General features: G+C 45.5%; 1 gene segment (V, D, J or C); it reads right to left on the bottom strand.

Moving 5' to 3' along the window:
* Positions 1–22,516: 22,516 nt before the first annotated feature.
* Positions 22,517–43,163, bottom strand: LOC140479510 (immunoglobulin kappa constant-like). The segment is given in 5 exon segments: positions 22,517–23,387; positions 33,363–33,423; positions 33,739–33,766; positions 33,851–34,047; positions 43,149–43,163. Coding segments are annotated over 5 exon segments (630 nt in total).
* Positions 43,164–72,089: the final 28,926 nt, after the last annotated feature.

The raw sequence follows: 72,089 nt of genomic DNA, 5'->3' as shown, positions 1-72,089 counted from the left end.
TCCCTTTGGATTCGCCTTAGCCCAATTAAGCCAAGCTATCCCATGTTCCCTTTTAGCCATCCTGATTTCCCTCTTAAGGAGGAGGAGTTAGCAATTCTGGAAAGTGTGAAAATATGTAAGTTCCCTAGGCCGGATGGGATTTATCCCAGGATTCTGTGGGAAGCGAGGGAGGAGATTGCCGAGGCTTTGGCATTGATCTTTATGTCATCATTGTCGACAGGAACAGTGCCAGAATACTGGAGGATAGCAAATGTAGTCCCCTTGTTCATGAAGGGGAGTACAGACAACCCTAGTAATTATAGACCAGTGAGCCTTACTTCGGTTGTGGGTAAAGTGTTGGATAATATTAGAAGAGATAGGATTTATAATCATCTAGAAATGAATAAGTTGACTACAGATCGTTAACACGGTAGATTGGGCCTCACAAACCTTATTGATTTCTTTGAGAAGGTGACCAAACAGGTGCATGAGGATAAAGCGGTTGATGTGGTGCATAGGCACTTCAGTAAGGCATTTGATAAGGTTCTCCACAAAATACTGAGGCATGGGATGAAGGGTAATTTAGCAGTTTGGATCAGAAGTTGGCTAGCTGAAAGAAGACAGAGCGTGGTTTTTGATAGATAATGTTCATCCTGGAGTTCAGTTACTAGCGGTGTACTGCAAGCATCTCTTTTGGGGTCACTGCTGTTTGCCATTTTTATAAATGACCTGAATGAGGACATCGAAAGATGGGTTAGTAAATTTGCAGATGACACTGAGGTTTGTGGAGTTGTGGATAGTGCTGAAGGATATTACAGCCTACACAGGGACATGGATAAGCTACAGAGCTGGGCTGAGAGGTGGCAAATGCAGGGTTTAATGCAGAACGTGTGAAATGATTCATTTTGGAAGGAGCAACAGGAATAAAGAGCACTGTGGTAATGGTAAGATTCTTAGTAGTGGAAATGAGCAGAGAGATCTCGGTATTCATGTACACAGATCCTTGAAAGTTACCACCCAGTTTGATAGGGTGGTTAAGAAGGCTTATGGTGGGTTAGCTTTTATTGATAGAGAAATTAGGTTTCGGAGTCATGAGGTCATGCTGCAGCTGTACAAAACTCTGATGTGGCCACAATTGGAGTATTGCATACAGTTGTGGTCACCGCATTAAAAAAAAGGGTGTGGGAACTTAGGGGTTCAGAGGAAATATACGAGGATGTTGCCTGGCATGGAGGGAAGGCCTTATGAGGAAAGGATGAGGGACTTCTGGCTGTTTTTGTTAGAGAGAAGAAGGTTGAGAGTTGTCTTAATTGAGACGTACTAAGATAATCACAAGGTGAGATAGGGTGGACAGTGAGAGCCTTTTGCCTCAGATGCTGAGGGGACATAGGTTTAAATTGAGGGATGATAGATATAGGAGAGATGTCAGAAGTCGTTTCTTTACTCAGAGACGAATAGGGGCATGGAATGCACAGCCTGCAACAGTAGCAGACTCGCCAACATTAAGGGTACTTAAATGGTCACAGGATAAACGTATAGGTGAAAATGGAATAGTGTAGGATAGATGGGCTTCAGGTTGGTTCCATAGGACGGTGCAACATCGAGGGTTAAAGGGCCTGTACTGCGCTGTCGTGGTCTATGTTTTATGTTTTAGATCTGACAATGCTCACCACCGCCCTCCTCAGGACAATTAGAGAAGGACAATAAACAGCAGGAAAATCAAAGCTTGCCCCATCCCAGAGCCATTCCTGAAGAAGGGCTCATGCCCAAAACGTCGATTCTCCTGCTCCTTAGATGCTGCCTGACCTGCTGCGCTTTTCCAGCAACGCATTTTCAGCTCTGATCTAAAGCATCTGCAGTCCTCACTTTCTCCATCCCAGGATAAATCAAAATAAATGGCGTACAATTCAAATGATTAAACTGGTGAAGCTTAAATCCATCTCTTTGAAAGACTGGAGCCTCGGCCATGACATGGGTGAACCTGCATTTTCCAAATTGCAAGATGGAGTGCCCTACGGATCAGGCACAAAATGAATTACACAAAGACCGAACAAACGGCTACCAAAGTGTGTCACCAAACTGCAATAAACAGCAATTTGTCAGGAGGAACTCAAGAGAAAGCCATTAGTAGGTGTAAGAGGGTAAGACAGACAAGAGTCAGATGTCATTGAATGCACCATAAATGCACGAAAGCTGTTGGGATAGAGCAGGGAAATGAGAGTAATTTCATTTTTGCATTGAGAACTTTCCTGGTTGTAAGGACTCAGAACGTTAAAGGATGAAGTATAGCTTTTATTGTAAACAATGTACTGCGGTGGGCACGAAAGGATGTTGAGCAACATAAATGCTTAAAATTAGGAAAAAACATCGGAAACAATAAAATGGGAAAGGCCAATGGGATTTTGGAATGAATATTGAGAGTGAGGAGATGGAGGGAGAGTGGCCAGGACAGCTGTACTGAAGAATGGTTAGGTCACACCTGGGATATGGTGTACACTTATGGGATTCTATGAGGTGCAATGCAGAATGGGACAGGGTTAGGGGATGTAGGTTACAAGGAAACACCAGAACAGGATCTCGAGGAGGGAGGGAGAGTATTCTGATATTCAAAACATCTTAATGAAATCGACAGAGTAAATGTAGATTTAACGTCAATGCCGGCAAACAAAAAAGCAGGTACAGGAAGGAGATCAGGAAAAATATTTTGATGTAGAGATTGGAATTTAGTGAGTGCTGGTAACTTGGGTCCTCCATTCAAAATGGGACAGAATTACTTCTTGGAATTTGATCAGGTCTGAAGCAAAAGAGCAAATTAGGATCAAATAGTCATTTGAGAATATTGAACTGGCCTGAAAAATGCCCGGTTTTTGGAAGCTTTTCATTTTGCCCTCATCAGCACAATTGTAAAAGAACCAATCAAAGGGGAAAAACATGACATTGATATTGTATATGAGGAAAGTGCTGACAGGCTGAGGCGTTATCACTATGAACACATCAGTTAAAATATTGTTTCCCTTCGCTGTGGCATTTCTTGTAAATTGTCCTGATACATGCAAGACAAAAGCTTCAACAAAATGTTTTGTTTTTTGCAGCATTCATATTAGGATCAGTTTGGAGTGAAATAATGAACATGGAAATGTATTAAGTTAACAATGAAAATTGGTCTGAATTCAGCAGAGACCAGGATAGCTTCACCTTGAACTTAATACAGGAATTATCAGGTGAAATTTAACCAGTGGAATGATTTAACCACCTTCCACCAGTTTGATTGTTTGAATTGCTCATCAGTTATGTTGATTACTCCTGGGATGGGGAGGACATTGATATGTCTGCTATTTATTGCCCTTTCCTAACTATCCTGGAGAGGGCGGTGTTAAGCCATGAGTTTCTCGAAGAGGATCTGACAGAGGGACAAGATCATGTGGTGGGCCTGAGTACAGGCTGTCGCTCAGGAGAATGAGCTGTGACACAAGGAAAAACCTGGGAGTGGTGGAAAGGCACAGGCAGACCGGCTAGGCTGCAGAGGGACAGAACCAGTTTGACGAATGGGCTGAGGTCCTTCCGAGCTGAGTTGCAGACTCAGGCTTTCAGGGTGCACAGCTTACACTGTTACTGACCATAGCTCCATGTTTGATGAGGCCTGACCCAGGAGAACACCCACAGAAAGCTGCCTCCTCTGTGTCTGATGTGTCTGTGTGTCTCTCAGACGTGACTGAGCAGACAGCAAGGGTTTCAGCAGCAACAAAGATGTTGATGTAGTGCCCCTCCCACTTTCACCCATCGACCTACAAACTCTTCTGGGGAAAGGGCTCAGCACCTGCTATCGCCTGCATCAATGTCCCATGTCCCACCTCGAGAAAACAGACCCCACTGCCACCGTCCCCACCACCTATTCACCATCTCTCTCCTGAAGGCACCATCTCGAGCTGGAAAACATCTCCAGCCTCCCCAGCTGGTCTCGTTCCTCCAAGTGTGGGCTGGGATGGGGAAGCAAGGCAGGCTATTGGACCGGGAGGTCTCAGCCTGGTCTCAGTGGGAAGCACTCTCCCCTCAGACTCACAATGTAGCAGACTGGGTGGATGAGCCATTGGGAAATGCAGGGTTGCAGGGATAATGTAGTGGTTTGGATCTGGGTGGGATGCTCTTCGGAGGATTGGTGTGAACTCATTGGGATGAATGGCCTGCTTCGACATTGTACAGATTCCATCATTACATGATTCTATCTCTGAAGCAAATTATCCAGGCCGAGAGTGCAGTGCAACACTGTCAGAGGGTCAGTACTGAGGGACTGCCACACTGTCAGAGGGACAGTGCTGAGGGAGTGCCACACTATTGGAGGGTCAGTACTGAGGGAATGTTGCACTAATGGTGGATCAGTACTGAGGGGTGCCATACTGTCAGAGCATAAGTACTGAGGGCGTGCTGCACTGTCAGAGGGTTCATACTGAGAGAATGCCGCACTGTCAGAACGTCAATATTGTGGGAGTGCTGAACTGTCAGATAGTTCATGCTGAGGGAGTGCTGCACTGCTCGTGTATCAATACTGAGGGAGTGCAACACTGTCAGAGGTTCAGTGCTCAGTGAACATCTTTCAGATGGGATGATCTGATGTCTGCCCTCTCAGGAGGCAGTAGAAGATGCCATGAAACTGTTCGAAGAGCAGACCAAATCCCCATGGTCCTGGTCAATATTTTAAAAATATACCTTTTAAAAAATACCTGGATGAGCACCTGAAATATCTGAACATTCAATGCTTTGGGCCCAGTTCTGGAAAGTGGATGGACAGTAGATTTAGTTTTGCCTTGGTGGGACAGACATGATTGGATGAGGGAACTCTTATACACTGTATGATTCTCTGATTCTGTGAAACCTCTGGCTGATGGCCACGTACTGTCCACACTCGGCTGATGAGTCAGTCTCTCCTCCATGTTGAACAGCACTTGGAGGAAGCTCTGAGGGTGGTGAGGGCACGGAATGTACTCTGGGTGGGGGACTTCAATGTCCACAATCAAAAAGGAATTTCAAAAACATCGGGTTTGTTGGGTATTGGATACAAATATTCAAAATGATACTTTTGCCAGTCCAACGCTCACTTCTCCTGTACCCTAACCCATGTGACCCTCCCCACTCCCCTCAGCACGAGCATCAGGAGATCAGAATGTGTGTAGAGTGTGTGAGACAGTCCACAGAGGAGACACAACTTTAAATAGAACAGGGCTGACCTGGCAGGACAAAGGTCATTGTCAGCACTGAATTTCAACTCTCTTCCTTCTTGAGGCTGGCCTCTGGGAGACTCTGAGGTTCAGGGGTTAAGGCAGGTTACTGTGACAGAGTAGAGAGAGCTTCACTCTGTTCCCAACCAGTGCTGTCCCTGTCCTGGGAGTGTTTGACAAGGACAGTGTGGAGACAACTTTATTCTGTTTCTTATCCTGTCCCTGTCCTGGGTGTCTTTGGTGGGAACAGTACGGAAAGAGCTTTACTCTGGATCTAACCCTATTCTGTCCCTGTCCAGGAGACTGTTTGTTGGGGACAGTGTTGACTTGCGATAACAAGCATAACCTTTCAAAGATATTGAAAACTGTCAGCTGTACAAAAACAATGTGAACCTCAGAAGTCTCTGCCTCAGTAAACCAGATCTCCTTCCTGCTCAGCCACGAGTTCCACCTTAAGGTTTTGTCACTGTTTAAAGGGACAGGATTCTCAGGTTATTGAGAAAATCCACACAAGTGTTTTCCTCAAGTTCCATTGAGGCTGTGAACTTGAGTAGCTTCCTCTGGCTGGGCTGTTAATTGCAGTTTGTTTTCTGTCAATGGTCAATCTGGAAAAGGGAATAAAGATGAAGAAGATTCAGTCTCTGTCTCGTGTGTGCTTTGGAAATGGCCCTAGCTGAAGCCTCAGGGAAAGGGTATATGAAGTGAAACCCTCCACCCTCAAGGCCGGAAGACGAGGGGAAGAATAAAGAGGGCAATGGGGTCCCGAGAGCAGGAAAGCAATAGTACCAGAGGGGAACTTTCAGCATGAATGCAGGGCCCTGACAAAATCATCCCCAATAAATAGGGAAAAGAAGAAAGGTATGTTGGAGTTCAGAAAGATCGAAGAACGATGCCGAGAGTAAGCTGAACTCAGAGTGTAGATGGGAAAGGTCCAAACCAAAGTGGGGAGGGTACCTTTCACTCCATAACCCCCCATCCACCATGGTGGTGCTCTGAAGGGATAGTACCCATCCTGAATACCTGTGCCTGATGAATGGAGAAGAGCCTGTGTCCATATGTGTGTGGGTGGGGGTCGCCGAGCTGGGAATTTGTGTTGCAGATGTTTCGTCCCCTGTCTAGGTGACATCCTCAGTGCTTGGGAGCCTCCTGTAAAGCGCCTCTGTGATGTTTCCTCCGGCGATTTTTAGTGATTAGTGTCTGCTGCTTCCGGTTGTCAGTTCCAGCTGTCCGCTGCAGTGGTCGGTATATTGGGTCCAGGTCGATGCGCTTATTGCTTGAATCTGTGGATGAGTGCCATGCCTCTAGGAATTCCCTGGCTGTTCTCTGTTTGGCTTGTCCTATAATAGTAATGTTGTCCCGGTCGAACTCATGTTGTTTGTCATCTTCGTGTGTGGCTACTAGGGATAGCTGTTCGTGTTGTTTCATGGCTAGTTGGTATTCATGGATGCGGATCGTTAGCTGTCTTCCTTTTTGTCCTATGTAGTGTTTTGTGCAGTCCTTGCATGGGATTTTGTACACTCTATTCGTTTTGCTCATGCTGGGTATTGGGTCCTTCGTCCTGGTGAGTTGTTGTCTGAGAGTGGCTGTTGGTTTGTGTGCTGTTATGAGTCCTAGTGGTCGCAGTAGTCTGGCTGCCGTTCAGAAATGTTCTTGATGTATGCTCGTGTGGCTAGTCCTTTGGCCGCATCCATGAACACCAACTAGCCACGAAACGACATGACCAGCTATCCTTCGTAGCCATACACGCAGATGACAAGCAACATGACTTCGACTGAGACAACACTACTCTCATAGGACAAGCCCAAACAGAGAACAGCCAGGGAATTCCTAGAGGCATGGCACTCATCCGCAGATTCGATCAATAAGCACATTGACCTGGACCCAATATTCCAGCCACTGCAGCGGACAGCTGGAACTGACAATCAGAAGCGGCAGATACAAATCACTATAACTGCCAGAGGATACATCACAGAAGCACTTCACAGGAGGCTCCCAAGCACTGAGGATGTCACCTAGACAGGGAATGAAACGTCTGCAACACAAATTCCCAGCTCGGCGAACAGAACTGCAACAATGAGCACCCGAGCTACAAATCTTCTCACAAACTTTGAATATATATATATATATATATATATACATATATATCATTATATCTCACACAGAGATGCATCCATCAAAACCAGAGGGATCAGCCCAACGCCAGTGGTGAATGAACTGAAGGGGTCATGGAGGGACTCTGTGATGGGAGAGCTATCAAAATCCTGGAGTGTAAGGGTGGGCTCCCTGGGCACTCTCTGGTAGTCTATCCAAACATAATGGAGTGAACTCACTCAGGGAGTGTTCAGAGCAGATTGGCTCATTGCTGATGGACTGGGTCTTTACACAGTTGGTAATTTCAAATGTGCCCTGGCCCATATCGGGTCAGGGAGGGCTGAGGACAAGGACAAGTTCACGTTCACGTTTAAAGACCAATAGTATTGATGGAGCTGTATGCCCCAAGGGCTCCCCAGTAGTCCCTCCATCTTCCAGCAGAGCATGGCAGAAGGGCTGTGAGAGCTCAGGTCAGTTCCCCCAAATAGTTTAGACTTGCTGCTATTTGTGGGAACTCAGGAGGAGGATGTGTCCCTTTGGGATGACAGAACTCCCAGGAGTTGCTCAGAGGGATCCAGATGTTGATCCCGTCCCTGGAATAGCAGGTGAAAAACTGCTGCATTGCTCAGGTTCCTTGATGCCACACACCATCAAAGAGGCCTTGATGTCAAGGGCTGTCACTCTGCCTCACCTCACTCACATGGTCAGGGGGAGCTCAGTCCACTGACTCACATTTATCTGAATGAATTCCACTTATTACTGATCAGCCCATCTGACTCTCCCAGCCCGTCTATATCCTCGTGTCGTCTTGTACAGCTTCAGGACACCCGTATTCGGGAGGGTCAATAAATGGAAAGAACGAAAACTTTAATTCAGATACTGAAGACAATTACTGGATTAATAGAGGAATGGGTATCTTTCATTTGTAAGTGGGATCTAAATTTCTTTATTAAATTAAAGTGACTCAGGTTAAATACATCTGCGGTGAATGTATAAATCTATAATAAACCCCACACAGGGTGTTTGGATTGGAGGCTGATTTGAAATAATTGGTGACACATCAGGGAGGTGCGGAGATACCTGGAGACCTTGTTCCAGAAGGAACTTATAAGCCTCAGGACGAGGCACTCTAATTCCATGTGTAGGAAGGGGCAGGAGGGTATGACTATGAGGAAGGTAGGTAAGAATTTGGAGAATACTGTAGGACAGGAAAACCCATCACTCTTGCTGTAGTTGTGGGTATGCTCACCGAGCGAGGAAGTTGATTTTTAGACATTTTGTCCCCGTCTAGGTGACATCTTCAGTGCTTTGGAGCTTCCTGTGAAATGTTGTTGTGCTGTGTCTTCTGGAATTTATTTGATTCCATTCCTGCTGTTTCCATTTGCTGATTTTGGGAATGTTCATTTCAATAGTCGGTATGCTGGGTCTGGAGCCCGTGGCTCTAGAAATTCTCTGGATGCCCTCTGTTGGGCTTGTCGTATGATCATAGTGTTGGTCCAATCGAATTTGTGGTCCTTATCATCTGTGTGTATAGCGACTCGGGACAGCTGCTCATGGGATTTAGTGGCTCGTTGGTGCTCATGGATGTGGATGGCTAGTTGTCTGGCTGTGTGTCCTGTGTGTTTTGTGCAGGCTTTGCATGGAATCTTGTGAACTACATTTGTCTTTCACATGATTGGTTTTGGGTCTTTTGTTCTCATACGTTGTTGTCTGAGCGTGGCTGTCAGTTTCTGGACAGTTTATGGAAACGGGCCCTCCGGCCCAACAAGTCCACACCGACCCTCCAAAGAGTAACCCAGCCAGACCCAGTCCCCAACCCAATACTGACCCCGACTAATGCACCGAGCACTGGGACCAATTTAGCATGGCCAATTCACCTGACCTGCACATCTTTGGATTGTGGGAGGAAACCGGAGCACCCAGAGGAAATCAACGCAGACACGGGGAGAATGTGCAAACTCCACACAGACAGTTGCCCAATGTGGGAATTCAAATGGATCCTTGCCACTGTGAGGCAACAGTGTTAACCACTGAGCCACCGTTCCATGGTTGGACAAGTCTGGCTGTCAGTTCTGTGATGTTATTTTCATATAAGGTAGCGTGGCTAGTGAGTCCTCATCGTGTTGTTTGTCTGTTAGGTATCTGCGGATGAAGTTGCGGGAAAGTCCGTTTTTGGTAAAGAAATTGTAGAAGTGTTCTTCTCTTTGCAGGTCGGGCGTGCTGCTGTGTGTTGTAGCCCCATTGAACAGAGGCCTAATGCAGCCTAATACAGCTTCTCCTATGTGTGTTTGGTTGGTTGCTGTTGTCGTTCAGGATCTGGCTTTTCTGTCCACTTTTGTTGTGCATTCACCATTCTGTGATGGATGGATTTTGATGTAAAGCAAAATCACATCAGCCATGGTCCTATTGATTGGTCCAGAAGTCTTGAAGGATTGAATGACCTCATTCAGCCTCTAATTTGTAAGTTCAAAACAATTGAATGGTCTTTTATTTGTACCTACTCATGCACACTCTCTGTGTGAAAGATTTCTGCAACTCTTCACCCTTCCTCCTTTGTGTCTTCACCCTGAGCTCTCAATGTTGCTGGGAATGTTGAGAAGCAGATTTACTCATCTACTCATTCACTCCCTTCTCAGCCTCTCTTTATCACTTGAAACTCCACTCAACACCAATCTGCTGGGTCAGGAGCAAGGCTCTCAGCTCAATGTGCAAAGGAACTTTTTCCAGCAACAAGTTGGTGAGGGTCAACTGCAGAACGATGTTTCATTGCACATGCCTTCTTCAATAATCAAGGTGTTCAGCTATTCTGGACATCCACATTCACTCCTGGAGGTATCAGGCAGTGAGGAAGAGTCAGTGCAGCCATTGTGCAGAACTCATTATCGAGTTGCCCCAAACCCATTGCAATATCATTGTCTGCCCTGACACCAAGCAGATCCTCCCATCACAAGAGGCTCCATGGCCCTGAGGACTGTGAGAGTGAGCCCTGTCCATTCACCTCGATCATCAAGCTCCAGCCTTCCGGATGTGGTGGCAGCCAGGAGAACCCTGCCTATGGGAGATTCCACACACACTCCCTCCCTCCCAGCAGGGAAAGATGATTCCTTGTCCCTGCTTTCTCTCCAAACTGATCCAAAATTGAGTGTTGCTGAAAAAAAGAGACGTTTTGTCGAAGCTTTTGTCTTGCACACACCAGGGCAATTTGCAAGAAATAGTACAAGAAAGGGCTGGAGCCTGTAGATCCCAGAGAGTCAGACAGCATTTATGGAGAGAAAGTAAGGCAAAATTAAATGTCTTCATAAGAAGGAATTTTTCTCACTCAAGTTCCAATTTCTCAAATTACTATTTGATCCTCATTTCCTCTTTTGCTTCAGACCTGTTGAGATTCTGAAAAGTAATTCTGTCCTTTTGTGAATGGAGCACTCAGTTTATCATCATTCATCATTAAGTTCCAATAACTGCATCAAAATATATTTCCTGATCTCTTTTCTGTACCTGGTATATGACTGGAGAATGTGTCATTTTGCCTTTCAGATTGTCTGCTCTGATGGTAAATCTACATTTACTGTGTTTCTTTGTATAAGAGTTTTTGAACATCAGAATTCCCTCCCTCCACTGTCGAGATCCTGTTCTGACCTTCATAGAATCAAGGAATTCCTTCAGTGTGGAAGGAGGCCATTCAGCCCAGCAAGCTCATACCGACCCTGTGAAGGTCATCCCACCCAGACCCACACCTCCCCTCCCCTTTCCCTGTAACCCTGTGTTTTCCATGGCATTTTCCATTTGCTAGCCTGCACATCTCTTGGACATAATGAGTAATTTAGCAGGGCCAATCCCCCGACCTACGCATCTTCTCTCAATTTTCCAAATGAAACATCAGTTTTGATTTTTACGCTTTGGGCTAGATTTAACACAGTTGGAAACATGACTCTAGGCAAACTTAATCATTCATGTAGCCCATTTCAGTGCCCCCAATGGCAGCAAATCTCTCCCAATGAATATCAGGATAGAAGGAGAGAACTGGAATTCCCAGCCACCATCAGATGATATCAACTAGACTGAGGAACCAATTGACCCCGAAATTCCTGAATCTATCCTGATTTAATGGCAGTTCAGGGATCAAATCAGCTTGGCCTTCCCACAATGTGTCCAATCAAGGGACCTTGCTTCAGATGGTGCCCTCATGTTAAACTGCCACCTCTCCCATGACCCACACCTGCCTTTAGTTGCATTTGGTCTGGGATTCCATAATAAGCCAAGGTCTCCAGTGAGAGCCCTGCCTCCAACAAGCATTGCTCTGCTCGTTTCTAACTGGGGCCCTCCCCATGAACCAGAAGGAGCTCCCCAGCAGTTCTGTCACTGATGGGTGAAATCTTTGTTGACCCACCTCCGAGTGGACTGAACCCAAACCTTTCTGACTCCATGGAAGGAGTTCTACCAACTTAGCCAAGGCTGATACATTGAAAAGTCATAAAATCTGTCAACAATTAGCGCTGCCTTTGTGCAAGGTCAGAGTTTTGAGGTTTTAACATGTACTTTTGGAATGCAATGAAGCGTTACCATGGAGAATGTTGCTGCTGGACAAGGACAGCCACTCTGCCCAAAAGGTCACCACAATAACTAGTCCATCACCATCCATTTGAATGCTTTTCAGCATTACTTTCCCTTTATTATTCCTCTTTTTCAGGTCATTAAATACCTTTTAAAATAGTGCACATATGGGAACATTGTCATCCACAAGATTTCCCCCAAACCATTCATCATCCTGACTTAGAAATATCTCACTGTTCCTTCACTGTCACTGGGTTAAAATTGGGGAATTGTCTCCCTCAGGGCATTCTTGGTCTACCGACAGCACATGGATGCAGCGGGTTCAGGAAGGCAGCTCGTCACCACGTTCAAAGAAAATGAGGGACAGGCAGGAAATGCTATCCAGCCAGCAGAACCCATGTCCCAGCAGAGAATAAAACATGGATAGGTTTTGTTTTAACAGCCTGTGGCAGAAAATTGCAAATTCTTACCATCTTCTGTGTAAAGAAATCTACATCCCGAAATAAAACTTGTGACCTAGATCCTCTGTCCCTGTCCCATTATGTATTGTCCCGCAAAGCAGCCCCTAACTGTGCACCATATTCTGGACATGACCTAACCATTCTTCAGGACAGCTGCCATGGTCATTCTCCCCTCCATCTACTCACTCTCAATATTCAATCCAAAATCACATTGACCTTTGTTTCTGGTATTGTTCCCCAGTTAAAGGAGATATGTCACTCGACATTCTTTCTTGTGCACTGCAGTGTTGTTTATAATATAAATGGCCCTTCAACCTTTATCATTCTCAGAGGAGTTACAACCGAGAAAGCTCCTTCCAGCTCTCAGTGGAGAAATTCAGATATTTCCGTTTCCCTGCTCTATCCCAATAGCTTCCCTTTCCATGTGACTGTGTTCCTGGTGTATTCAACAATATCTGACACTTGCCTGTCTAATGCTCTTACACCCACTGATACTTTTTGAGTTCTCCCAGATAAATTGCTGCTATTTGCAGTTTGGTGACCCGCTTTGATAGCCGTTTGTTCGGTCTTTTGAGTGTACTTCATTTTGTGCCTGATCCCAGTGTTAATCTGAAGGACACTCCACCTTTCAGTCTGACAAACCAGGTTCACCCATGTCATGGCTCTACTTTTAGCCGCGCTCCTGTTTTTAAAAGAGATGAATTCAAGTATCACCAGTTTGATCATTTGAAGTGTAGCTCGTTTATTTTGATTTCTCCTGGGATGGGCGGGCACAAAAGTGGCTGCGATTTGTTGCCCTTCCCTAATTGTCTAGGAGAGGGCGGTGGTGAGCCATGGTATATCTGGGAAGGAAGGTGCTGGGATCTGAAAAAAAAACTATGAAATTCAATGTCATGTTCTTGAATGTATTTTGGACAAAGGAAACCAGTCATCACAGTGACTCCAGTCCAACAGTGAAGCGATTCATTCTTCATGGCCCCATGATCTGGCTCAGAACTCAGTCCGAGAAACTGGAGATGGGCAATAAATTTGAGGTTTAATTTACAATAGTTTATAAAATAGTTCATTTTAAAAACTATTTAAAATAGTTAAATCTATGTTAACCTGAGTGTACAAGGCATAATTTCAAAATTTGCTGATGGGATGAAACTTGGATGTATTATGGCTCATGAAGAATATAGTGTCTAACTTCAAAAAAAGATATAGGTAAGTTAATGGAATGAGCAGATGGTTGCAGATAGAATTTAATGGAAAGAGCTGTCACTGGTTTATTGTGGAAGGAAACCGTGGAGAGACAAAACAAGCTAAAGGGTACAAGTATGGGTGGGTGTAGGGGCAGTAGGACCTGGATGTTTATGTGCATCAGTCACTGAAGGTGGCAGGATAGGCAGCTGTTCTCATGGGAGAGCAGCTGATTAAAGGAGATGCCATATCAACATGAACATAGAATACAGCGTGGATGTGAAAAGAATGCTTCCTTTTCAGGGAGAATAGAAAACTAAAATAAGTTCCCTCATTTAAGACCAAGATAAGCAGAGGTTTTTTTTTCCTTGCTGAAGGTCATAGATCTTTGGAACTCTTCTTCAAACATTGAAATGAAAACTCTGAATGCTTGTAGTGAAGAAGTAAATAGCCATTGCTTATCAAAAATCTATCAGAGTGAGGCAAGAATGTGGAATAATCAGGTCAGCCATGGGGAGCAGGCTCAAGAGGATGAATCTCCTTCATTTTTGTCCCTAATTCGTATGATCGTGTAGCCAGTTCCACCGTTGAAAGATCAGCGCCTTAAAGCTTGTGATTTTCAAGAAAGCAGGTGAAGTGGCTGCTGGTTTGTGTGGGCGCTAATGGAAGGAGACTTTACCCATAATCCTCAGCAGCCGTGCAAGCACTCTCTCGCCACGAGAGGGCAGCTGCTTCACTGTCCCTGATCTGTAAAAAAATAAACTGGGGCCCTGCTTGGAGCTAACAGGCTCAATTTGTAAAGACACACAGAGTGTACAGCTTTACAAGCAGGGTACTTGTCGCACCACAATGAAAATGTCCCCTGTGATAAGGAAAGTACTTTCATGTGACTCTTGTTTGTCTTCACAGCATGATGTTTTGTTCATTCTGTTAAACACGTCGACAACGTCAGTATTGAGTGGCACAAAGTATATTTCCTCCTCTAGCCCCTTTCCAAAACACCCTCTCCATTTTGCTTTACTCCTTATTGACTCTTCTACAATTATCCCTGTTCCCTCACTCCGTCCCGGTCCCAAAGGAATTGATGGCCGGAGTTCATGACCCCGCACTGTGTGAAGGTTGGTGTGAAGTGAGGCCAGTGTGAAGGAGCTTGGGCTCCTGCCTCAGGCCCAGGTGTAGGGACCTGTTCAACAATCTGCACATTCTCCTTTTTCTCTTTCTGACTGTACTGGAGTTTTCAAGCTGCAGTAACTTGCTGGCAACAAGGTGTCTTGTCTAAAATGTTCCCAGCACTGGACAGATCTCTGCTGTTGATCTGTTTTCTCTCAGGATCCTGCTCTGTATTCTGTGCCTGTTATCATTTTGTTAGAGTTTATATGTCAGTTGCTGCTTCCTTGCTATGGAACTGGAAAAAAATCATCAATGCCTCTTGAGATTTAAAATATTCCATCTTTATGAAAGTGGTTGGCAGACTTTTTGACATCATTTCAGATTCTAATGATGTGAATGCATCAGTGTTGTTTCTGGGTGGAAGCATTTAACATCATGATCCGAGTTTTTAATGGATCCTCACTCGTGTTAATAATTTTGCAATGTTTCTCTCTCCTTCGTGTTTTTAAGAGGCTTTCAAATGTGTTATGATGAGAGCACTGTGTGATGGAGCGGGTAATTGTTTGGATTCCCATCTCATTATCATCCAGCTTTCAAAGAAAATGCTGTTGTCTTTGAAATGAGATTGTACTCAGTTTTTATACATATTGTGTTTGGATTTTATTTTTGGAATGCCAATTTGTCATAAAAAATATCCTGTTTGGTTTTGTAGCTCAGTAGTTGTGTTTGTTCCATGAGATACTGAGAGTTTATCCAACAATCCATTTGCCTGTCACCCAGTTGTTGGTTGAAGCCTCTGGTTGTTCGGTGAGTCCAAGCCATTGTCTTGCTCTCTGCAGTTATACCATCAACTTGGTGTTTCAGTGTGAGCCAGGACACCACTGCGTGGTGACTTCCTGTTCCACCATTGGTGTAAAGGCAAGTGGGAACTGTCGAGGTTAATCACATCATGAACTCCCCCCAGACGTAGTCGACAATGCCCTCCACCGCATCTCTTCCACTTCCCGCTCCTCCGCCCTTGAGCTCCGCCCCTCCAACCACCACCAGGACAGAACCCCACCAACCTCCATGTCCAACGTATCATCCGGCGTCATTTCCCACACCTCCAAACAGACCGCACCACTAGGGACATGCTTTCCTCCCCTCCCCTATCAGCGTTCCGAAAAGACCACTCCCTCCGTGACTCCGTCGTCAGGTCCACACCCCCCACCAACCCAACCTTCACTCCCGGCACCTTCCCCTGCAACCGCAAGAAATGCAAAACTTGCACCCATACCTCCCTCCTTACCTCCCTCCAAGGCCCCAAGGGACACTTCCATATCCGCCACAAATTCACCTGTACCGCCACACACATCATCAACTGCATCCGCTGCACCGGATGTGGCCTCCTCCATATTGGGGAGACAGGCCGCCTACTTGCGGAACGTTTCAGAGAACACCTCTGGGAATCCGGACCAACCAACCCAAACATCCCGTAGCCCAACACTTCAACTCCCCCTCCCACTCCTTGGACTCCTCCATCGCCAGATCATGGCAACACGACGGTTGGAGGAAGAGCGCCTCATCTTCCGCCTGGGAACCCTCCAACCACAAGGGATGAACTCCGATTTCTCCAGTTTCCTCATTTCCCCTCCCCCCACCTTGTCTCAGTCAAATCCCTCAAACTCAGCACCGCCTTCCTAACCTGCAATCTTCTTCCTGACTTCTCCGGCCCCACCCCACTCCAGCCTATCACCCTCACCTTGACCTCCCTCCACCTATCACATACCCAACACCCCTCCCACAAGTCCCTCCTCCCTACCTTTTATCTTAGCCTGATGGACACACTTTCCTCATTCCTGAAAAAGGGCGGATGCCCGAAACGTCGATTCTCTTGTTCCTTGGATGCTGCCTGACCTGCTGCGCTTTTCCAGCAACACATTATCAGCTCTGATCGCCAGCATCTGCAGTCCTCACTTTCTCCCCATCATGAACATCAGAACATTCCGCTCGGCTGGAAATACATCCACTAACTAATTTCGTTGGCTGGCATTGCGGTAAAAGCAAATCTCTCCCTTTGCCAGCAGAAAGAGAAAGTGCCCATCAGATTCCCTCATGCGTGATGGTTTAGCCTAATAGCAGCAGCACTGGTAGACCATGCTGTATCAGCCTGGACAGAAACCTGGGCAACCTCCAAATGAAAGCATGACCTTCAGTGGATCTGCAACCACATGAAATATGGAATTGGAATCTTTGTTACTGAGAAAATATAAACAAAACCCATTTCCCAAGGACATATGTCACAACAAGAAAGTGGGGAACAGACAGTTACTGTTCGCCTGTCTCTGGGGAGTGTCATGTTTCCCGTCCCCCCTCTCTCTGCGGGGTACCATTTTTACCAACCTTTCTGTCTGAGAATATTACTGTTCCTGTCCCGCTGTCTTGGGGAGAGGGTGGAGTTGTCACAATCACCCAGTTTGTTAGTTCCATTTACTCTTGTGAAATGAGTAATCCCTGCTTCACTCTGTATGTGAGCCATGTGTGAAAGCCCAGCACAGCTAACCCTTCATCTCAATCAGATCACAGGGTCTAAGTTTGGTCAGTACTGTCTGGACCAGACAAAAACACTGACTGACTGGAGACAATTCAGATCAAGTCCCCATGAGACACCTATTGAACTTCACCCTCAAAGCCCACTGAGGAGGTGGTCATTAATCCCAGTGTTGTCATAGATTAAATTCTCCCAGAGATGAATAATTCATTCTAGATTTTACACAAGTGTGTGATGTTGTCAGGTGACAGCTGGGAAGACATGGAGATAAAATATAAAAGGAGAGAGAATTATATATGTTATACGTTCCTTGAACTTTGGATGTTTGGAAATGATTTACAGCCAATGGAATACTTCCAAAGTCCAAACATTGTTGTAATGTGGGAACTGTGACAGCCTGGGTAGGCAGATCTTTTGGCAGCACCACCCAGAGACTGGAGGCTGCTACTGCAGGCATGCTCCAACCAGCTCCACTGTGAGGGAAGGACACTCGAGCACACAAGGACATGGGAAATAGGAGCAGGAAGAAGCTTCCAATAGCTGTCCATCCTTTCTTAAATACAGGGACCAAAATTGTACACAATACGCCAAATGCAGGCTCACTAACACCCTGTACAGTTTTAAAAAGACTTCTCTACTTTTAAATTCCAACCCCCAACAATAAAGGTGAAAATTCCTTTCGCCTTCTTGATTACTTGCTGGATCTGCACTAACTTTCTGTGTTTCATGCACAATACTACCCAGATCACTCTGTACTGCACTTTGTTGGAATCTATCACAATTTAACTAATAGTCGGCCTTTTGATTATTCTGACCCAAGTGCATGGTCTCACACTTTCTGATATTAAATTCCATTCACTGTGTATTAGTGTTTCATTTCCAGTTTGGTCTACTCTTTGATTGACTGTCTCAATGCATCTGTCTGAAGCATGCCCCATTCCCATTTATTCATGGCCCTGACACTTGATATCTAACCCTTTCCTGCTGGTTCCATTCAATGACAGGCAGGAGGCTGGAAAAATACAGCAAGTTAGGCAGCATTAGGTGGTGAAGAAGTTGTCGTTCTGGTGTAAGTCTTCTTCAGGAATGGGGTTGGTTTGGGGGAGCTGCAGTTAAAAGGGGTGACTGGGACAGGATGACGAAGTGGGGATCAGTGATGACAGGTAGACGGTACTACCTGGTTGGTTCATGGGAGGAATGAATCTGTTTGGTGGCAGGGAAGAGTGAAGGGAGCGCAAGGAGTTGGGAAGGGAGTCTGGGGATGGGAAGGGTGGTTATTTGAAATTGGCAAACTCAATGTTGAGTCCTCCGGGCGGTAGGCTGTCCAGACAGAAGATGAGATGTTGTTCTTTCAATTTGTGGTTTGGTTCATTGTGGCAATGCAGGAGGCCAGTGATCGTCATATCAGAAAGGGAGTGGGAAGTGGAATTAAAATGGGTGGTGACTGGGAGAACCTTTCGGTCCCTCCAGGCCTGGCTGAGATGCTTGGCAAAACATTCCCTCAGTTTACGTTTGGTAAGACCACATCGGGAGCACCTGATCCAGTGAACTAGGTTGGAGGAGAATCAGGTGTACCTCTGTCTCACCTGGAAGGACTGTCTGGGGTTCTGGATGGAGGTGAGGGGTTGGTGTAGCGGCAGGCTTTGCATCTTTTTTGGCTTGCAAGGGAAGGTTCCTGGGGGTTCGGGAGGGTTGGTGGGTGAGTGGCACAAACCAATAATTGTCAAAGGGAATGGTCCTTGTGAAAGGCAGCCAGCGGTGGGGAGAGGAAGATGGTCTTGGTGGTGTGGTCTAGCTGGAGTTGGTGGAAGTATTTAAGGATGATGTGGTGGATATGGAGATTGGTGGGGTAGTAGGTGAGGACAAGGGGGCTCTGCCTTTATTACGTTTGGAGGGGTTTAGAGCAGTGGAATGGGAAATGGAGGTGGTGCAGTGCATGACAGAAGGAGTAATAGCACATTGTTCATAATAGGGGGATATCTGTGATCAGTGGAATGTCTCCTTATCCGAGCAGTTGGGGCAGAGGCAGAGGAATTGGGAGAATGGGATGGAATTCTTGCAGGATACTGAGTTGGAGGAGCTGTAGTCCAGTTAGTTATGAGAGTCTGTGGGTTTGTAGTAAATGTCTGAAGATTGTCACTGGAGATGGGAATGGAGAGGTCATTAATGGGGAGGGAGGTGTCCAAGGTGGAACAAGTGAATTTGAGGCCAAGGTGCAAGTTGTGGATGAAGTCAATGAACTGCTCCAGTTCAGCCTGAATACAGGTCACTGCACCAATACAGTCATTCATGTAATGGTAGAAGAGTTGGGGCACAGTGCCTGTGTAGGCACTGAAGAGGGACTGTTCAACATAACCAATAAAGGAGCAGGGATAGCTGGGGCCCTTCCAGGTACTCATAGCCACCCCCTGGATTTAGAGGTAATGGGAGAAGTTAAAGGAAAAGTAGTTGAGGGTGAGGACCAGTTCAGCAAGGCGGAGGAGGGTATTGGTGGAGGAGACAGGATGGGTCTATTGGAGAGGAGGAAGCAGAGGGCCTGGAGGCCATCTTTATTGGGTATGGACATATGTCAGGACTGCATACCCATAGTGGAGATAAAGCACTCAGGGCTGGGGATCTGGATGTTACTGAAGAGATGGAGGGTGTGGTTGGTGTAACGGATGTAGGTGAGAAGTGTCTGAACCAAGGAGGAGAGGATGGAGATGAGGTAGGACAAGATGAGTTTAGTGGGGCAGGAACATGCTGAGATGATGGGTTACCTAGGGTAGATGGGCTTGTGGATCTGGGGGAGCAGATAAAACTGGGCATTGCAGGGCTGGGGGAGTATGAGACTGGAGGCAGTGGAGGGGAGATCACTGGAGGCAATGGGGGCACTGACAGTGCGAGTGATTTTGGCCTGATGGATCGCAGCAGGGTCATGGTCAAGGGGAAAGTAGGACGTGGTGTTGGAGAGTTGGCATTCAGCCTGTGCGATATTGCAGTGAGTCCTCCGGACAACCACTGCCCCAACCTTTGTCAGCAGGTTTGATGGTGAACCAGGGTTGGAGCAGAGAAAGTGGAGTGCTGCATGTTCAGGGAGGGTGTGGCTGGAGAGGGTGAGGGGAGAAATTGAGGCACCTGATGGCACATCAGCAGTCAGCAATGAAGAGGTCTAGGAAGTGTACACAGCTGGAGGGGGTGACCAAGTGGAGGAGGAAGGTTGGAGGTGGGAGAAGGGGTCCTCAGAGGGAGTTTGCGAGTTTTTGTTAAAGAAGAAGACACGGAAACAGAGGCGGTGGAAGAAGAGCTCTGCGTCGCGGTGGGGGCGGGTTTCTTTGAGGTGGGATCCGGCGGGAATGACTGTGAGCCCTTTTGGCCTAAGAGAGTTCGAGGTTGGGGGGGATAGTAAATATGGGGCAAGGCTCGGGAGCGAGGTTTTCGGGGGGCCCAGGTTGGCTGAAGGAGGGAAGGGGGGAAGGGTGATGACATGTGGTGGGTGAGGGTTGGTTGTGATGTAGCACGGGGGAATGGGTGTGGGAGAGAAAGGAGATTGGGGCGGAGGTCGGTTGTGGAGTGAGGTGGGGGAGTGGGAAGGTGGGGATGAGGTGAAGAGAGAGAAGTGGAAGGATAGGGTGCACTGTGGGGATGGATGGGTGAGGAGGGTGAGTGAGTGTGCTGGCTAGCTGCAGGTAGGACTCAGGGTAACCCTGGGAAATGCAGCCGGAGTCATAGTTACAGAGTGAGCAGGGCCAGAAGTAGAGGCAGAGGCTGCAGCGAAGTCAAGACTGGTCCGAGTGTTTTGACCCGGGTTTGATTCCAGCTTCAGGCAACTGTCTGTGTGGAATTTTTACATTCTCCCTGGGTCTGCGTGGGTTTCCTCTGGGTGCTCCGTTTTCCTCCCACAATCGAAAGACATGCAGATTAGGTGAATTGGCCGTGCTAAATTGCCCATACTGCTCCTTGGATGCTGCCTGAACTACTGTACTCTTCCAGCACCACTAATCCAGAATCTGGTTTCCAGCATCTGCAGTCATTGTTTTTACATAGTGATCTGCCAACCAACCTCCCTCCTTCTGTCACCCTCAATCTCCCCATGCTTACTCTTGTTTCCCCTTCGATCCAGCCTGTGCTGCCTTTGGGAGAGGTTGGCCTTCCCTCCATCATCCAGGAACGTGGTCATCATCCCAGAGCAGTCACACTTTTAACCTGAGGGTCATCACAGCTGAGGCAGGGGGAGAGAAGGTGGCACCTTCATGGTGGTCATACCTGTCACTAATCCACCGCAACCTCTCTTGGGGCTGCAAGAGTTCAACCTCCCTCCCTCAGACAGCTCACCTCCCTGGAAGGTAATATTGCTGCACCTAGTTTTGTGTTAATTAATCATTGAAATATGACTATGGGGAGCCAGCATTGGCTGGGCAGGCAGCCACGACTGCTCAAAACCTGGATTCAGAAAATCCCCTCGGAATTGGCAAGACAGTGCCCACTGCCTCTGAAATCCCTCGCTTAACAAGAATATACTCTCCGTATTCACCTTTCTCAGCTGCCATCTCAATTTACTAGAAATTCTGAGTCCAATGATCCTGCCCCTCCAGGTACCTGATGAAGGAGAAACGCTCCGAAAGCTTCTACTTCCAAATAAACCTGTTTGACTTTAACCTGGTGTTGTGTGTTTTTTAACCTTGGCCATCTGAATGAGCTGTCATCTCAGACTGAATCAGCTGAACTGTTTTTCATTCATGTTTTGAGAAGATTAAAGCCTAATTTACAATCCCCAGCACAAGGCCCATTCTCAATCCAGAGCGAGAGACACATACCTCAGGGAGACACCTGCAGACAGCACAGAGTAACACACTCGCACTGAGGGAAACACCTACAGGTTGCACTAAGTAACACACGCACTCTGAGAGACATGCAGCACTGAGGAACATGATCACACTCCATGCTGCGGATAGATCGCTCCGAATATCCGTGTGTTACTCAGTGCTGTCTGTAGGTGTCTCTCTGAATAACATACCCACACTCAGAGAGACAGATACAGGCAGCATTAAGTTAAACACTCACACTCGGAGAGACACACAGCCGACAAAGTCTGTGAACGGCCAAAGATTGTTTCAGGGGCGACCCAACATGCAGCAGAGATTGCACAGTGCGATCCCATCAGCTGGGCCTGGACCAACAGACTGAAGAGGGAATGTAACAGATTGTACTTATTGAGGCCTAACAGCTTTCAGTTTCTGTTATTTTTGGAATCAGGTAACCTACATAAATTCCTGGTCAAAGGGATCATTTGAAAGGGATTGATGATTGTAATTGATGGACAGGCCAAGCAACCAATTGTGACAATGACCTGCTGAAATGCAGCCAATCAACTGAGGGGGGTGGGGTCGTCTATTTCCAAAGCACACGGAGACAAAGGCTGAATTTTCATCTTTATTCCCTTTTCCACATTCACATTGACAGAAAAAAAACTGGAATTAACAACCCAGACAGAGGAAGCTGCTCAAATTCACAGCCACAGTGGAGCTTGAGGAAAACAATTGTGGAGATTTTCTCAATAGCATGAGAATCCTGCCTCTCTAAACAGTGACAAAACCTTAAATTGGAACTGACAGCTAAGCAGGAAGAAGGTCTGGTTTACAGAAGCAGAGACTTCTGAGGTTCACATTGTTTTGTACAGCTGACAGTCTTCAGCAGTTCAAGAAATTTTATTTAGCAACGCAAGTCAACCCTGTCCCCATCAAGCACTCCCAGGACAAGGACAGCATGAGGTTTGACAAAGCATAAATCTTTCTCGACAATGTCCAAAGATCTGCTTTAATGTCCAAACATCAGAAATGTCTCTGAGCCAGTCTTGAGAAGGAGGAAAGTTGAAATTCAGTGCTGACAATGACCTTTGTCCTCCCAGCTCAGCCCTGTTCTATTTAAAGTTGTGACTCCACTGTGGACTGTCTCGAACACTCTACACACATTCTGATCTCCTGATGCTCTTGCTGAGGGGTGAGGGGAGGGTCACGTGGGTGAGGGCACAGGAGAAGCGAGCGTTGGACTCCCAGTCAGACCCAGAGAGGGTCAGCAGGCTGCTGACACTGTAGGTGCTGTCGGAAGCTCGCAGGTAGTTGCTGGTCTGCACCCCGTCCGAAATGACTGCACCGTCCTTCTTCCACTGCACCTCCAGCTCATCGGGATAGAAGTGATTGGCAAGGCACACCAGGGTGGAAGTGCCCATGGCATTAACCTGCTCTGGGGAGGGGGGTAGCAGGGTCAGCTTTGGCTGAGAGTTGTCACGGCCTGAAAGACAAGAGAAACAATTTTAATTCCTGCCATTTGAGGGGAATTCAACCCTCACAATATTCACTCTCAATACAATCTTTTTGAACATTTTTGGTCAATACAGAACTAACCTGACAAAAGAACAGACATTGCTCACATTGCTTCTTGGAATGTGAGTGTCCCTGGCAGGGCCAGCATTTATTGCCCATCCCGAATTGTCCGGAGAGGGTGATGGTGAAAGAGAAGGGACAGTTTTAGACTATCATTTAAGGAATGAATGTGGGCAGCTGGAAGGTCTATCAATGGGGGATCATTTCAGTGACAGTGATCAGAACTCAGTGAGATTGAGAGGTGGGATGAAAATGGAGAACCATGGAGCAAGTGTAAAAGTTTTCATTTTACTAAACTTTGTGGTGCTTTGGTAAAAGTGGACCGGAAGCAGCGACATGATGTGAAATCAGTGTCAGGGCAGTGGGAGCCCTCGAAGGATGAGACAGAGATTGTTCAGAATCTGTTCCCACAAAGAGTAAGGGTGGGCCTTCCAGATCTAGAACAAATGAGCAAGAGGATTGGGGGTCATGTACTGACATGGATTGGGAACTGGTTGGCAGACAGGACAGAATGAAGGAGTCTTTTTCTGAATGACAGGTAGTTACAACTTAGGGTATCACATGTGTCAGTCCTTGGTACCCAGTCTTGAGTAATATATAATCATAGAGTCTTCGAGTCAGAGAGACTCAAAAGGCCCATCAGCCCATTGTGTCCATACTGGTCAAAAAACAACAATTCAATAATTGCCATCAATTTTTCAAGCATGAGGGAATTAGATGCAGTATTTGTTTAAGAAGGAATGAGATATAGTTCTTCAGATTAAAGGGATCAAAGAATGTGGGGAGAAAGCAGGAAAAGGGGAATGTGTTGGATGATCGGCCATGATCAAATTGAATGGTGGAGCAGGCTTGAGGGGCCAAATGGACTATTGCTGCTCCTAGTTTGGACGTTTCTATCTTTTTTTCAGACAATGAGGGAATGTCTCTCATCAATTTGAAGATGCAAGTCAAATGTTTGTGGAGGTGGAAGATGTGGCCATGGTGATTAATGCAGATCAGTAAGGTGGTAAGAATACACATGGGATAAACTGTTTTTTTTTTCACTTGATGGAATCAGGGCATTGCTAAATCGGCAGTATTTATTGCCCATCCCTTATTACCCAGAGGGCAGTTTAAAGTCAACCACATTGCTGTTGGTCTAGAGTCGCATGGTAAGGATGGCAGTTTCCTTCCCTAAAGGACATCAGGGAATCAGATGGTGTTTTCCTGACAAACAACAATGGTTTCATGGTCGTCATTAGACTCTTAATTGCAGATTTTTTTTGGTTGAATTTGAATGCCACCATCTGCTGGATTCTAACCCTGGTCCCCAGAACATTATCTGAATCTCTGGATCAACAGTTCAGCAATAATACCATTAGACCATCACCTCCCTTATCTCATTATTGGTTGACAGTGAAAGCAAGAAGTTTGTTTATTCTGGAACTGTATAAAACCCCAGTTAGAGCACAGTGAGAGAACAGTGTACGGTTATGGTGATCGCATTACAGGAAGGATGGGATCCCATGAGAGACCAGTACAGAGGTGGAGTTTGTCAGGAATGGGGAGTTTTAACTTTGAGGAATGATTTTTTTGGCTGGGAGTGTTTTCTTTGGAACAGAGGTGGCCGAGGGGAGATTTGATTGTGGTGTGTAAAATGATGAGGGGCCTGGACAGAGTGGGTGGGAAGGACTGATTTCCACCAGCACAGAGGGCAATAACCATGGGGAGAGAGTGAAATCAGTTGGGGGCAGGGTTAGAGGGGAGGTGAGGGTATTTGTTTTCACCCAGAGGTTGGTGGGATGTGGGACTCACTGTCTGAAAGGGCAGGAGAGGCAGAAACCCTCATCCCATTGAAAAAACACTTGGATATTCACTTGAAACAGTGAAACCTCCAGAGCTATGGAGCAAGAGCTGGAAAGTGTGATGGAGTTCAGTGCATCTTTAACAAACCTCCGATCACCCACAGATCAGGAGAGCTTTATCCAAGAACATTGGAGCAGACTTGGATCTACACAATTCAGGAAAGAGTCACATTGGGTGCCTGTGTAGAAGGTTCTAGATTATATTTCAAACCGTGCTGCACACCACTGGGCTGATGTCAAGAGTGAGACTGCAAAGAGTCTCAGTGTCCTGGGGTCAGACAGGGTCACTGCTCTTAATGAACCCATGACCCCTGGAAGGTGAGAGTGCGCAGACAATGGATGAGGATCCGGATCAGGACACTCAAACCTTAATGAAATACTTGCATTTGTGTAGGACCTGTCCCCATCTGAGGATGCCCCAGTGGATCTTTCCAGCAGACTGTGCACAGCAAGATCACAAACACAGTATGATAATTAACAGAGAAATAGATTTTTATTGATCTTGACTGTGGAATAAATATTGAACAGGGACAGCAGGGGGGAACTGCCTGCTCTTCATCCAATAGTGTCATGGAATGGCATTTTTTACAACTGAAAGACTCCCAGTTCGTCCAAAAATAAAAATACCAGTTCCTTGAATGTGGAGTTGCAGGCAGGTAGGTAGGGGGGTGAAGAAATAATTTGGTTTGCTTTCCTTATTTGGTCAGTGCATTGAGTATTGGAGTTGGGAGCTGTTGCCACTGTAGTGGACATTGGTTCGGTCACTTTTGGATTACTGTGTGCAATTCTGATTGCCCTGCTGTAGGAAAAAAGTTGTGAATCTTAAAATGCTTCAGAAAAGATTTAAAAGGATGTTGCCAAGGTTGGAGGGTTTGAGCGAAAGGAAGAGGCTGAACAAGCTAAGGTCATTTTCCCTGCAGCATTGCTGGTTGATGGGTGACCGTATAGAGGTTTATAAAATCATGTAGGGTAAAGATAGGGTGAATAGAGAAGATCTTTTCACTAGAGTGGGGGAGTCCAGAACTGGAGGGCATAGGCTGAAGGTGACAATGGAAAGATTTAAAAGGTACTGAAGGGACAACGTTTTCATTCCGAGGGTATAAATGTGTAGAATGAGCTGCCGGAAGAAGTGGTGAAGACTGGTACAATTACAACATTTAAAAGGCATGGGTATATAAATAGGAAGAGTTTAGCGGGATATGGGCCAAATGCTGTCAAATGGGACTAAATTAATTTTGGATATCTGGTCAGCATGGAAGAGTCGGACCAAAGGGTCTGTTTCTGTGCTGTCCATTTCTCTGACTCTAATTGTATTTCAATCTTGTCCTTAACACTTGAGACTCTCCCAAAGACATTTACAGACAGTTTTGTTTGACAAGCAGTCCCTGTTGTAATGTCAGTAATGTGGCAGTCAGTTTCTACACAACAAGATCCCACTAGAAGCAATGAGATCAAAGAGCAATAATGATGTTGGCTCAACGATAAATATTGGTCTGAACTCAACCTAAGGAGAAAGTAATTTGGTTCAGTTGGATGGAAAATGAGAAAATGGAAGGTAAAGGAGAAGGTAGGATTGCTGGTTAGTGATGGGATTGATTGTGACCAGAAAATAAAAGGAAGGGATGGAATTTTGAATATCAAAGGAAGCATAAAAGTACAGGGAAAATCAATAATAGAACAAACTTCTAGAGTTTGAATCTAATTGCACGAAACACTCCGATTAAGGGAGAGAAAGTGATGCCACAAATCAAGGTAAATTGAGTTTCCAAAGAATTTAAACGAGTTAAAGTGGAGGAGGGTTCAGGAGAGGTTATTCAAGTTTTTAGAAGATGTAATAGGATTGAGAGGATGGAAAGGATCAGAGATCAAACATAAAGCCCAGCAGATAAGAGGACAATGATGAGAAGGAGGGCAGTCAATGCAGGATTGAGGGTGTTGTACTTAAATACACACAGTGTACACAATGGGCTTGTAGTGCAGATTGAAACTGGCAGGTACGATGTTGTGGGTATCACAGAGACATGGCAGTAAGGGGATCCGAGCTGGGAACTAAATATCCAAGGATAATGTCCCATCAAAAGGACAGGCAGTTGGTAAGAGGGGGAGGAGTTGCCTTGTTCGTGAGAAATGAAATTAAATCAATAGCAAGAAGGGATAGAAAGTCAGAAGGTGTAGAATCTGTGTGGGTAGAGTTGAGGAACCGTAAGAAATAAAGAATCTGATGTCCAGGTCTCCAAGCAATAATCAGGGTGTGGGGAAGGAAATCAATCAGGAGACAGAAACGCCAGATACAAAATGCCAGGGCAGACTTCAATGGAAAGGTGGACTGGGTAGCACGTCTCAAGGAAAGAATTTCATGGAATGTTGACGAGGTGGATTTTGAAGCAGTTTGTGGTTGAGCCGTGATGGAACAGGCAGGTCTGGATTCAATGAATTGTTTTGAGGCAAACTTGATTAGTGAGTTTAAGGTGAAAGTATCCCTATAGATAAGTGACCATAATATGATCGAATTCCCCCTGTAGTTTGAGAGGGAGAAGCTGCAATCAGATTGAACAGGATTTCAGTTGAGTAAAAGGAAGTACAAAGACATGAGGAAGGAGCTGGCCAGAGTTGATTGTAAGGGGAGCCGAGCAGGTAAGATGGTGGGGCAGCAAACAGCTGAGTTTCTGGGGGTAATTCTGGAAGCAGAGCAGGAATTCATCCCAAAAAAGAAGAAAATTAATAAGGAGAGGACAAGGCAACCATGGCTGATGAGGAAGGTCAAGGACAGCATAAAAGCAAAAGAAAAAGGCATACAATGTGGTGGAGAATAGTGGGAAGCCAGAGGATTAGGAAGCCTTTAAAAACCAATAGAGGATAACTAAAAACACATTAAGCATTGAGAAGGTGAAATGTGGGCGTTATCTAGCCAGTAATATAAAAGAAGATTGTAGGAGTTTTATCAGATATATAAAAAGGAAGAGGGACTCAAAAATAAACATTTGATCGCTGGAAAATGAGGCTGGAGAAAGGATAATAGGAAATGAAGGAATAGCCGAGGAATTGAATTGATTCTTTACCGAGGAATTGAATTGATTCAGTCTGCACCTTGGAAAACACCAGCAGCGTACCAGTACTTCAAGGCTGTCAGGGGGTAGAGGGGAGTGTAGTGGCCATCACTAAGGAGGAGGCACTGGGTAAGCTGGAAGGTCTGAATATGTATAACTCACCCAGACTAGATGAATTACACCCGTGTGTTCTGAAAAAGATCGCTGAGGAGAATGTGGAGGCATTGGTGATGATCTTTCAGGAATCAATGGAGTCAGGGAGTGGAGGTGGGGTGGGGAGGGATTTGGTTGGGGGCAAGAGACAGGAAAATGGCTCACATAACACCCCTGTTTAAGAAGGGAGGGAGGTAGAAGATGGGACATTATAGGCCAGTTAGCCTGGATTCAGTTGTTGGTAAGGTTTTAGACTTCAGTTTAAGGGTAAAATTGTAGAGGACTTGGAAGTGCAATGGTAAAATAGGGCTGAGTCAACACGGCTTCATCAAGGGGAGGTCATGCCTGGCAAATCTGTTAGAATTCTTTAAGGAGGCAATGAGCCAGTCAGACAAAGGAGAGTCCAAGGAAGTAATCTATTTGGATTTCCAGAAAGCATTTGACACACGATAAGTGCCCATAGTGTTAGGCGCAATGTACTGGCATGGAATGAGGACTGGCAGGTTGGCATAAATCAAAGAGTGAGTAACAATGGCAGCTGGTGACGTGTACAGTACTGCAGGTGTCAATGTTGGGACCATAACTATTCACGTTATACATGAGCAATCTGGATGAAGCAAGTGAAGACATTGTTGCTACGTTTGCAGTTGACATGAGATAGGTGGAGGGACAGGTAGTGTTGATGAAGTGGGAAGGCTGAAAAGGTCCTGGATAGGCTGGGAGAGTGGGCAAAGAAGTGGCAGATTCAATACAATGTGTTGCAATGTGAGGGTATGCACTTTGGGAGGAAGAAGAGATGCAAAGACTGTTTGCTAAATAAGCAAAGCCTTTGGAAATCTAAAGCACAAACCTCATTCAGGTTTCTCTTCAGGTTAACAGGCAGGTCCAGTTCGGAAGGCAAATGAAATGATAGCATTCATTTCAATAGGGCCCGGACACAAGAGCAGAGACGTACTGCTGAAGCTATGTGAGGCTCTGGTCAGACTGCATTTTGGAATATTGTGAACAGATTTGGGACCCATGTTCTAAGCAACAATGTCCTGGCATTGGAGGGGTTTACAATAATGATCCTGGAGATGAAGGGCTTGTCATATGAGGCGTGGTTGAGGACTCTGGGTCTGTACTCGATGGAGTTTAGAAGGATGAGGAGGGATCTTATTGAAATTTACAGAATACTGTTAGGCCTGGATAGAGTGGATGGGGATAAGATGTTTCCAAAAACAGGAGAGACTCGGTAACCAAGGCACAGGCTCAGAATGAAGGGCAGACTCTTTCTTGCTGAGATGAAGAGGAATTTCTTCAGCCAGAGGGTGGTGAATCTGAGAAATCATTGCGACAGAGGCCAAGCCATTGAGTGTATTTAAGACAGAGATAGATAGGTGCGTGATTGTTAAGGGAAATGAAAGTTCCTGTGGAGTAGGCATGAGAATGGGGGTGAGAAGCATATCTGCCAAGATCAAATGGCAGAGCAGATTCAATGGGCTGGATGGCTGATTTCTGCTCCTATTTCTTAAAGTCTTCTGGAGAGTTTCCCCAAAACCCTGGAACACGGAACCCTGGACTGTGAGCCCTGCTGGAGCGATTTGGAATCCTGATGGGAACGATGGTTCATCTGGGGCGTGCAGCCGGAGCCAAGTCCATGGCACCACAGGGGGCTCAGCTGTACAGCGGGGCACAAGGAAGACTGGAAGAGCGATAGTGAGAGGAGATTCAAGAGTGAGTGCAATCGATAGGTGTTTCTGCAGCTGCAGATGGGAATCCAAGATGGTGTGGTGCCAGGGTCAAGGATGTCACTGAGCAGCTGCAGAGCACCCTGAGGAGAGAGGGGGAACACTCAGCGTCGTGGTCCACATCGGTCTCAGTGATGGAGGGAGAAAAAGGACGTGCTCCTGCAGTCAGAATTTAGGGAGCATGGAAAGGAATTAGGACTAGGAACTAAAAAGTAGGAATCTGCGCATTACTTCCAGTGACCCACACAAGTGAGAAGAGGAACAGGAGGATAATGCAGATGACTGGGGCTGGAGAGAGGGTCCAGGAGGGAGAGCTTTAGATTCTTGGGAAATTAGGACTGGGTCTGGGGGAGATGGGATCTGGACAGACCAGACAGTGTTGCTCCTGAACAGAGCTGGGACTGAGTTCATTTGGGGTGATTTACAGGGCTCTGGTAGCCAGGAGGGAATATCAGAGAGGAACACCAAGTTCGACGGAATCCTCACCACCCATTGGGAAGGATGTGGAGGAATACAAATTCAAGGAATTTCCAGAGTCTTGCAAAAATGATAGAATCGTTATAATGGGGTGACGGGGTCTTTAATTTCTGAATATAGACTGGGATAGTAGCAGTGTAACAGGCAGGGAGGGGCCAGAGGTGTGAGACTGTGTTCAGGTGAATTTTCAGGTGGCATCGTGGCCAGTGAAGAAGGCTGTCTAAGAGAACAATGGGCTATTGACCAACTGGGCCAGTGGGCTGAGGAATGGCAGATGGAGTTTAATTCAGATAAATGTGAGTGCTGTATTTTGGTAAGACACAGGAGATGGGTGAGATCCTAAACAAATATTTCAGGTCAGTATTTATTGGGGAGAAGGAAATGAATGCGAGGGAATTTGGAAAAATCGTGACATTTTGAAAAAGTCCACAATACAAATGAGGAGATGAGAAAGATCTTAAAGCATATAAAGGTAGATAAATCCCTGGAACCTGATCAGGTGTATGTCAGAATATTGTGGGAAACTAGGGAAGAGATTGCTGGAACCCTTGCTGAGATATGTTTATCATCAACAGCTATCGGTAATGTGTTGTACCATTATTTCAGAAAGGCTGTAAGGAAAAGCCAGGGAACTATAGAACAGTAAGTCTGATGTCAGTGCTGGGTAAGATGTTTGAGTGGACTCTGAGAGACAGGATTTCCATCCATTTGGATAAGCAATGTGGTTTTGTGCATGGGAAGTTGTGTCTCCCTGATTTGATTGAGGAGGTGACAAAGAAGATTGATGAAGGCAGAATAGTAGATACGTCTGCATGGACTTCAGCAAAGTGTTTGACAAGGTTCCACGTGATAGACTGGTTAGTAAGGTTAGACCACATGGGATCCAGGGGGAGCTCGCCATTTGGGTAAAAAATTAGCTTGAAGATAGGAGCGAGGGAGTGGTGGTAAAGGGTTGATTTTCAGACTGGGGAGATCTGTAAATAGCTGTGTGCCACAAGGATTGGGGCTGGGTTCACTGCTTTTGGTCATTTAAATAAATGATTTCACTGTGAATATAGGAGTTAACATAAGTTTGTAAATGACACCAAAATTGGTGGGACAGTGAATAGTGAAGGAGATTATCTCAGGGTACAGTGGGACCTTGATCAGATGGGGCAATGGGCAGAGGAGTGGGAAATGGAGTTCAGTTTAGATAAATGTGAGATGTTGCATTTAGAAAGGGAAACCGGGACAGGAGTTATACAGTTAATGGTAGGGCCCTGTGGAATGTTGCTGAACAAAGAGACCGAGGGGGTGAGGGGGTGAGGGTAACGTGCATTATTCCTTAAAACTAGATCACAGGGAGACAGGGCGATGAAGAAGGTGTTGGGTCCGTTTGCCTTTATTGGTCACTGTATTGAGTACAGGAGTTGGGACATCATGTTGCAGCTGTACAGCAGATTAGTGAGGCCACTTTGGGAATAATGTGAACAATTCTGATCATCCTGTGATAGGAAGGATGTTGTTAAAATTTTAAAAGGTGCAGGAAAAGATTTACAAAGATTTTCATTGGACTTGGAGGGTTTGAACGATAGGATGAGGATGAATAAACTGGGGCAATTTACCCTTCAGCATTGGAGGCTGAGACACTTATAAAATCATGAGGGAATAGATACTGTGACTAATTCAGAAAGCATGTGAATGCTTTGTAGTGATGACAAATTATATTCCGAAACGTCATTCCAGGGAAGAGGAAGATCATTTATGAAGATCTACTGGAGGATTTGGGACTGTCTTCTTTGGAGAAGGCTGAAAGGAGATTTATTCAAGGAAAGCAAAATCAGAAGGGGCCTGGACAGAGTAAATAGGGGAAGATGTTCCCAATTGAGAAAGGATTTGAGACCGAGAGACCACAGATTGAAAGTAATTGGGAAAACTGACAAAGTGAGATGAGGAAAAACATTTTCGGCCAGTGAGTGGTTAAGGTGTGGAATGCACTGCCTGAGAGTGGGGTGGAGGCAGCTTCAATTGAAACATTCCGAAGGGAATGAGACTGTTATTTGAAAAGGAACAATGGGCAGGGTGACAGGGAGAAGGCAGGAGAATGACATTCAGTGAATTGCTCATTCAGAGAGCTAGTACAGACAGAATGGGCAGAATGGGCTCCTTGTGCACTGCAACAATTCTGCGATTGTGTGATTGAGCAGAGTTAAAGCTGGGGGATGTGGGAGCTCGGTGTCTCACTGTGTTGCTGCTGCTGCTGCTGCTGCTGCTGCTGCTGAGGTCAGTGAGATCAGAGACTGGGACAGGGAGCCAGAGCTCACATCAAACTCTGCCCGTGTCTGTCACACTGAGACTGACAGGAGGCTACTCACTGATTTCACTCCATGCTGCAGGAATGGGACCACAGGCTGCAAATGTACAGAGCTCCTCCACACGGTGAGTAAAACTGACTGACTTATATCGTGCTGTTTAAAGGGTCAATGGGACTAAAGAAATACAGCTGGACACCCTGTTAGACACAGTGCTCCTCAATCAACCATTTCATTCACTGCAGCTTCTCACCAACATCTTCAACAATTCAGCATTTGTGTTTCAGAAATTGTGTTTCAGTATTGACAGGGTAAATAATGGAGGATAGAGATTTACTTACTCAGTCTGAGCTTGGTTCCTTTCCCGAATGTGTCCCACAGTGAGAACCCCCAGTGCAGAGGCTGAACAAAAACCTCTACTCTCTACTTCCCTCTGTCACTCTCACTCTTCCTGCGCCTCTCTGTTTCTCCCTCATTCATTTCTTTCTTCCTCTCATTCTTTTTCTATCTCTGAGATGTGTCCAGCTGGGCTCGGGAGGTTTGTTAAATTTATTTTTTGATATTACATCTTGCAGCCATTCTTCACAAAAGGCCATGGAGTGTAACAGGGAAACTTGAGACCTTCAGTGAGCAGTGGACACCACAGGGACTGGAGTGTGTCATGGACAGTGACAATCCCAGCATGGGGTAATTTGTTCATTTTTATTTATTTATTACTGTGTTTGTATCAGTGACAGAGGTAGGGCTGAGTGTTTATTATTATGTATAACATATAATTATGAATGTGTCAGTACAGGAGGTGGTGTTATGTGTATTGAGATTTTTGCACGGCTCTGTATCACCGTGAAGGCCAGCTGTAAACTTCTGACAGTAATAGTCAGCGACATCCTCATTCTGAACGTTGCTGATTGTCAGGGTGAACCTGGTCCCTGATCCACTGCCAGTGAATCGGTCGGAGACTCCTGTGAATCGATTTGTTGCACCATAGATCAGGAGAGAGGGTTTCTGACCTTCTCGCTGCTGGTGCTAATACTTTGACTGGCCGTACAGGTGATGGTTGTGGTCTGGCCCAGTCCCACTGACAGCACCGGGGGAGACTGAGTCATGATGATGTCCCCACTGATACCTGAGGGGTCAAAGAGAAACACAGTGAAGTCAGAACTGTCCCAGAAAGAGACTGTCAAATGAGAGATTGTTGGAGACACTGAGCATTCCTCTGGTTTCAGCATTTTCCCTTCAATCACAAGTCAGTGGAATTGGAATGAAATGGAGAGCATCTAAAGATTCAAGGTGGAAGGAGAGAGATTTGTACCTGCGACACAGAATGCCAGGGGCCAGATCAGCTGGATGTGTGAAATCATGGTGTGTGCTCCTGTCCCTGGGCCTGGTTCCTGATAAACTCTCCCTTCACTGGGCTCTGCTTTATTAAGCTGCAGCCTGTGAGAGTCTGACTGGGTGTTCCTCAGTATGTAAATGGCATCAGAAAGAAAGAGCCTCGTCAGCCCCTCACACTTCCTCTTCTCTCTCTCTCCCCCTCATTCTCTCTCTCTCTGTCTCAGAGAGTCATTGATGTGAACAGCACTGAATGAGGCCATTTGGCCTATTGTGTCTGTGCTGTTAAACAAAGATCTGATGACATTAATCCCACCCTCCAGCTCTTGGCCCATTACCCTGGAGGCTGCAGCAACACAAGGGAATATCTAAACACTGCTCCAATGTCACGAGAGTTTGTGACTCAACCAGCCTTTCAGGCAGAGAGTTCGAGACTCCCACCACCCTCTGGGTGAAAACATTTCTCCTCAACTCTCCTCTCACTCTCTCGAACTCGACTGGGCCTGTGCTCACTTGAGTTCAGAAAGATAAGAGGGGATCTGATTGAAATGTATAAAATTCAACAGGGCTGGGCAGGGAGGAGGTTTCCCCTGGTTGAGGAGTCTGGAACCAGGAGACACAGTCTCGGGGGATACATGGTAGATCCTTTAGGGCTGAGACAAGGAAACGTTTCTTCACTCAAAGGGTAGGACAGCTGTGGAACCCAAGGAACTGAATAAATTCAAGAAAAAGAGAGAGATAATTGTTTTGCATTTTAACAGCATGAAGGGAATGGGGAGAAAGTAGGAACATGGTTTTGAGATGGAGGGTCGCCATGATCATACTGATTGACAGAGCAGGCTCAAAGAGCCGAAAGGCCTACTCCAGCTCCGAGTTTCTGTGTGTCCATGTCTGTGTTACCTTCAATCTCTGTCCCAGGTTATTGAGTCCTCTACTGACGTATAAAGTGCCTTCCTGCCCACCCTATCACTGCCCTGAATAATGCTATTGCCCTCTATCATGTCCCCTCTCAACCTTCACTGCTCCAAGGAAACAATCCCAACCTTTCCAAGATTTCCTCACAGCTGACCCTCCATCCCAGGCAGCATCCTGGGAAATCTCTGCACCCTCTCAAGTACAATCACATCCTTCCCAGAATGTGGTGACCAGGACCTGTCCACCTCTCTCTCTCTGTCTCACATCTGCCACTTCTTTCTCTCTACCTCTCTCTCTCCCACCGTTAATCTCTTTCATGTTCTCTCTCTCTATCTCACTCTGTCTCATAGCCACTCTCCCCAACTCACTCACACTTTCTCACTCCATCTCATAATCTCTATTTCTCCATCTCTCACTGTCTCCATCACTCACTCCCTTTCTCGCTTCAATTTAAAGCCTCTGTTATCTCTCTTCTCTATACCTCCCTCTATCTCTCTCCCTCCTTCTCTGTATTCACAATCTACAGCCGCACTCCCTCCCTCTCTGTCATTCTGTCTCTAATCATGCTCATGTCTCTCACTTTCTCTCTCTCTCTCTCTCTCTCTCTCACACACACACACACACCCGCAGATACACACACAGACAAACACACACAGACACACACACGTACAGACACTCGCCCTCTGTCTCTGTCTCACTTCTGTCTCTTTCTCACAGTGTCTCAGGTGGTCGCAGTTGAATGTAGGATAAACCTCCCTCTGCTCTGCCCCACTCATGGATGTTAACCCCTGACCCCAGAAGCATTTCTTCTCCGGGAGTAAGGCCCCATTTTACACATTGACCGGGGTTTGGCCTCTCTCAGAAAGATGGCTAGATTCTTGTCAAATGAAGGGTAGTTCTGTGCTGTTGGCCTATTCTCACTGGGGACTGGTTTGGACACAAATCTCATTCCATGATGGCCCAGCAGAGAGAGGAGATCCTCAGGCCATCAGTGTGAGTTGGAGGGACAGGACAGGCTCTGACCCACTCACCCAGCCTGTCCATTCACAACATTTGTCAATACCTTCCCCTCTCCTACTCCTCTCTTTCTCTTTCCATGATCAGTCTCTGAGTCAGGGTGTTTTACTGGGATGTAGGTTGAACCATCACACAGTTACAACAGAAAGGAACTGAACCCCATACCCACTATGGTGTCCACAATGCACTGGACTCTCCAACAGAGTCCAGTAAACATGGAATTCAGTTCATGGGGCTGTCTGATGCAGAGACATGGGTCTCCTTCCCACTGAACCTCCCAACAGAGACCAGTAAACATGGGCCTCATTCCTGCAGGAGCCTCCACTAGAGACCAGTAAACATTGGGTAAAAACAATGACTGCAGATGATGGAAACCAGTTTCTGGATTAGTGGTTCTGGAAGAGCACAGGAGTTCAGGCAGCATCCGAGGAGCAGTAAAATCGACCTTTTGGGCAAAAGCCCTTCATCAGTAATACAAGTAAACATTGGTCACCTTCTGACTGGAGTCTCCAAAGGAGACCAGTAAACATGGACCTCTTTCTGACTGGATCATCCAGTAGAGATCAGTAAACATGGACCTCCTTCCTCCTGGATCCTCCAATACAGACCAGTAAACATGGACATCCTTCTGACTGTATCCTCCAAGAGAGTAAATATGGGCCTCCTATTCACTGGAACTTCCAATGGAGATAAGTAGATGGTTGAGTTTTTGAAGAAGTAAGCAAGAAGATAGGCAAAGGTAGAGTAGTACACTCTGGCTACATGGAATTAAGCAAGGTCAGATACAAGGTTCCCATGGTAGACTGCTTAATAAGATTAGATCACATAGGATCCAGGGAGAGCTCGCCAATTGGATATAAATTTGGCCTATGTTAGGAGGCAGAGGCTTGTGAGAGAGGGTTGTTCTCCAGACTGGAGGCCAGTGACCAGCCGTCTGCCACAAGAATCGATCCTGGATCCATTGTTGTTCATCGTTTATGTGAACAATTTGGATGAGAAAATAGCAGGAATGGTCACTAAGTTTGTGGCTGACATTAAAATTGTTGGCAGAGTGGGCAAGGAAGAAGGTTATCCAAGAGTGCAATGTCATCTTGATCAACTGGGCCAGTGGGTCAACAAATCCAGATGGAGCTTAATTTCGATAAATGGAAGGAGTTGTATTTTGGCAAGACATACTCGGGCAGGAATTACACAATTAATGGTAGAGCCATGGTGAGTGTTGTTGAACAGAGTGACCGAGGGGTACAGGTACACAGTTCCTTGGAAGTAGTGTCCTAAGTAGACAGGGTGGTGAAGAAGGTATTTGGCACACTCACCTTCACTGGTCAAAGCAGGGAGTGCAGGAGCTGGGACATCATGTTACAGCTGTACAAAGCGTTGGGGAGGCCATATTTAGACTCTGTGCGCATTCCTGCTCACCCTGCTATAGGAAGGAAGTTATTACAGTGGTTTGAATAAAAAAAGATTAACAGGGATGTTATCAAGATTGGAGGGTTTGAATTACAAGACTAGGATGGATAGGCCGAGATGTTTTTCCAGGGAATGCAGAAGATTGAGGGGTGACTTTATAGAGGTTTATAGAATCATGAGGATCATAGATAAGATGAAGAGTCAAAGTGTTTTCCCCAGCGTAGGAGAGTCCAGTACGAGAAGGAATAGGTTTAAGTTGAGAGGGGAAAGAATTAGAAGGGACCTGAGAGGCAACCTTTTCACACAGAGGTTGGTCTGTATGTGTAATGAGCTGCCAAAAGAAGTGTTCGAGGTGAGTACAATTACTACATTTCAAGAACATTTTTACAGGAACATGGATAGGAAGGATTTAGAGAGGATTGGGTCAAACACAGGCAAATGGGACTAGTTCAGTTTTGGAAACTTGGTCAGTATGGATGAGTGGAGCTGAAGGGCCTGATGCCATGCTGTAAATCTTTACGACTCTTTGATGATGTATACATGGGACACCTTCCCATAGGACCAATAAACATGGCCCTCCTTCCCTCCGGACTTTCCACCACCTGAGCTGCCAACCCCACATCCTCTCCATCAGGTATGCCTCTTATTTCAATCTCAACAACGTTGTCCATCTCTGCACTACCTCAGCCCCTTGAACACACAAACCCTAATTCCTGCTTGTCCTGCCTCCTAACTACATGATTTCAATGTCCTCTACAAGTTTCCTAAAGCCATATTCCATAAACTCCAACTTTTTAGATTAGATTAGATTACATTACAGTGTGGAAACAGGCCCTTCGGCCCAACAAGTGCACACCGACCCGCCGAAGCGCAACCCACCCATACCCCTACATTTACCCCTTACCTAACACTACGGGCAATTTAGGATGGCCATTTCACCTGACCTGCACACCTTTGGACTGTGGGAGGAAACCGGAGCACCCGGAGGGTGCCCACGCAGACACGGGGAGAACGTGCAAACTCCACACAGTCAGTCACTTGAGGCGGGAATTGAACCCGGGTCTCTGGTGCTGTGATGCAGCAGTACTAACCACTGTGCCACCGTGCCGCCCACAACTCTCTGTGGAAAGAACTCGCCTCTGACATCCCCTCTATACTTTCCTCCAACCATCTTAAAACTATGACACCCTCGTGTTCGTAATTTCTGCCCTGGGAAATAGTCTCTGGCTATCGACTCTATCTATGCCTCTCATTATCTTGTATACCTCAATTAGATCCCCTCTTCTCCTCCTTTTCTCCAATGAAAAACGTCTGAGCTCAGTCTACGTCTCCTCATAAGATAAGCCCTCCAGTCCAGGCAGCATCCTGGTAAACATCCTCATCCACATCTTTCTTATAATAGGGCGACCAGAACTGGACGCAGTATTCCAAGTGCGGTCTAACCAAAATTTTATAGTGCTGCAACAAGATCTCACGACTCTTAAAATCAATACCCCTGTTAATGAAAGCCAAAACACCATATGCTTTCTTAACAACCCTGTCCACCTGGGTGGCCATTTTAAGGGATCTGTGTACCTGCACCCCAAGGTCTCTCTGCTCCTCCACGCTGCCAAGAATCCTATACTTAATCTTGTACTCAACTTTCAAATTCGACCTTCCAAAATGCATCACCTCGCATTTATTCAGGTTGAACTCCATCTGCCACCTCTCAGCCCATCTCTGCATCCTGTCAATGTCGCGCTGCAGCCTACAACAGCCCTCTATACTGCCAACGACACCTCCAACCTTTGTGTCATCTGCAAACTTGCTGACCCATCCTTGAATCCCCTCATCCAAGTCATTAATGAAAATTATAAACAACAGAGGCCCAAGGAAAGAGCCCTGTCGAACACCACTCACCACAGAGTTCCAGGCAGAGTATTTTCCTTCTACTACCACTCGCTGACTTCTGTTGGCCAGTCAATTCTGTATCCAGACAGCTGTTTCCCTGAATCCCATTCCTCCTGACTTTCTGAGTAAGCCTACCATGGAGAACCTTATCAAATGCCTTGCTGAAGTCCATATACACCACATCTACAGCTCGACCCTCATCAACGTTTCTAGTCACATCCTCAAAGAACTCGATAAGGTCTCTGAGGCATGACCTGCCCCTCACAAAGCCGTGTTGACTGCATTTAATCAAGCCATGCTCTTCCAGATGGTCATAAATCCTATCCCTCAGAATCCTTTCTAACACCTTGCAGACGACAGACGTGAGACTTACAGGTCTGTAATTGCTGGGGATTTCCCTATTTCCTTTCTTAAAGAGAGGAATTACATTTGCCTCTCTCCAGTCCTCATGTATGACTCCAGTGGAGAGCGAGGATGAAAAGATCTTCGCAAGAGGTGAAGCAATTGCATTTCTCGTTTCCCAAAGCAGCCGAGGACAAATCTGGTCCGGGCCTGGTTACTTGTCAATCTTAATGTTTGACAAAATTTTCAGCACATCAGCTTCCTCTATCTCTATCCATTTCAGCATGCACACCTGCTCTTCAAAGGTTTCAGCCACTACAAAGTTTGTTTCTTTCGTAAAGACAGAAAGAAAAAACTCATTTAGGGCTTCCCCTACCTCCTCAGGCTCCACACACAAATTCCCTATTCTACATCAGGTCGGCCCTACTCTTTCTTTGACCATTCTCTTATTCCTCACATAAGTGTAAACTGCCTTTGTGTTCTCCCTAATCTGTTCTGCCAAGCCTTTCTTGTGCCCCCTCCTGGCTGTCCTCAGACCATTTTTAAGCCTCCCTCCTTGCCTGCCTGTAATCCTCTAGAGCTGAGGTTGACCCTAGCTTCCTCCACCTTATGAAAGCTACCTTTTTCCTTTTGACGAGAAGCTCCACCGTTCTCGTCATCTAAGGTTCCTTTATCTTACCACTTCTTGCCTGTCTCAGAGGGACATATTTATTCATCACTTGCAACAACTTTTCCTTAAACAGTCTCCACATGTCTATAGTGCCTTTACATTGGAACAATTGCTCCCAATCCATGCTTCCTAACTCATGTCTAATCGCATCATAGTTTCCTCTTTCCCAATTAAATATCCTCCCATTTTGCCTAATCCTCTCCTTCTCCATAGCTATGTAGAATGTGAGGCAGTTGTGGTCACTATCACCAAAATGCTCTCCCACCACAAGATCTGATACCTGCCCTGGCTCGTTTCCGAGCACTAAGTCTAGAATGGCCTCTCCCGTTGTCGACCTGTCAAAGTACTGAGTTAGGAATCCCTCCTGAACACCTTACAAAAACAGCTCCATTCAAATCTTCTGCGCGAAGGAGGTTCCAATCAATATTGGGAAAGTTAAAGTCAACCATTACAACAACCCTACTATGTCCACACTATTCCAAAATCTGCCGACCTATGTTTTCTTCCATCTCCCTGCTGCTATTGGGGGGCCTGTAGTAAATCCCTAAAGAGGTGACTGCTCCCTTGCTGTTCCTAATTTCCACCCATACTGACTCGGTAGGCAGATCTTCCTCGACAATGGAAGCTTCTGTAGCTGTGATACCCTCTCTGATTAGTAGTGCTACACCCCGTCCTCTTTTACCCCCTCCCTATTCTTTTTAAATGCTCTAAACCCTGGAACATCCAGCAACCGTTCCTGCCCCTGAGAAACCCATGTCTCTGTTATGGCCACAACATCATAGCACCAGGGACTGATCCATGCTCTAAGTTCATCACTTTTATTTCAGATACTCCTTGCGTTAAAGCAAACACACTTTAACTGATCCCTTGGTTCCTTCCCAGGAAAATCCTTCCCACGAGCTGGTCGACCTCTTGCTGTTGCCTCCCCTGCATCAACTCTCACCTCCGGTAGACAGCTCAGGTTCCCACACCCCTGCCATACTAGTTTAAACCCTCTCGAACGACTCGAGCAAACCTTCCACCCAGGACATTGGTCCCCTTCCAGTTCAGATGCAACCCGTCCTTTTTGTACAGGTCCCACCTTCCCCAGAAGGCATCCCAATTATCTACATATCTGAAGCCCTCCCTCCTACACCAGCTGTGCAGCCACGTGTTAAGCTGCGCCCTCTCCCTGTTCCTCACCTCACTATCTCGTGGCACCGGTAGTAAACTAGAGAACACTACACTGTTCGTCCTGCTCTGCAGCTTCCATCCTAACTCCCTGAAATCACTTTTTATATCTTCGATCCTTTTCCTGGCTATATCATTAGTGCCAATATGTAACAAGATTTCTGGCTGTTCACCCTCCCATTTTAGAACCTTTTCCATCCGATCAGAGACGTCCCGGACCCTGGCACCAGGGAGGCATCATACCTTCCGGGAATCCCGATCCTGACCACAAAATCTCCTGTCGATTCCCTATCGAGTCCCCTACCACGAGTACTTTTCTATTCTGCCCCCTTCCCTTCTTTGCCACAGTGTCAGGCTCAGTGTCAGACAACTGACTGCTATGGCTTTCCTCTGGTAGGTTATCCCTCCCAGCAGTATCCAAAACGGTATACTTACTGCTAAGGGGAATGTCCACAGGGGATCTCTGCACTGACTGACTGTCCCCTTTCCTCCCACTAAGTGTAACCCATTTATCCTTGTCCTGAGACTGACAAGTGACCAACTCCCAGTAACTCCTCTCAATTACCCCCTCAGCCTCCCGAATGATCTGTAGTTCATTCAGCTCCAGCTCCAATTCCCTAACACGGTTTTCAAGGAGCTGGAGTTGGGTGCACTTCCCACAGATGTAGCCAGCGGAGACGTGTGCCATGTCTTCCACATGCCACATTTTGCAGGAGGAGCAAGCAACTTCTCTGATATGGAATGGGCCCTTGCCTGTCTTCCCCGTCTATCATTCCAGAATGACCCCTGACCTCACTGCCAGCCAATTGCCTCCATGGCCTCCCTCCTCCCTCACTCTGTGTCCTGCTGCAGACTCACATTCCCTCCTCCCCGTTCCATCTTCTGTCTCTGGTCTCCAATCCATTGCTGCTTCCTCCATCCCACCATTGACAGCAGAGCCTTCAGACCCTTCCAGCGTGCTCTCTGACCTCCTGCCCTTCATCCCTTCCACACTAGATGGTGGCGCTATTAAATAAACTGTTCAGTACCATCACTTTTGGTTCACTGTTCCATTGCCATTGATTTGCTGAATTATTCCTCATCAGTAAATCTAGTCTGGCCTGTTCCCTGAGTTGGTTCAAGAGCATTTTGCTTGAGAAAACACTCTTCTGTAAACTGGGTTGTCTCTTTCTCCCTGTCTTTGTGTAAAGGTGACACTAAGTGTGTGTAAGCTCTTATACAGCACAGACAGAGGTCACTGGGCCTATTGTGACTGTTATTCAAATGAGTCCAATGAGTCCCATTTTCCCAGCCCTTCCTGTATAACCCTGCAATTGTTTCCTTTTCAGCTATTTCTCCAAATGCCCTTTTGAAAGTTGCTGTTGAATCCACTTCCACTCACCTTGTAGACAGTCATCATGAACTCGCTGGATAAAAATGTTCCTATCTTCTCTCTTGTCCTTCAGACCCTTTCTGAAATGTGTGCCCTCTGGTTACTGACCCTTCTGCCTGGAGAAACAATTTGTCCTGTGTTTACTGCATCCAAACTCTCAAATTGTGAACCCCTCATTGAGTGAGACCTATTTCCAGCACATGGGGAGAACATTCAGCCTGTCAGGGAAATGCTGTCATTTCATGGAGCAATCCAGTCAGTCCCACCCCCTCCCCTACTCGACCCCCAGGGCCTTGCAGGTTTATTTCCATCAAGAGCCCATCCAATCTGTTATTGTACTCACTGAGTGTCTTCACCTGCCTCACCTGAATGGGCACTAATTTCCACGTCATGACCAATTGCTGCTAAAGACAAAGTTCTTCCTGACATCCCGTATCTCTTACCCAACAAAATGTAAGGTAATCTTAATGTTAAGATGGGATTTTGTCTCCACACGGACTGTGCGGTGGTCACTCTTACTGATACTGTCATGGACAGATACACCAGCAGCAGGCAGATTGGTGAGGGTGCCAGTGAGTATGTTTTTCCCTCTTGTTGGTTCCCTCACCACCTGCCCCAGGTGCAGTCTCGCAGCTAAATCAGGTGGAACATGACTTGCCTGCTCAGCAGTGATGCTTCTGAGCAGCTCTTGATGGTGGACTTTGAAGTCCCTTACTCAGGGTATATCCTTTATCCTTCCCACCCTCAGTGATCCCTCCAAGTGTTGTTCAACATGGAGGAGGACTGACTGCTCAGTTGAGGTTGGAGTGGAGGGCGATACTATGTGGTAATCAGCAGGAGGTTTCCTTCCCCATGTTTGACCTGCTGTCATGAGGCTTCATGGGTTCCATAGTTAATGGTGAGGTCTCCCAGGGCATTTCCCTTCTGACTGTACACACCACTGTGTGGCCACCCCTGTTTGGTCTATCCTGCCAGTTATAAACTGAATGAGGGAAGAATTCTGTGCAGGTTTCACAGCTTGGAGACAGAGCTGCTGCTGGATTCTGTTTCTGATCTCGAAGTGCAGTCGTGTGTGTTTGTGAGAGAGTGACTGACAAACTTTCCATCACTGTGCTGTTCCTGCAAAACAAATCCCAGAACCAACCTCCTGTGCTGTCAGATTCCAGGGATTGCAGACGGTTCACAGTTTTCTCCCATCTCAGTAACAAACACCGAGGTCCATAGAATCCTCAGTGCAGTCAGTTGGTCACCACCCAGTGGGATGGATGTGGACAAATACATCTGCAAGGAATTTACAGAAACCTGCAAATATGACAGAGTCGTTATAAATGCGGGGAAGGGGTCTTTAATTTCTGAATGTAGACTGGAATGTAATGGGCAGAGAGGGGCCAGAGTTGTGAGACTGTGTCCAGGTGAATTTTCAGGTAGCATCGTGGCCAGTGAAGGAGGCTGTCTCAGAGTGCAGTAGAATCTTCATCAACTGGGCCAGTGGGCTGAGGAATGGCAGATGGAGTTTAATTCAGATAAATGTGAGTGCTGTATTTTGGTAAGATAAGGTTTGGACATAAGTCTCATTCCATTAAGGCCGAGCAGAGAGAGGAGATTATCAGGCCATCAGTGTGAGCTGGAGGGATAGGACAGGCTCTGACCCACTGATCCATCCTGTCCTTTCACAACATGTTCCAATCCCTTCCCCTGTCCTTCCCCTTCCATGATCAGTCTCTGATTCAGGCTGTTTGACTGGGATAAAGGTCAGAGCATCACACAGTTACAACAGAATGGAACTGACCCCACACCCACCATGGTGTCTATGATGCACTGGACACTCCACTAGAGTCTAGTAAACATTGAATTCAGTTCATGGGGCTGTCCAATGGAGAGACATGGGCATCCTTCCCACTGAACATCCCAAGAGAGACTTGTAAGCATGGACCTCCTTCTGACTGGATCCTCCAAGAGAGACCGTAAACATGGACTTCCTTTGGACTGGATCATCCAGTAGAGACCAGTAAGCATGGGCCTCCTTTCTATTGGACTCTCCATAGGAGACCAGTAAGCATGGACCCTTTTCCTGTTGGAACCTCCAACAGAGACCAGTAAACATCGATCTCTTTCTGAATGGATCCTCCAAGAGAGACCAGTAAACCTGGGCCTCCTTCTGACTGGATCTTCCAAGACAGGCCAGTAAACATGGGCCTCCTTCTGACTGGATCTCCAAGTGAGACTAATAAACATAGGCCTCCTATTCACTGGAGTTTCCGATGGAGATGTGTAGATGACTGAGTTTTTGAAGAAGTATTCAAGAAGATAGATAAAGGTAGAGCGTCACACTCTGTCCACATGGAGTTAGGTAAGGCCTTAGACAAGATTCCTCATGGTAAACTGTTTAATAAGAATATATCACATAGGATGCAGGGAGAGCTCACCAATTGGATATAAAATTGGCCTGATTTTAGGAGGTAGAGGCTGGTGAGAGACGGTTGTTCTTCATACTGGAGGCCAGTGACCAGCCGTCTGCCACAAGAATCGATCCTGGACCCACTGTTGTTCATCATTTATATAAAACATTTGGATGAGAAAATAGCAGGAATAGTCAGGAAGTTTGTGGCTGACATTAAATTTGTTGGCATTGTGGACAGGGAAGAAGATTATCCAAGAGTGCAATGTCATCTTGATCAACTGGGCCAGTGGGTCAACAAATCCAGATGGAAATTTCGTTAAATGGAAGGAATTACATTTTGGTAAGACAAAGAAGGGCAGGAATTACACAATTAATGGTAGAGCAATGGGGAGTGTTCTTGAACAGAGAGACTGAGGGGGACAGGTACATAGTTCCTTGGAAGTGGGGCCACAGGTAGACAAAGTGATGAAGAAGGTATTTGGCATGCTCACCTTCACTGGTCAAAGCAGGGAGTACAGGAGCTGCGACATCATGTTACAGCTGTACAAGGCATTGGGAAGGCCACATTTGGACACTGTGTATATTTCTGCTCAACCTGCTATAGGAAGGAAGTTATTACACTGGATTGAATAAAAGGAAGATTAACAGGAATGTTTTCAAGATTGGAGGGTTTGAATTACAAGGCAAGGATGGATAGGCCGAGATAATTTTCCAGGGAATGCAGGAGATTGACGTTTGACATTACAGAAGTTTATAGAATCACGAGGGTCATAGATTTGCCCCCGGTAGGAGAGTCCGGTACAAGAAGGAATAGGTTTAAGTTCAGAGGGTCCAGAGAGGCAATAGTTTCACACAGGGGATGGTGTGAGTGTGCAATCAGCTGACAAAGATAGTGGTAGAGGCAAGTACAATTACTACATTTCAAGGACATTTTTACAGGAACATGGAGTGGAAGGATTTTGAGAGGATTGGGCCAAACACAGGCAAATGGGACGAGTTCAGTTTTGGAAACTTGGTCAGCATGGATGAGTTGAACTGAAGGGCTTGATGCCATGCTGTAAACATCTATGACTCTCTGCTGATGTATACATGGGTCATCTTCCCATAGGACTCGTAAGCATTGACCTCCTTCCCACTGGACTGTCCAGTACCTGAGCTGCAAACCCCACATCCTCTCGATCATGTAGGTGTCTTATTTCAATTTCAACAACACTGTCTTTCTCTGCACTACCTCAGCCCCTTGACCACAGAAACCCCAAATCCGCTCGTCCCACCTCCAAACTATATGATTCCAATGTTCTTTCCCAGCTTCCTAAACCCATATTCCATAAACCCCAACTTGTCTGATATAGAGTGTGTCCTTCCCTCTCTTACACCTAGTGTCGATCCAGAATGACTCCTGACCTCACCGACAGGCAATTGCCTCCATGGCCTCCCTCCTCCATCACTCTGTGTCCTGCTGCAGACTCACATTCCCTCGCTCCCCCTTCCATCTTCTCTCTATGGTCTCCTGCCCATTGTTGCATCCTCCATCCCACCATTGACAACAGAACCTTCAGATGCCTAGAGCATACTGTCTGACCACCTGCCCTTCATCGCTTCCCTCCTTGATTATACTGCTATTGAACATACTGTTCAGACTCATTACTTTTGCTTCGTTGTTGCTTGCCATTACATGGCCGACTTATATCAGTAAATCTCGTCTGGCCTGTTGTCTGAGTTGGTTCAAGAGCGTTTTGCTTGAGAAAAAACTCTTCTGTAAACTGGGTTGTCTCTTTCTCCCTGTCTTTGTGTAAAGGGGAGACTCAGTGTGTGTAAGCTCTTATACAGCACAGACAGAGGTCACTGGGCCTATTGTGACTGTTAGCCAAATGAGTCCAATGAGTCCCATTTACCAAGCCCTTCCTGTATAACCCTGCAATTGTTTCCTTTTCAGCTGTTTCTCCAAATGCCCTTTTGAAAGTTGCTGTTGAATCCCCTTCCACTCACCTTGCAGACAGTCATCATGAACTCGCTGGATAAAAATGTTCCTATCTTCTCTCTTGTCCTTCAGACCTTTTCTGAAATTGAGCCCTCTGGTTACTGACCCTCCTGCCTGGAGAAACAATTTGTCCTGTATTTACTGCATTCAAACTCTCTAATTGTGAACCTCTCACAGATTGAGAACTATTTCCAGCACAGGGGGAGAACATTCAGCCTGTCAGGGAAATGCTGTCAATTCATGGAGCAATCCAGTCAGTCCCACCCCCTCCCCTACTCGACCCCCAGGGCCTTGCAGGTTTATTTCCATCAAGAGCCCATCCAATCTGTCATTGTAATCACTGAGTGTCTTCACCTGCCTCACCTGAATGGGCACTAATTTCCAAGTCATTACCAATTGCTGCTAAAAACAAAGTCCTTCCTGCTATCCCACATCTCTTACCCAACAAAATGTAAGGTAATCTCAATGTGAAGATGGGATTTTGTCTCCACACGGACTGTGCGGTGGTCACTCTTACTGATACTGTCATGGACAGATACACCAGCAGCAGGCAGATTGGTGAGGGTGATAGTGAGTATGTTCTTGTTGGTTCCCTCACCACCTGCCCCAGGTCCAGTCTAGCAGCTGAATCAGGTGGAACGTGACCAGCTTGCTCAGTAGTGATGCTCCTGAGCAGCTCTTGATGGTGGACTTTGAAGTCCCTTACTCAGGGTATATCCTGCATCCTTCACACCCTCAGTGCTCCCTCCAAGTGTTGTTCAACATGGAGGAGGACTGACTGCTCAGTTGAGGTTGGAGGGGAGGGCGGTGCTATGTGGTAATCAGCAGGAGGTTTCCTTCCCCATGTTTGACCTGCTGTCATGAGGCTTCATGGGTTCCATAGTTAATGGTGAGGTCTCCCAGGGCATTTCCCTTCTGACTGTACACACCACTGTGTGGCCACCCCTGTTTGGTCTATCCTGCCAGTTAAAAACTGAATGAGGGGACAATTCTGTGCAGGTTTCACAGCTTGGAGACAGAGCTGCTGCTGGATTCAGTTTCTGATATCCGAGTGCAGGCGTGTGTGTTTGTGAGAGAGTGACTGAAGTTTCCATCACTGTCCTGTTTCTGCAAAAATTAAATCCCAGTCCAGCCTCCTGTGCTGTCAGATTCCAGGGAGTGCAGATGGTTTACAGTTTTCTCCCATCTCAGTAACAAACATCCAGCTGCTCCGAGCTCCTTCTTTCACTTCCTCTTTTGGTGAAGTTTCAACTTTGCGATCAGACAGTCTTTGCAGTTATTTTTTACACTGGGGCTTTTTGCTGTGGTCAGAATCTCTAATAATAAATGTCCAATCAGTGACAATCACAGCAGCTAAGAGCAGTCAGGACTGAGGAGCCTGGACTCACTGTGAAACACATTGGGAAGATCAAAACCATCCTCTTCATCTCCTGGTACAAACTCCATCTCTCTCCCTGGGGGTCTGCTGCACAACCAGACACTTTACAAACATGGCCACATCTCTGAGAATGATCTGAGCCCAATATCCTCCATATTAAACAGACCAGCCACTGAAAATCTCAGTCATGCCGGTGGGACTCTAAACATGACCATTCCAATGTTGTTCTTGCACACATTTGTTTGTCCAATGTGTGCAGGAGGGTTTCCGGACACAATATGTAGACAGGCCAACAAGAGGTGAGGCTAGACTGGATTTGGTTCTAGGTAATGAACCAGGCCAGGTGTTAGACTTGGAGGTAGGTGAGCACTTCGGGTGCAGTGACCACAACTCGGTGACTTTTACTCTCGTGATGGAGAGGGATAAGTGTGCACTGCAGGGCAACAGTTATAGCTGGGGGCAGGGAAATTATGATGCGGTGAGGCATGACTTAGGTTGCGTGGATTGGAAAAATAGGCTTCAAGGGAAGAACACAAATGATATGTGGAGATTGGTCAAGGAACCGCTAATGGCTGTCCTTGATAAGTATGTACCAGTCAGGCAGGGAGTAAAGGGTCTTGTGAGGGAGCCGTGGTTTTACAAGGAATTCGAATCCCTTGTGAAAGGGAAGAGGGCGGCCTATGTAAAGATGAGGCGTGAAGGTTCAGTTGGGGCGATTGAGAGTTATAAGATAGCCAGGAAGGATCTAAAGAGAGAGCTAAGAGCAGCGAGAAGGGGACATGAAAAGTCCTTAGTTGGTAGGATTAGGGAAAACCCAAAGGCCTTCTATAGGTATGTCAGGAATAAAAGGATGACTAGGGTAGGAATAGGTCCAGTCAAGGATAGTAGTGGGAAGTTGTGTGTGGAGGCGGAGGAGATCAGTGAGACACTAAATCAATACTTTTCATCAGTATTCACTCAGAAACAGGACATTGTCGCCGCTATGAATACTGAGTCACAATTAATTAGAATGGAAAGCTTTGAGGTATGCAGGGAAGAGGTGTTGGAAATTCTGGAAAGGATGAATATAGATAAGTCCCCTGGGCCTGATGGCATTTATCCTAGGATCCTCTGGGAAGCTAGGGAGGAGGTAGCGGAGCCTTTGGCCTTGATTTTTATGTCGTCGTTGTCTACAGGAATAGTGCCAGAAGACTGGAGGATAGCGAATGTGGTCCCCTTGTTCAAGAAGGGGAGCAGGGATAGCCCAAGTAACTATAGGCTAGTGAGTCTCACTTATGTTGTGGGCAAAGTCTTAGAGAGAATTGTAAGGGATAGGATTTATGAACATCTGGATAGGAATAATGTGATCAAGGATAGTCAGCATGGTTTTGTGAAGGGCAGGTTGTGCCTCACAAACTTTATTGAATTCTTTGAGAAGGTGACCAAGGAAGTGGACGAGGGTAAAGCAGTAGATGTGGTGTATATGGATTTTAGCAAGGCGTTCGATAAGGTACCCCATGGCAGGCTAATGCAATAACTACGGAGGTATGGCATTGAGGGTGCATTAGAGATTTGGATTAGGAATTGGCTGGCTGGAAGGAGACAGAGGGTAGTAGTTGATGGTATAGGTTCATCTTGGAGCGCAGTTACAAGCGGTGTTCCACAATGATCTGTTTTGGGACCATTGCTGTTTGTCATTTTTATAAATGACCTGGAGGAGGGGCTTGAAGGCTGGGTGAGCAAGTTTGCGGATGACACGAAAGTCGGTGGAGTGGTGGACAGCGAAGAAGGATGTGGCAGGTTACAGCGGGATATAGATAAGTTGCAGAGCTGGGCAGGAAGGTGGCAAATGGAATTCAATGTAGCTAAGTGTGAAGTCATTCACTTTGGTAGGAGTAACAAGAAGATGGATTACTGGGCTAATGGTAGACTACTTGGCAGTGTGGATGAGCAGAGGGATCTTGGTGTCCATGTACACAGATCTTTGAATGTTGCCACCCAGGTAAATAGTGCTGTGAAGAAGGCATATGGTGTACTGGGCTTTATTGATAGAGGAATTGAGTTCCGGAGTCCTGAGGTCATGTTGCAGTTGAAAAAGACTCTGGTGCGGCCTCATCTGGAGTACTGCGTGCAGTTTTGGTCGCCATATTATAGGAAGGATATGGAGGCATTGGAACGAGTGCAGAGGAGGTTTACCAGGATGTTGCCTGGTATGGTAGGAAGATCGTATGAGGAAAGGCTGAGGCACTTGAGGCTTTTCTCATTGGAGAAAAGAAGGTTTAGGGGAGATTTGATAGAGGTGTACAAGATGATTAGGGGTTTAGATAGGGTTGACAGTGAGAACCTTTTTCCACTAATGAAGTCAGCTGTTACCAGGGGACACAGCTTTAAATTAAGGAGTGGTAGGTATAGGAAAGATATTAGGGGTAGATTTTTTACTCAGCGGTTTGTGAGTTCATGGAATGCCCTGCCAGTAGCAGTGGTGGACTCTCCCTCTTTATGGGCATTTAAGCGGGCATTGGACAAGCATATGGAGGTTATTGGGCTAGTGTAGGTTAGGTAGGCTTCGGTCGGCGCAACATCGGGAGCTGAAGGGCTTGTACTGCGCTGTATTTCTCTCTGTTCTATGTTCTATGTTCTCTCACAGTAATCGCCCTCTGTAACATTCAGTTCATCCCAAATTCTGATGCCTGTATCCAAACTTGCATCAAGTCCTGTTCCCCCAACCCCCGCACCCTATGTCTACATCGGCTCCTCTCCAGCAACACCTTGATTTTCAAGTTCTCATCCGTGTTCGCAAATCCCTCACTGCCCTTCACCCTCCCTATGTCTGTAACCTCCTCCAAGCTGCCTCAGTCAGTGTGATCAGCCATTTTGGATATATGGCTCTCTGTTTCTGCATCCAAGTCATTGAGAAATATCATAAAAAGCTGAAATAGTGAAACAGAGTGATCTTGGAGTTCAGGTACACAGTTCTCTGGAAGTTGAGTCACAGTTCGAAAGGGCAGTGAGGAAGGCTTTTGACACACTGGCCTTCATCAGTCAGGGCATTGACTATAGAAGTTAGGAAGTTATGTTACAATTGTACAGAACGTTGTTGAGGTCGCACTTGGAGTATTTGGTCACCTTGTTCTCAAATGGACATTATTAAACTGGAACGAGTTCAGAGGAAATGTACAAGCATGTTGCCAGGACTCGACAATCTGAGTTTTTGTGAGAGGTTGGGCAAGCTAGGACTTTTTTCTGAGAGTGTAGGAGACTGAGGGTTTTTTTTAGAAGTGTATCAGATCTTGAGAGACATGGATAGGGTTAGTGCCCTCAGTCTCTTTCCCAGGGTTGGGGAATTGAGGATGAGAGAGCATCAATTTTAGGTTAGAGTGGAAAGAATAAAATGGAACCTGAGGGGCAACTTGTTTACACAGAGGGTGTCACACATATGGAGTTAGCGGTGAGTGGAAGTGATTGAGGCAGGTATATTAACAACTTTTAAAAAGGCATGTGGACAAATACATAGATAGGAAAGGCTCTGAAGGATATGGGCCAAGTGCAGGGAAATGGGGTTAGCATGGATGGACATTTTGGTCAGCATGGACCAGTGTGGACCAAAAAGCCTGTCTCTGTGCTGCAGGACTCAATGACTCTTTGACTCTATAATTCCACAGGTTTCCATGTTTATGGACCTTCACTCAAACACCGAAACAAAGGAACTAGGAGCAGGAGGAGGCCATTCAGCCCTTCGAGTGGGCTCTGCCATTCAATATGACCAAGGCTGATCATCCAACTTAGTCCCCTGTTCCCACTTTTTCCCCATAACCTTAATCCCTTTAGTCCTAAGTCCCTTTAGACCTATCTCCTTCTTGAAAACTTTTAATGTTTTGGTCTCAACCGCTTTCTGTGACAGAATATTCCACAAAATTCCCACTCTCTGGCTCAAGAAATGTCTCCTCATCTCAGTCTGAAATAACCTTTCCCTTTTCTTTAAACTGTAATTCCTGGTTCTGGATTCTCCAGTCATCAGGAACATACTTCCTGTGTTTTTCCGGTCTTGTCCTGTTAGGAGTTTAAAGGTTCCAATGTGATTCCTCTCAACCTTCTTATCTCCATGAATATAATCTTAAATGATCCAGTTTCTCATCAGTTCTAACTGCTGTCATCCCAGGAATTAATCTGGTAAACGTTCACTGCCATTCCTCCACAGCCAGAACATCCTTCCTCAGATAAGGAGACCAAAACTCCACACAATACAATCATAAAATCACACAGTACAAAAGAGGCCCTTCAGCCCATTAACTGTGTACCAGCCAAACTACACTAAACCTACACCAGTCCCACTTTCCAGCATGAGGCCCATGGCTTGAAGGTTATGACATTTCAACTGCTCACTCAAGTAGATTTTAAAGTTTGTGAGGTTTCCCACATCAACTAGCTTCCCACGGTGTGCGTTCCAGACCCCCACCACCCTCTGGGCATAAACCACTTTCCTCAAAGCATCTTGAAACCTCCTACCTTTCATATTGAATGTAAACCAATTTGTTATTGAGCCTCCCCACAAAGGAGAGCAGCTGCTTTCTCTCCACCCTGAAAATTCCCCTCATAACCTTATACACCTCGATCATGTCCCCCCTCCACCTTCTCTGCTCTGAAGAAAACAACCCGAGCTGATCCAATTTCTCTTCATCACTGAGAGGTTCCATCCCACACAACATCCTGGTGATTCCCCTCTGCACCCCATCCAGTGCAATCACATCCTTCCTACAGTGTGGTGACCTGAACTGCACACAGTAATCCAGCTGTGGCCTAACCAATATTCTGCTTAACTGCAGCATATCCTCCTGCTTTTATAACCAATACCTGAAATGACAAAGGCAAGTGTCCCCTGTGCCTTCCTAAGTGGTCTGTTAACCTGTCTTGTCACATTCAGGGATCAGTGGACAAGTACCCCAAGATTACTCTGTCCCTTTGAGCTTTCTCAGGTCCAAGTACAAGGGACAAAGAAAATTACAAAACAGGAACAGGCCCTTCGGCCCTCCAAGCCTGCGCTGATCCATAGCTTCTATCTAGACCTATCATCAATTTTCCAAGGATTTGTATCCCTCTGCTCCCTGCCCATTCATGCATCTATCTCGATACACCTTTAATGATGCTATCATGCCCGCCTCTACCACTTCCGCTACCAACCACTCTCTGCGTAAAGAACTTTCCACACATATCTCCCTTAAACCTTTCACCTCTCACCTTGAACCTATGGTTCCTAGTAATTGAGCCCCTCACTCTGGGAAGAATCTTCTTGCTATCCACCCTGTTTATAGCTCTCATGATTTTGTAGACCTCTAGAAGGTCCTCCCTCAATCTTCAACTTTCTATTGAAAATAATGCCAATCTACGCAACCTCTCTTCAGAGCTCACACCGTCTTTTGAGACAATTCTAGTTAACCTCCTCTGCATCCTCTCCAAGCATCCACATCCTTCTGGTAATGTGGCAACCAGAACTGTATGCAGTATTCAAAATGAGGCCAAACCAAAGTCCGATACAATTCTAACATGACCTGCCTACTCTTGTACTCCAACCGATGAAGGAAAGCATGCCATCTGCCTTCTTGACCACTATCAACCTGCATTACCACCTTCATGGTACAATGGACCCGAACATCCAGATCTCTCTGTGCATCAATTTCCCCCCGGGCTTTCCATTCACCATATAGTTTACTCCAGAATTGGATCTTCCAAAATTCATCAGATCACATTTGCCCAGATTGAACTCCATCTGTCCGTTTCTGTGCCCAGCTCGCCAATCTATCTATATTCTGCTACGTTCTCTGATAGTCCCCTGCTACTCCACCAATCTTAGTGACATCTGCAAACTTGTTAATCAGACCATCTATACCTTCTTCCAGATCATTTCTTTATCTTTCATTAATAAGAATGGTCTCAGCACGGATTCCTGTTCTTCATTTTGAGAAACTCCCTTCCACTGATACTCTCTGTCACCTGTTGCCCAGCCTGTTCTCTATCCATCTAGTGAGTACACCCTGGACCCCATGCGACTTTAATTTCTCCATCAGGTTACATGGGGAACGTTATCAAACACCTTACTGAAGTCCATGTGTATGACAACTACAGCTCTTCCCTAATCGATCAACTTTGTCACTTCATCAAAAAATTCTATGAAGTAGGTAAGACATGACATTCCCTGCACAAAGTCATGCTGCCTATCACGGATACATCCATTTTCTTCCAAATCAGTATCTGTTCCAGCAGCTTCCCTTCCACTGACGTCAGGCTCACCGCTTGATAATTACCTGGATTATCCTTGCTACTCTTCTTATACAAGGAGACAACATTCGCTATTCTCCAGTCCTCTGGGACCTCACCCATGTTCAAGATTGCTATTAAGATAGCTCTTAAGGCCCCAGCTATCTCCTCTCTTGCTTCCCACAGTACCCGGGGATAGATTCCATCCTGACCTGGGGATTTGTCCACATTAATGCCTTTTAGATTACTCAACACTTTCTCCCTCCTTAAACCAACTTTACCAAGAGTGATCAAACATCTATCCCCAACTTCAACATCCATCTTTTCCCTCTCCTTGGTCAATACCAAAACAAACCACTCATTAAGAATCTCTCCCATTTTCCCTGACTCCATCCATAACTTTCCTCTGTCCTTGAGTGGACCAACCCTTTCTCTAGTCACCCTCTTGCTCCTTATATATGAATGAAAGGCTTTGGGATTTTCCTTAACCCATTTTGCTAATGATGTTTTTTGACCCCTTTTAGCCCTTTTAATTCCTCATTTCAGATCGGTCCTAGTTTCCCAATATTCTTCCAAAGCTTTGCCTGTTGTCAGCCACCGAGACCTTATGTATGCTTCCTTTTTGCTCTTAGCTAGTCTCACAATTTCACCTGTCATCTAGGGTTCCCTAATCTTGCCACTTCAATCCCCCATTTTCACAGGGACATGTCTGTCCTGTATTCTCTTTTAAAGCCTCCCACATATCAAATGTGGATTTACCCTCAAGCAGCTGCTCCCAATCCACTTTCCCCAGCTTCTGCCGAATTTTGCTATAGCTGGCCTTCCACCAGTTTATCCCACTTTCTTTCGGACCACTGTTGTCTTTGTCTATTAACATTCAAAAAACTTACGGAATTGTGATCACTGTTCTCAAAGTAATCCGCGACTGAGATTTCAACCACCTGGCTGGGCTCATTCCCCAACACCAGGTCCAGTATGGCCCCTTCCTAAGTTGAACTATTTACATAGTATGTAAAATCCTCCTGGGTGCTCCTTACAAATTCTGCTCTGTCTAAGCCTGTAACTTTAAGTGAATCCCCGTCAATGTTGGGAAAATTAAAATCTACCATCACCACTACCCTGTTGCTCCTACATCTTCCACAATCTGTTCACACATTTGACCGCTATCTCGTGCTCGCTGTTGGGAGGCCTGTAGTACAGCCCCAGCATTGTTACTGCACCCTTCCTGTTTCTGAGGTCTGCCCAAATTGCCCCACTGCCTTCCTTCAGCACAGCTGTGATATCCTCTCTGACCAGTAATGGAACTCCTCCACCCCTTTTATCTCCCTCTCAAATCCATCTGTATCCTGGGATATTTAGTTGCCAATCTTGCCTTTCCCTCAATCAAATCTCAGTAATAGCAATAACATCATACTACCAGGTACAAATCCAAGCCCTGAATTCCTCTGCCTTACCTACTACACTTCTTGCATTAAATCAAATGCACCTCAGACCACCTGTCCCTTTGCGTTCATCATCCACCTATTCTTACCCTTAGCCACACTGATTTCATTACCTAGTTCCTTACAGGCTTTAGTTACTCCCTCCTTACTGTCCACTAACCTCCTTATTTGGTTCCCATCCCTCTGCTACATTATTTTGGACCGTCCCCAAGAACGTGAGCAAAAGTAGCCTGGAGGACATTGGTTCCAGTCCTGCCCAGGTGCAAACTGTCTGATTTGTAATAGTCCCACCTCCCCCTGAACCAGTCCCAATGTCCCAAAAATCTGAACCCCCACCTTACTGCACCATCTCTCAAGCCACTCCTTCATCCTGCCTATTCTTCCATATCTATTCTAACTAGTCCGCGACACTGTTTGCAATCCTGAGATTACTACCTCTGAGGTCCTTATTTTTAATGTGGCTCCTAACTCCCTAAATTCTGCGTTTTGGACCTCATCCTGTTTATTACGTATATCATTGCGGCCTACATGCACCATCACAGCTAGCTGTTCACCCTCCCCCTTCAGAGCTATTCAGGAGACTTGTTTTTGACCACAGAACCACCTATCTATTCCCCTTACAAAGTCCAAATAAACCACATCCGCTGGCTCCCCCTTATCAAATCCACTCACTACATCCTCAAACAAGTCCAGTCGATTTGTTAAGCATGATTTTTCTTTTGACAATCCATGCTGACTCTGTCCGATTCTGTCACTGTTAAGCTATAAAATATTTTATAATGAATTTGAGCTTTTTCTCCACTACAGATGTCCGGATAATTGGTCTAAAATTCCCTAAAGTTAATGCTCAATGTTTCCCTTCATGGTAAAGTAATGGCTACACAGAAAACCACCGAGTGACCACTAGGACAGGATCCAGAACACAGGAGGATCAGAAAGCTGAACTGTAGCTATTTTAATGCAAGGAGCTTGATCAGTAATGTGGTTGAACTGACGGCATTGAAGAGCACTTGGGAATATAGAGTTATCGAGATAGAGAGATGTACAGCATGGAAACAAACCTTTTAGTCCAACCTGTCCATGCCGACCAGATGTCCCAACCCAATCTAGTCCCACCTGCCAGCACCTGGCCCACATCCCTCCAAACCATTTTTATTCATGTGTGCATCCAAATGCCTTTTAACTGTTGCAATTGTACGAGCCTCAACCACTTCTTCTGACAGCTCATTCCATATACGTACCACCCTTTGCATGAACAAGTTGCCCCTCACGTCTCTTTTATATCTTTCCCCTCTCATCATAAACCTATGCCCTCTCGTTCTGGACTCCCCAACCCCAGGGAAAATACTTTATCTATTTATCTTATCTATGCCCCTCATAATTTTGTAAACCTCTATGAGGTCCCCCTCAGCCTCCGACGCTTCAGGGAAAACAGTCCCAGCCTTTTCAGCCTCTCCCTTTAGCTCAAATCCTCCAACCCTGGCAACATCCTAGTAAATCTTTTTTGAACACTTTCATGTTTCACAACATCTTTCCGATAGGAAGGAGACCAGAATATTTCAATAGTGGCCTAACCAATGTCGTATACAGCCGCAACATGACCTCCCAACTCCTGTACTGATAATCTGACCAATAAAGGAAAGCATAGCAAACACCTTCTTCACTATCCTATCTACCTGTGACTCCACTTTCGAGGAGCTATGAATCTGCACTCCAAGGTCTCTTTGTTCAGCAACACTCTCGAGGGCCTTACAATTTAGTGTATAAGGCCTGGTAATGTTTGCTTTCCCAAAATGCAGTACCTCGCATTTATCTGAACAAAACTCCATCTGCCACTTCTGAGCCCATTGGCCCGTCTGATCAAGGTCCTGTTGTAATCTGAGGTAACCTTCTTTGCTTAAAATAAATCCCTGAAGAAGGACTTATGCCCGAACCGTCGATTCTCCTGCTCCTTTAATGCTTCCTGACCTACTGCGCTTTTCCAGCAACACATTTTAAAGCTCTTCTCTCCAGCATCTGCAGTCCTCACTTTCCCCTCACCTTTTTTGCTGACCACTACACCTCCAGTTTTGGTGTCATCTGCAAACTTACTAACCATACCTCTTATGCTATTTCATTTGTTGTTGCATTGTCTTTTTGGAGTATCATATTGTTGCAATTGCTGAGACATGATTGAACAAAGATAGGACTGGCCGCTCAACATTCCAGGGTAGAGAAGTCTCAGGTGGGATAGACAGGGTGCAAGAGAGGTGGGTGTGTTGCATTATTGATAAAGGAAACCATGACTGCAGTATTGCTACTGAAGGAGCATTTCTTGGAAGGGTCTTCACATGATGCCGTCTGGGTAGAGCTAGACAAAAGGACAATCACTTTGCTGGGATTATACTACAGGCTCTCCAAAAGTCAGATGGAGAGAGAGGAGCAGGTATGTCGGCAAATCACAGAGAGGTGTGAGAGGAATAGGATTATATTAGCAGGAATTTCAACTTCTCTAACAGAAACTTTATGTTTGACTTCATGTGGTTGAACTTTTTGAAGTCCAATCAGGAGAACATTTGGTGCCAGTACGTAGATAGTCCCACTAGACATGGGCAGTGCTGGGCTCAGTCTGAGGTAATGTTAAATTGTTGAAGAGACAATGGGTGAGCATTTTGGAGATGGTGAACATAACTCCGTACGTTTCCTAATTATTATAGAAAGGAATAAGGGTAACACAGAAGTTGTGTCTAAAGTGAGGCAAGGCCAATTTCAATTTCATTAGACAGAATATGGCAAATACAGACTGGGAGCAATTAATTGGAGGTCAGTCTACATTTTGAAAGTCGGGATCTTTTTAATGTAGTTCAGGGCCAGCTCAGAAAGAAAGGCAAGGACTGCAGCTCCTGGGATCCTGGATGTCAAGGGACATGGATAGTTTGAGAAAGGAAAAGGAGGAAGCATATGCCAGTACAGAGCATCAAAATGAGGGAGGCCCTTCAGGAGGAGAGAAAGTGTGGGAGGTGCTTAAAAATAGGAGGACAAAGTGGAGACAGAAAATATGTTTGGCAACCTGATCCCCTCACCCCAGAATACTTCGGAAAGTGGCACGAGGAAGAATAGATGCACTTGTCGTCATCTTTCAGAATTCTCGACTCAGGAGCAGTTCCTATGGACTGAAACGTCGTAAACATAACCCCACTATATAAGAAGGAAGACAGAGAGAACACAGTGGGTTTTGTAGACCGGTTAGCGTGACATCAGTAGTGGGAGAAATACTGGAGTCCATTTTTAAAGATGGGCAGCAAATTTCGTTGTAACCTATACATTATGAACCAGCACTCTTGACAAACTGGCAAAAGTTATATCCCTCAAATGCCGGAAAGTTTATTAATATATCATTCTATACAATTATTATTCATTTATAATTTATTAACTTTGTGTAAATATAATTGTTTTTCAATTAAATATCCACATGAAATAACAACAGTTGATTCATTTTCGAGTCGATTTCTCCTCAAACACAGTGACCTGCCACGATGCCCGGGTAATCAGTTGAGAGTGTGAGTGAGAAGGATATGGGGAGAAAGTGGGCTATTCTAGATACAAAGCATTACTGACCACAATCTTCATCTAGTGGAATGCTGGGTGTAGCTTGTCAGGAGCTGAACAAGAAAGAAAGAGTCATTAAGCTGAACAAGAAAGTTTGCAATTAAAGATGCCCCAAGTTAAGGACATAAGTCACATACTGAGAGGAAAAGGATTTGCCTGGATTCTGGAAAGGTAGGAGCGGTGGCAGTGATGTGGTGACTGACAGATGTGAAAACAGTGGAAGGGTTTGTTGGATTCATCAAATATGAAGTGCCAATTTCTAATTAGAGGGACAATCATGATGCTAACCAACTATTCCCATCCCAACTGCTGGTATTATTGGATAACACAAATCTCAGACTGAAACACAAACAGAAACTGCTGAAGAAATGCAGTTGGTCTGCAGCATCTATGGAGCATAAGTACGCAATGCTGATGATTTAGATTGAATAATAAGACCTCAGTACACAACAGAAATGAAGATAAAATAAATCATACTGACAGAAAACACAATTTCAATAGATTTCAAAACACGGCAAAATAAAATCCTTTCTATTCTAACATTATTGCTTTATTGTACTTAAATAACAGGGAGTAGGGGTTCATTTCTCGAACGCGTCTTTAGGTTTAACTTAACTGTATTTTTCATTTCATTGTCTTGGAAGTTTGATTGCCTTTACCTTGATTAATACTTCACTGGCCACAGGTGAGGTGCCAAACTGGAGGGTTGTCAATGTGGTTCCTTTGTTCAAGAGGGGCAGCAGGGATAGGCCAGGCAATTCCAGACCAGTTAGTCCGATGTCAGTGTCAGGGAAATTATTAGAAAAAATCCTGAAGTACAGGATTAAGCAATACTTGGAGAGGTAGGGATGCCAGTATTGATTTGTTTGACAAAGGCCTCACATGGAAGGCTGGTCCAGATGGTCAGAGCCCATGGGATCCAAGGCACGTTGACAAGTTGATGGTGAAGGGTTGTCTTAGTCATTGGAAGCCTGTGACCAGTGGTGTATGACAGGGATCGGGGCTGCTCCCTTTCTGTTTGTAATGTACCTTAATGAATTGACTGTGATTGTACAATTAGAAATTTTTCAGATGCCACATAAAGTGGTGTTGTTGTTGTTAATGGTTTTATTTTTATTTTATTGTTACATGGACTCAAGTACAAAAGTATTGGAGTACAGTGAAAAGTATGTGATGTCACTTTGTAAGGATCCATCTTAGGTACAAGGACCAAGGTTCAGAATCTTAAGAAGAAGTTAGAAAGAAAGACTAAATTTAAAAGTTACACGTTACAGACTTCTTGACCTTTTTAGTTTTAAGAAGAAAATAAAGAAAAAAATCTGGAAGTTCAATCATTACAGTCTTTCTTAAGTGCTTAGCAACCGTGGGATCATACTTTGAGTCATCACTTTGAGACCGGAAGGCAAACTGAGGCTGTGCTGGGCCGAAAGACAACCTTATACAGCAAAAGACCACCCTATGGCCCAAGAGACAACCACGCTGGGCCACTGAGAGATCACCATGCTAGGCCGAGAGTCCATCACGCTGGAGTGACAGTTGAGCATACTGAGCCGAGAGTCCACCACATTAAACTGAGAGGCCAACATACCAGACCGAGAGTTCCCCTCACCGAGCTGGAAGGTCTCTCTGCCAGGTCAGGACTCTGCCACACCAAGTCAAGAGGCCGCAACACTGGGGCTGCACTTGTTAGAGGCCTGGTGAGTGGGGCTGGGAGTCCGTGGCTGGGAGAGAAAAGAAGAGAGAACGACAAAAGTAAAACACAAAAGAAAATAAAAACCAGTGGAAGAAAAAGCAGAAAAGGAAACAGACGGAGCAGATGAATTTAATCTGAAAAGTCCTACTCTGCTGCCATCTTGGATTACTGGGTCTCAGGCTACAGTCTGATATTGATCAGCTGGTAATTGGGCAGAACAATTGCACATAGAATTTAATCCTGACAAGTGTAAGGTGATCCAATTTGGGAGGTCTAATAAGGGAAGGATATACACAATGAAAGGTATGTGCCTTGAGTGTCCTTATGCATGAATCACAGAGGGTTGGTCTGCAGGTACAACAAGCAACTAGGAAGGCAAATGGAATTTTGTCCTTCATTGCTAAAGGGATTGAGTTTAAAAAGCAGAGGTTATGTTGCAGCTGTACAGGATGCTGGTGAGGTCAAACCTGGAGTGCTTTGTGCAGTTTTGGTCTCCTTTCTTGAGAAAGGATGTACTGGCACAAGAAGCGGTGCAAAGTAGTTTGATTCCAGGTTTGAGGGGGTTGGCTTATGAGGAGAGACTGAGTAGACTGGCATTGGAACTTAGAAGAATGAGGGGGATATTATAGAAACATATAAAATTATGAAGAGAATAGATAAGATAGAAGTAGAGAGGATATTTCCACTGGCAGGTGAAACTTGGACAAGAGGGCATCGCCTCAAAATTAAGGGGAGCACATTTCGGATTGAATTGAGAAGGAACTTCTTCACCCAGAGGGTCATAAATCTATGAAATTCCTTGCCCAGTGAAGTAGTTGACGCTACTTCAGTAAACATTTTTAAACATTTAAAGGAATTAAGAGATAAGATGAGAGCGCAGGTGAGTGGAGTTGAGTCCAGGAAAAGATCAACCATGATCTTATTGCACAGTGGAGCAGACTCAAAGAGCCAGACGGCCTACTCCTGCTCCTAGTTCTTCTGTTCTTATGTTCGTTCTTTTGTTCCTTGGGAGTAGTGAGGAACAAAGGGACCTTGGTGTACAAGTCCATCAATCCCGGAAGGTATCAGCGCAACCAGACAGGGTGGTTAAGAATGCACATGGGATGCTTGCCATCACTAGCCAGGGTGTAGAATATAGGAGTAAGGAAGTCTTGTTGTTATTTTACAGAGAATTGGTTAGGCCATATCTGGAACACTGTGTACAGTTCTGGTCATGACACTGTTGGAACAACATGATTAGACTGGAGAGAATGTAGAGGAGATTCACCAGGATGTTGCTTGGGATGGAAAGTGATTGTTATGAGGAGAGAGACCGGATCAACTGGGTTTGTTTCCTCTGGAGCAGAGGAAGCATGGCGGGGGTGGGGGTGGGTGGCGTGGTGGAAGGGGGTGGTGAATCTGATTAAGGTATACAAAATTCTGAGAGACACAGACAAAGTCAATCGTGATCATCTTTTCCCCACGGCAAACATGTCCATGACCGGAGGGAATAAGTTTAATGTGATGAAAAGGTGGTCTAGAGGGGAATTGAGGATTGTTTTCTTTCCCCAGAGGGTTGTAGAAATATAGAATGTGTTGCCTGAGAAGGTGGTGCAGGCAGCTCCTCTCACAATATTTAAGACACATCCAGACGAGCACATAAAATGCCAGGACATGGAAGGCTATGGACAAAGTGCAGGCAAATGGGATTCGTGCAGTTTGGTGTTCACTGATCAGCATTGACATGATGGGCAGAAGGGCCTGTTTGTTTGCTGTATGACTCTATGATTATGAAGAGAAGGAAGTGGATGCACTTTTGATGTCTTTTGAGAAGATATTTAAACAAGTGAGGCGAGGAAAAATAATGGAACTTGCCCATGCAAAATGAACTTGGGAATTACAAGAAGTTTCTATATCCCTGCCAGAGGAACATTCTCAGATTCACGCGGTAGTTAAAAGGTGAAAAGCACATATGCATTGATCCCAGAAACATACAGACAGATGTTTCAGAACATACCGAAACAGTCTCCATAAACTTCTACTGAGTTTGAGAGAATTCAACAAAATAATGTTGACAGGTGGATAAGACCATTAAAGGCTGAGAATACTTACCATGCTGTCAGAGAAATTATTCTTTGAGAAGGATTTAAAACTTCCTTCCCTTCTAGAAACAGAATTCATGTAGAAGACTGAAGAGGAACAACAGTAAAACAAGCAGCTAAAATGGCTAATGGTTATAGACTTCATTTAAGCCAAAACCCTGCAGATGTTGGAATCCAAAGTAGACAAACAGGAGGCTGGAAGAGCACAACAAGCCAAGCAGCATCAGGAGGTGGAGAAGTCACCTGTTGGGAGACTGATCCAGAAACCTTATTCCCATCAGGCCCAGAAATGGGAGTAAATTAAAAATTGGGAGAGTGTGTGGAAGGCAGGTAGCCAGGGGAGAGAATGGACAGTAGGGTACAGCCCGAGGACTCCTCCTCAGACTAACGAAGAAATTGCTGACGGTGGAAGTGATGCTCAGAAACTGAATGTTTCTCTGGGAATAAGGTGGGCCATGTGCGTATGGAATGTTGAAAACTGTGAGGTAGACCCATGGGATTTATGGGAGTTAATAAAATTGAGTCAGAGGAGGGAACACAAACAGATAGTCACATGGAGCAGGTTGTAGCTGTAACTATAACAAAAAGGATGGAGGTGAATTCTGTCATTAGTAAAGGAAGTTGGAAGGTAGATGAGAGGTGGACACGACTTTTATCAAAAGGAATGGTGATTCCTTTTTCTTCAGCGAAACCCAGAACCAAACTGAGAGATACAGGGGCAACACAATCACTTTTCCCGGAGAAAGAATTGATTTTCCCACCACAGAGCTCGATGGGAGCTAAGGAATTAATCAATGGGATTGATGGAGAATATATTCCACTTCGACTATATAAAGTACAACTGGAATGTGATTTGTTATCAGAAGTAATTGACGGAGTGGGGAAAACATTCCCTGTTGAAGGAGTTGATTTCCTTCTGGAGAATGACTTGCCAGGACTAAAGGCAGTAGCTTCCGCAATAATTACAGAATGTCCAAAGGAGAGCCAAGAAACAGAACAATGACAGGAACAGGTTCCTGGTTACCTCCTTCGTGTGAGGTAACCAGGGCAATCGTTAAACAAAATCCACCAATAAGGGTTGATGTGACACCATAGCAAGTGAAAGGATCGCTGAAACTTTCCAAAAGGGTGAAGATAATCCAGCTGGAGTGTTTGCTATGATGTCACTAATTACAGCAGATCCAAAAAGCAGATCCTGAGTGAAATAAATGAGCACAGTCAGCTCATACTGAGGTCAAGATGGAGGGTTTTCTGAGTGTTATTACCTTCAGAATGGAGCGCTGATGAGGAAGTGGAGATGCCCCCTCTCATGGGCTCCCAGATGAAGAATGGTCAGTTAGACATTCGCTAGTGGTACCACCCAGCTATCATCGGGAGATATTGTGAGGAGCACATCAGAGTTCCATGACAGGACCATAGGGATTTGGAAAACACAGACATCCAGAATCAGGTGTTTTATTGAGCCAAAAGTATATAAAGATGTGGCGCAGTTTTATAAATGCATCATACTTGAACTCATCTTTACCAATCTGCCTACTGCAGATGCATCTGTCCATGACAGTACCAGTAAGGGTGACCACCGCACAGTCCTTGTGAAGACCAACACCCACCTTCACATTGAGAATAGCCTCCATCGTGTTGTGTGGCACTATCACCACGCTAACTGGGACAGACTTACAACCGATCTCACAACTCATGACTGGGCATCCATGAGGTACTGTGGGCCATCAACAGCAGCAGAATTGTGCGTCAGCCCTGACTCGACCATTATCATCAAACCAGGGGATCAACACTGGTTCAATGGAGAATTCAGGAGGGCCTACAAGGAGCAGCACCAGTCATTCACCAAGATGAGGTATTTACCTGGTGAAGCCACCAAACAGGATTACTTGCATGCCAAGCAGCACAAGCAGCAAGTGATAGACAGTATTAGACAACCCACAACCAATGGATCAGGTCTCAGCTCTGCAGTCCTGTCACGTCCAGTCATGAGTGCTGGTGGATGATTAACCATCTCACTGGATGAGCAGGCTCCACAAATATCCCCATCCTCAATGATGGAAGAGTCCAACACATCAGGGCAAAAGATAAGGCTGAAGCTTTTGAAGAAATCCTCAGCCACAAGTCCTGAGTGGCTGATCCATCTTGGCATCCTCCAGTGGTCCTCAGCATTAAAGACAACCATCTTCAGTCAATTTGATTCACTCCACGTGTTATCAAGAAATGGGTGGAGGCACTGAGTACTGCCATGGCTATGGGCCCGGACAACATTCTGGGAATAATACTGAAGAGTTGTGCTCCAGAACTTGCCACTTCCCTCGTCAAGCTGTTCCAGGAAAGTTATAACACTGGCATCTGCCCGACAATGTGGAAAATTGCCCAACTATGTCCTGTACATAAAAAGCAGGACAAATCCAAGCCAGCCAGTTACAATCCCATCAGTCTCCTCTCGATCATCAGGAAAGTGATGGAATGTGTCATCAACAGTGCTATCAATCAGCACCTGCTCAGCAATAACCTGCTCAAGTGACGCCCAGTTTGGGTTCCACCAGGGTCACTCAGCTCCTGGCTTCATTACAGATTGGTTCAAACATGGACAAAAGAGTTGAACTAGGGATGAGCAATAAATGCTGGCCTTGGGCAACTGGGGATAAGCAACAAATGCTGACCAGCTGGTGATGCTCACATTAGACAAAATGAATAATTTAAAAAGAAACTTGTCAAATTATAGGTAAACCTCAACATGTGATTGAACCAGCATTCTTAATTCCTCTCCCAGTTTTTGAGGAACCATTCAGTCGTGTACAGGTTTGTCAAGTAGTGAGTATAATGGAGGAGGGGATGAGAAAAGGTGTGAGAGCCAAAGATAATTGGACAATTTCCAAAGTGAACTTCCTCCTATGAGGTGAATAAATTCAGTGATATGAGAGAATTCAGACACTGCATTATTGTATCTGGAAGAAGATCAACAGAGGGACAGAGTGAGATTCCTTAGAGAATACAAAGAAGTTTGTGTGAGGAGTGGTTGGGGCCTGTATTCGGTCTGTACTCGATGGAGTTTGGAAGGATGAGGGGGAATCTCAGTGAAACATACAGTATACTGAGAGGCCGGGATATAGTAGACATGGAGAAGATGTTTCCACTTGGCAGGGAGACTGAGACCTGAGGGCACAGCCTCAGAGTGAAGGGACCATCCTTTGGAACTGAGATGAGGAGGAGATTTTACATCCAGAGAGTGGTTAATCTGTGGATTAATCATTGCCCCAGAATGCTGAGGAGGCCAAGTCATTGAGTGTATTTAAGACAGAGATAGATGGATTCTTGATTGGTAAAGGGATCAAGGGTAATGGAGAGAAGGCAGGAGAATGGGGTTGACAAACAAATCAACTATGATCGAATGGCAGAGCAGACGTGATGGGCCGAATGGCCTAACTCTGCACTGATACATGGTCTTTAAAAGATACACTTAGGTGTCCCAGATTAATTGAACATGATGTGGATGTAGGTTATTCAGACCCAATAAAATAAAACCCATTTTGATTAAAACCAGAGAAACAAGTCAAAGTAACAAATGAAGCTCAATACTTGTTGGAGAATCAATTGATTGAACTGTCAGAGTAATTGGAGTTCTCTTGTGTTGGATTGAGCAAAAGTCACTATCATCTAAAACCCTGGATTTTTTGTAAAAAATGGCTGCCTGGAAATATTGTTCTGCCTGGAATTCCAGTTCACACATCAACTCTGAACGGGACACCAACCAGAACACATTCTCTTGGCTGAAACTAACTTTTACAACCTCGGACGACGAACACACACTACCAACAAGCAGCTTTAGAACCAAGAACCACAGAGGCCGAACAGAGAAGCTCAATCCAGACACCAAACCAAGAGCATCATTGTAACAAAGGACACCCGAGAGTGGGAACACCAACCAAACGCTATCTGAACAAGACCTTCCAGACACAGGCCTGTTCTGAGCCAAGAGAACCAACGGTGAGAACCTCAGCAACAGGACACATTTTAAACCTGTACTTTCCTCAGTGGTGAGCTGAAAATTCTGAGACCCGAAGGTTTCCCTCTGAGCTCGCAGGGAGGGGATGGTGGGTGGTGACAGTGCATTCGGACCCCAAGGGTAGGAAGCCTGATTAAAGTTTCTGTGATTAAAACTGCTTCGCTTGTAATTGTAGAAAGTGAAGACAGCATATGCTGGAGATCAGAGTTGGAAAGTGTGGCACTGGAAAAGCACAGCAGGTCTGACAAACAGGAGAAATGACTTTTTGGGCGTAAGCCCTTCATTTGGAATGTGGTGAGGGGGACAGTGGAGGACACACAGAATGTTTTGGAGAACGTCTCTGGGACACACGCACTAAATAACCCCACTGCCCTGTGACCGGCCACTTCAACTCTCAGTCTCACTCTGCCAAAGACATGCTGGGCCTCCTCCACTGCCAAATCTACGCTATCCAATGATTGGAGGAAGAATGACTTATCTTTTGCTTTGGGACCCTTTAATCACATGGCATCAACATCGACCTCACCAGTCTCCTCATCTCACCTTCCTCCACCTCAACCCACATCCAACCCTCCAATCAGCCTTCCCACCTATCCACTCCACCCTCCCCTCTATCACGATAACCTCTCACCTGTATCTGCCTATCGCCTTCCAAGCTACCTTCCCTCCATCCCCACCCCCACTTTCCTATTTGTCTCTCAGCCCCCTTCCCACAGCCGACACATTCCTGATGAAGGGCTTAAAACCAAAACATCAATTCTCATTTTCCTCACAATGCTGCCTGACCTGCTGTGCTTTTCCAGCACCACACTTTTTAACTCGAACTTCTAATCGTGTTTAACCAGTGTTTAATTTTATCCTGTATTTAATTACCGTCCTGTGTGTAAATTAGTAACACTTCTACAAGTGTTTAATTTGACAGTATATTTCATTATTGTCGTCAATATCATTGATAGTGTTAATTTCACTGTTTATTACATTTGCATTTGTTCTTGCATTATACTTATCTTTTGTATTGAATAAACACAGAGCATCTTTTGCCCTGAACCTGTCTACTGCCTTCTTTATTTCACATATTTAAGTAAGTCTATTTGCAGAACTAGGGATGTGGGGATGATTCAAACCACCTAAAAATCAGCAAATTACTGATCACAAACGAGAGAGGGTCCTCTGATTGAATTGTAAGAGTAATTGGAGTTCGCTTGTTTAGTTCCTCAGCCAGATGTTTCAATTTGATTCTGTGTACGCCTTAGGAAAGTGAATGTAGTCACAAAGATGGATTTGTATCCTATTGCCAGGTCAGAAGATTGCATTGAAATGGTGGGTAGTCAGTCATTCCTCTCGAAAATTGATTTGATGAAAGTATATTGACAAGTACCGCTGACAAGAGCCAAGGAAATTTCTGCCTTTGCAGCATTCAGGATCTTTGTACACAATGGAAAACTCAAATACATTTGAAACATGTTGGGAAGACAGGGTATAGACTGAGAGCAGTACTGAAGAAAATTAGTTGTATTCGGGAAATGGTTTTGGAAAATTTATGGAATTAAAGTTTGATAAATCCGCAGGGACCAATAACCTACATTTCAGATTATTTTCGGAATTGCCCAAAAAGTTTGGAACCATTGATGTTCAAGATTATATAGATTCTGGAACAGTTCCCAGTAACTTGCGAATGTAACATCACTGTTTAAAATGGGAGGGAGAGAGAATACTGGGCATCTGAGACCAGTCAGCCTGACATTGGTATTGGGGAAAACACACAAGTCCGTTGTGAAAGATTAAATCACTGAGCACATGGAAAATGGTGACAGGATTAGACAGAGTCAACATGGTTTGTGAAATGGAACTCATGCTTGACAAATTGACTGGACTTGTTTGAGGATGTAATGAGCGGATTTGACAAGGGGGACCCAATGGATGTGGTTTATCTGGACATTCAGAAGGTTTTATTAAGTCCCACAGTAGAAATTAGCGTATGAAAGTAAGACTCATAGGACTGGGGGCAGTGTACTGAGATGGATAGAGAATTGGATGGCAGGCAAGAAACAAAGAGTAAAAGAAAAACAGACCTTTTTCTGAAAGGGTACCACAGGCCTGGATCCAGCTATTCACAACATTTGTTCATGGTTTAGATGACGGAACGTAAGAGTAATATCTCCAAGTTTGCAGATGACATAAAGCTAGGTGGGAGGGGGAGCTGTGAAGAAGATGCAGAGATGCCTGTGTCCGTGTATACCAGTCACTGAAAGTCAGCGTGCAGGTGCAGCAGGCAGTGCAGAAGGTAAATGATATATTACCTTTATAGTGAGAGGATTTGAGTACAGGATCAGGGATGTCTTGCTGTAATTGTATGGGGCCTTAGTGAGACCACACCTGAAATATTCAAACCAAATCTGGTTCAGTGACTGGAGACAGTGAGTGGAGGCAGAACGTCATTTGTGTGACTGGGCCCAGTGTGCAGTGGGATACCACAGGGATAAGTGTTTGGTCCCTTATTGTTCAGGATGTATTGAAACAAGAAAAAAGAGAATGTGAGAGGTGAGGGGTGGGGGGTGAGTGGATGATGACTGAGTTTGTAGATGACACGAGGTTTGGCAGATGGTTGACAGTGAGGAAGAAGGTCTTAGGTTACAGGAGAATCTAACTGGATTGGTCAGATGGGCAGATCAGTGTCAGATGGAACTAACCCCTGATAAATGTGAGGTGATGAACTTTGGAAGATGTAACAGGTAAATAAAGTATTTATGAAGGTAGACAGAACACTTGCCAATATCATTTCAGGTACAGGTGAGAAGACCAGGTCAGATATGTTGGAGCTGTACAGAACTTTGGTTAGGCCACAGCTGGAGTACTGTGTGCAGTTCACGTCACCACATGATCAGAGGGATGGGATTGTACTGGAGGGGGTGCAGAGGATAGACACCAGGATGTTGCTTGGGATGAAGCATTTCAGTGATGAAGAGAGGCTGGATAAGCTAGGGTTGTTTTCTTTGAAGCAGATAAGGTTGAAGGGGACCTGATAGAGGTATGAGGGAAATGGACAGAATGAATAGAAAGCAGTTGTTCCCCTTACTCAGAGTTGGGACACATTCAATGTGAAAGACAGGAGCTTCAGCGGGGATTTGAAGAGGAGATTTTCACCCAGAGGGTGATGGGGGTCTGGTATGCATTGTCTGGGCTGGCGGTTGAGGTGACGTTTAAAATTTACTTGGATGAACCCTTGAAATATCATAACGTTTAAAGCTATGACCCTTGTGTTGGAAAGTTATATGATTACAGGTTTAGTGTGGTTTGACTGGTACACATACAATGGGCCAAAGGGCCTCTTCTGTACTGTGTGATTTTATGATTGTATTGTGTGCAGTTTTGGTCTCCTTATCTGAGGAAGGATGTTCTGGCTGTGGGGGCTGGGCAGTGAAGGTTTACCAGACTGATTCCTGGGATGACAGCACTTAGATCTGATGAGAAACTGGATCATTCAGGATTATATTCACTGGAGGTTAGAAGGTTGAGGGGAGTCACACTGAAAACTCTAAAATCCTAACAGGACAAGTCAGGATGTTCCAGATAACGAGGGAGTCCAGAATCAAGGATTAAAGTTTCAGGATATGGGAAAGGACATTTAGGGCTGATATGGAGAGAAATGTTTTCATTCTACAGGAAGCCTGGAGGAGTTTCTGTCACTGAAAGCAGTTCAGCTCAAACCACTGAATGTTTTCCAGAAAGGGCACAATACAGTTCTTAGAATGAAAGGGATCAAAGGGTATGGGGAGGAAGCAGGAACAGGCAACTGAGTTGGATGATCAGCCATGACCATATTGAATGGCAGAACAGGCTCGAAGGGCTGAATGGCCTATTCCTGCTCCGACTTTCACTGTTTGAGAGACTGTTCAACAACGGGGAAACATATTGAATTAGAGAAAAACATTTGCGTTGAGTTAGGAATTAGTTTGGAGACAGGAGACAGAGTGAGGGAATAATGTGTCCTCCAATGACAAAGAGGTGAATAATGGTGTGCCCAGGGATCTATCCCGGGACTTCAGCATTTCACAATATTTCTCAATGACGTGGATGAAGGAGTAGAGAGCCATATATCCAAGATTGCTGACCACACTGAGTGAAGCAGCTCGGAGGAGGTTA

Source organism: Chiloscyllium punctatum, chromosome 7 (genome assembly GCF_047496795.1).
Source record: "Chiloscyllium punctatum isolate Juve2018m chromosome 7, sChiPun1.3, whole genome shotgun sequence".
Taxonomy (NCBI): Eukaryota; Metazoa; Chordata; class Chondrichthyes; order Orectolobiformes; family Hemiscylliidae; genus Chiloscyllium; species Chiloscyllium punctatum.
Note: the sequence above shows the minus strand (reverse complement) of the source record. Positions and strands in the feature narration are given on the sequence as shown.